The 72,089-nt window shown below is 34.6% G+C and overlaps 1 protein-coding gene across 2 annotated transcripts; it reads right to left on the bottom strand.

Moving 5' to 3' along the window:
- Positions 1-16,240: 16,240 nt before the first annotated feature.
- On the bottom strand, positions 16,241-58,648 carry PPP1R3A (protein phosphatase 1 regulatory subunit 3A). Of its 2 annotated transcripts, XM_040260149.1 has the most exons (5): positions 58,198-58,407; positions 57,837-57,919; positions 24,328-24,386; positions 24,107-24,231; positions 16,241-22,192 (listed from the first exon to the last, which is right to left on the bottom strand). In XM_040260149.1, the coding sequence occupies exons 1-5, from the start codon at positions 58,306-58,308 to the stop codon at positions 19,811-19,813; spliced, it is 2,760 nt and encodes a 919-aa protein (XP_040116083.1). In that variant the 5' UTR covers positions 58,309-58,407; the 3' UTR covers positions 16,241-19,810. The 2 variants fall into 2 exon arrangements, with proteins under 2 accessions (XP_040116083.1, XP_040116082.1); XM_040260148.1 differs by having other exon boundaries at positions 57,837-58,648.
- Between the last annotated feature and the right edge of the window lie 13,441 nt (positions 58,649-72,089).

The following is a 72,089-nucleotide window of genomic DNA, read 5'->3' as shown; positions in this document are numbered from 1 at the left end:
ATACGTAAACATTTCCTACATGTTAAATAAGTGAGTGGTCATTGAATGTATGCTATTAAGTTGAGACTTAAAGTATACATAGTGGTTGTGTGACCTTTCCTGAACCTGACTTCACCCTGTCTGACAGTATAATGCCAAGGAACAGATACTTTGGGAATGTTTTCCAGCTTTGCAATGTAAATGCCACTTAACCATCTTTTCTATAATGTGTAAATATTATTTATCTCATTGGGAATTCTTCAGAATACATATGCTGGTTATTGAAATTAATTATCATGCTTTCGGATAAACCAGATGACTGTTTGTTATCTCTTTCAAATCCTTAATCAAGTAACAGTAAATAGCTTTTCTGTATTTGGACAAGGTTCTCTAGAAACTGTCATGATAGGCAAAATGTAAATGAGTTAAATAATAGCTAATAAAATACAAAAACGTATGCTTGGTTTATTCCACAGATTTAAAAATCTCCAATGGCAACTAGAAAATAATAATAACAAGTCTTATGGGGAGTTACTGGTAGATGTTATGCTTTGGCATTATCTTGCTACATTGAGATAGGCAGTAGTATCTTTTGTCCAATTACAGTGTACGTTTTTTCCTTAATTTTACCTGCAGGGGTCACTGGTGTCACAGGGCAATCTCTCTCTCTGTTTAGGTTTTGATGGATAATTACCTGCTGACAGGTAATGTGTTAGAGGAATAAGTTAATATATTCTTACCATTTACTATTCAGTAAGGAATTCATTAACATAAAGATTATGACCTAGAATATACCCTTGGGAAACTTTCATGTTGATGTGCTTTTATTTGGAAGGTGAGTCACTATGTTTGCTAGTGGAAAATAGTTGACAGAAATTAAATTTTTAACTTACTTCTTATTGGATATAACTGTGGGGTTCAGTCAAATGACAATGAAGCAAGAAAAAAATAAGTGAATCATTCATTTACATTGTATAAAGCAGATATATCCTTGAATATCATAAGAGGTATGGTTGTCAAAAGAAAAATGCATTATGTAAACCTAGTTAATAGAACTTACTTTACATATTTTATTGGCTATGTTAGTGAATTCTAAATAGTAGCCTTCATTCATTCAGGTGGTTAATATATTAGAGGCCACAAGAGATGTCTTCTATGAATTATTTAGTTGAGATGGTGACAATAAACCTTTGCATTTCACAATCTAACACAAATTCAATTTTTTAATTCATATAATTCTTATAATATATGACACTTGCCTAAGTACCAAATGTTGATTTTTAAATAATAAGTTTCTATTGATAATTGGTGAAAATGGCTCAATTAGACTTTTATTGATTTTGCTTCTTCTCTTTGAACAAATATTAAGACATGAGCATTAGAGACAAACCGGACTGAATTCAATTTTCTTCCTTTTCTAGAACAATAACAAATGGTGTCAGCAGAGACACCTCAAATGTTGAAAGTCCATGCAACTCTTGACTAGGGAGATGTGTCATTTACAGCCACTTCTGCCTCAGCTGGGATGGTCAGAAAATAATACAGGGAACATATTGCTGCTCTTTCTGTGGGGAAAAGTAATAAAAGTAACCAGAATAAAGAATGGTTAGTGATGATCCACTAAAGTTTAGATTGGCAATACTATCAGTTCAGAGAGTTTTTATGAAACATTTTAATGAACCTGATTTTGTTTTCTTCAAAGCCCAAATTGGCAATGAGATCATTCTAAATCTTTCAGATAATTGTGTAACTGTATGATGGTTAAGAGTGGGTCCATTAGGTTTTTGCAAAATTAAAATAGGGTATTAAGAGTTAATATTTTAATTCCTTGGAAGTTTCTTCACAACCTTTCTCTGTTTCACAGTGAAAGGCAAACATTATCCTGAGGTTGATATGCATTGATTCTGAAAAAGTATAAATGTATTTGTACTAGAAGTGCAAATGTTTGACAGAAATTGGAAAGTGACTCTTGAAGAAACTCTCAACAGAAGAACCATAATTAGTTTTAAGATTTGCTTCTTGTGGCTTCGGACCAACAGGACTTTGTTTGCGGTAGCATCTTAAAGTATCTAGGGGACATTCACACTTCAACTATGAAGGAAATACTATGTTTTACTCTAGTCCAAAGAGCAATGCGACTATATGGTCAATGTAAAAATCACAACAAAAGTTCCCAAATAGAAGCCATTTAACTTGAGGTCAGTTCTCCTTACTTGGAATAGATAAAATATTTAGACTTTTCAGAATCTTAAAAGTAACCTTTGTGTGGTTGTTTCTTACTCTGTGGATTTGTATATTTATTTTGAGGGAAAAAATCCTCTTCCACTCTTTTTTGTGGTACCTCTCCCAGTTTTGAAGATGAGATATAAAAATACACACAACAGAAATAATGGCAAATTTTTAGTTTACATAAGCAGTTATCACTGCTTATAAAATAAATTAACCTTTTAATTTCACATACAGAATTTGTTCTAAAAGCTTAATTTGGTAAATTTTTTGACTACTGGTAAAGGAATATAATCAAAACACAGAATATCATGTTGCCGTTAATCAACTGATCAAATCAATCAAATCAATCAAATAAAATTTATTTGAGCTTATATCATATGCTAATGTGTTCATATATAGGAGTATAAAATATGGTCTTTAATGAACTTTAGTTGAGAAGAAATGAAAATAAGGTAATAATACTATAGGGTTATGTGCTAAATGGATAGAAATATTAAATAAATCAGTATTTACTTAGAGAGGGAAGATATTCATATTTGTGACCACTATCATGAACCCTGAAAGCTCTGCAGATAAAAGAATCCACCTGCAATGCAGGAGACCCTGGTTCATGAGTCAGGAAGATCTCCTGGAGAAGGGATAGGCTACCCACTCCAGTATTCTTGGGCTTCCCTGGTGGCTCAGATGGTAAAGAATCCACCTGCAATGTGGGATACATGGGTTCGATCCCTGGATTGGGGAGACCCTCTGGAGGAGGACATGGTAATCCACTCCAGTATTTTTGCCTGGAGAATCCCTATGGACAGAGGAGCCTGGTGGGCCCCAGTCCATGGGGTTGCAAAGAGTTGGATATAACCTAACGACTAAGCACAGCACACATCATGAACAAAAATTACATGTGAAAGTATTTAGGCACAAAGTCAAGCATAGGGATCCATGACTTCTAGAAGCTAATGATCGTATATTTATCAATTTTTACTCCCTAATTCTGTAGGTGAGAAACTGAGGACCAAAATAGTAAGCAACTTGTCCAGCACACACACAAAATTAATCAAATTTTAGTTAGAATTATGAAGGTGGAATAAAATGGTGGCAGCAAGCCTGAATTAGTTTTCATGTCTATATTAGTAACCCTGCCCTCTCTTTATCTACTCTGTGTCTTGTTGCTAAAATGTGTTCCAGAAATGCCTTTGAACTGCTACTGCTTTGTTTAAAGACCTCTTCAGGGCTCCAGGAGACATGAATTTAAGGTTTGCTTTCCTGCCTTTGCACTCACTGCTCTCCTCTCCCTTAAAGTAAATATGAGTTAAGCTATTCTCCAAACACATTCTGAACATTTCTAAAACACTGTGCCTTTGTGCACAGGGTCCTCTCATCCTGTAAGCCTTCCCTCTTGTGTCGTCAACTGTAAGTATAACCATCCTATGTTCTGATCAGAAACCACCTCTGGGGTCTTCCTTAATCTCATCCAGTTGAAATTAATCTCCCCTATACTTAGCCTGTTATACTGCTGGGTTTATATCTGTTGCTCCCAGAAAACTGAAAGTTCATTGAAGACTAAGACTTTCAATCTGGCATGTTTGTATCATCTACAGTACATTGAATAACTTTCATATAGCCACAGAGAAGTAGCAATGACAGAGAAGTTCATTATTAATAACAATAAACATAATTAAAATAGTTAACATTTATCCAGGCTTCCCAGGTGGCTCAGTGGCAAAGAATCTGCCTGCCAAGCAGGAGACGCAGGTTCAATCCCTGAGTCAGGGAGATCCCTGCAGTAGGAAATGGCAACCCACTTCAATATTCTTACCTTTAATATCCCATGAACAGTGGAGCCTGGTGGGCTACAGTAGTACATCGGGTCGCAAAGAGTCTAACATGACTGAGCGACTAAACAACAGCAATCCAGGCACTTACCCAGGGGGGCCAGGAACTAACCGCATTGTTGTAGATGAAGCCAGAATGTGAAGCCAGGCTGTTGACTCCAGGATCCTCGTTTTTAACATTGTGGGCTCTGGAGCTGGCTGCTCTGAATTGAATCCTGATAGTACCACTTAATAGCTGAGTGATCTCTCTGTGCCTCAGGGCTCTATCTATAAAATGAAAATATTAATAGTGCCTAACACATGTATTTTTTAATAGATTAAACTAGATAATTCATGTTAAATATTTAGAGTAGTGCTAAGCACATAGCAGTGCTGATTAGAAGTTAACCCTATATATTATAGTTTGTTCTAATTACTTGTTGAGTTAAATTAATTCCACCCTCTTGGGTAAAACACTTCTTACTTTCTCACTTCCTATCAAAATCCTATTCTAGCTTTAAGAACTTGCTAATGAGCCATCTTCTCTGTGAAATCATTCCCAGTGCCCCCCGGATTATCATTTTCACAAAGTTGTGTACTTGTAAACTTACATAGCAATTAACTAAAATCTATTACTTTTAGGAAATAGTTATGGTCAGTTATAGTTGCAATAGTGTGAGAAATAGCTATAGAATTACTAACTTTTTCTCATAATAAAACATATGGTTGTCTAAACTTTTGTGTTTTGAACTCAATCTTTCTACTGACTTTACCTAAATTATTCTAAAAACTATCCTTGTGGTAAGAAGGATACTTTGAAAGACCTGAGTGGGAATATACTCAGGAATATTCTCAGGAAATCTACTTGGTCACATCTACAGTAGAATTTTAACTTATAAGTTGGAAGGAAAAAATTCTCTGAAGGTCTTCAGGTAGCATTGACATATCAAAGATGAAGTATTTACTCAATATTCTAGTAAAATCCCAACTTAATTCAATCTTTTCCCATACATGAATTGTTTTGTTATCTGAGGAACCATACTCAATTTTCTAGGTAATATTACAGCATGTTTTTGATGAGGTAATCCATAAAAATGTGTTTTCCTGTAATGAAAAATAAATATACACCAGGCCTTCTCTGAATAAGATGAAAGCAATTTTATAATTGTCAGGACTGGATAACTTGTTAACTCTGCTGTACTCCACGGTGTGGTTCAGTAGAGTGGCATAAATACCCAACAGTGAGATTGCAATGAAGTATTTTGATGTGGTTCAATTTGGTCATGACTTTTGAAACTAAAATGTGAGAGTAGTCTAAATCAGTCTTTGGCTAATATGGGTTTAGCCACAGAAACAATTTTTTAATCTCTTTTCTCTAGTCATTTAATGAGAATAATCTATATAATATTAGGTGATATTTCATATTTCAGTGAGATTATACTTTAGTGGAACCATAGCAAACACTAATCTGCTTTGACCTAGTCCTTAAATTTACATGTATATATATTTTCATGTCTGAGGTCATCTTGATATGTAATATACTCAAAGGGGCGAAGATAGAAACAAAAAAGAGGAGAGTGGGATGTAATATGAAAGTGGTAAAGATAAAGCCTAAAAATCCAAAAGTTGAATTTTCTCTCTCAGGTTTCTCAATGACATTGTATTCTCTTGCACAACCCATGTTCAATTTCCCTGCTACAAGAAGGAGGAATATGAGAAAAACTAGTATCAACTAATTCAAACACATGAACTTGAATTTCAGGACAAACGGTGTGTGATTGCACCAGTAATTTGGCCATGTACCTTTCAAACCCTAGAGGATACTTAGGTCATAGTGAAACCAGTATTTTATCAAATGTCTAAGACCCTCTAGTAATAGATCATTTCCTTCCCTTTCAAACATGATCATTTTTAAATATAAGCTCTACACATTTTGAAATCTACAAAAGGATATATGTGTGATTTATGGATCCATCATAAATATTCAAGAAATTAACTTGGCATAACAGTTCAGTTCAGTTCAGTCACTCAGTCATATCAGACTCTAGGCAACCCCATGGACTGCAGCACACCAGGCCTCCCTGTCTATCACCAACTCCTGGAGCTAGCTCAAACTCATGGCCATCAAATTGGTGATGCCATCCAACCATCTCATCCTCTGTCGTCCCCTTCTCTTGCCTTCAATCTTCCCCAACATCAGGGTCTTTTCCAATGAGTCAGTTCTTCGCATCAGGTGGCCAAAGTATTGGAATTTCAGCTTCAGCATCAGTCCTTCCAATGAATATTCAGGACTTGCATCCTTGCAGTCCAAAGGACTCTTGAGAATCTTCTCCTACACCACAGTTCAAAAGCATCAATTCTTCGTTGCTCAGTTTTCCTTATAGTCCAACTCTCACATCCATACATGACTACTGGCAAAACCATAGCTTTAACTAGATGGACCTTTGTCAACAAAGTAATATCTCTGTTTTTAAATATGCTGTCTAGGGTGGTCATAGTTTTTCTTCCAAGGAGCAAGTGTCTTTTAATTTCATGGCTGCAGTCACCATCTGCAGTGATTTTAGAGTCTCCCGAAATAAAGTCTGTCACAGTTTCCATTGTTTCCCATCTATTGGCCATGAAGTGATGGGACCGGATGCCATGATCTAGTATTCCCATCTCTTGAATTTTCCACAGTTTGTTGTGATCTACACAGTCAAAGACTTTGGTTTAATCAATAAAACAGATATTTTTCTGGAACTCTGTTCCTTTTTCAATGATCCAGTAGACACTGGCAATTTGATCTCTGGTTTCTCTGCCTTGTCTAAATCCAGCTTGGACATCTGGAAGTTCACGGTTCATGTACTGTTGAAGCCTGGCTTGGAGAATTTTGAGCATTACCTTACTAGCATGTGAGATGAGTGCAATTGTGAGGTAGTTTGAACATTCTTTTACAATATTTTCTAATTTGCAATACTGATTTAGTTTCAGGTGTACAGAATTATTTTTTGAAGAAGAATAAATGAAAATGGCTAAGTATGAAAAAGAACAAATTCTATATGTTTAAATAAAAATCATTGTTATTAAAATGAAAAATAACTCCTATTAGACAAAGCAGAAGACACAACTACTGAATTAAAAGGGTAATTCAAGAAATTCATTAAGAATACAGGGCAGAAGGAAAAGAAAAATTTTAAATAGAAACTCGAAATAACATGGTAAAGATAAGTCCAAATGTATTACCTAATCAAAATACCATGAATGGCTCAAACTCCTGTGTTAATAGACAGATTATAGGTTGTATTTTTAAAGTATAACTGCAAGAGATATAAAGTGATGAGGAAAACTGCACTAATCATAAGAAACCCAGTATATCAATATTAATATCTGATGGCATATAATTTAAGGCAATTATTAATAAGAATGCCATGTACAATAATACAGGAAAAAGTCACTAAAAATGGTAAAATTTGCATTTTATTTGCAACTGAAAGCTAAGAGTGTTAAATATTTAAAGCAAAACTAGCACAATTACAAGAAGAATTGGATAATTTCATAGTATTAGGAAAAATTGAAATAATGATTGTCAAAGTAGGCTAAATATTAGTTAGAATCAAACTATACTTTTATTGAAGTACAGTTGATTTACAGTGTTGTGTTAGATTCTGCTACAATGAATCAGCTACAGCACAATGAAATAGACAAACACGTGACCTTTCTTTTTAGATTCTATTACCATGTAGGTCATTATAGAGTCTTGAGTAGAGTTACCTGTCATATAACAGGTTCTTATTACTTACCTATTTCATATATAGTTGTGTGTGCCTCAATCCCAATTTCCCAATGTATTCCTCCCGCCTTACCCCTTGGTAACTGTAGGTTTGTATTATACATGTGTGACTCTATTTTTGTTTTGTAAATAGGCTTAGTTGGACCATTTGTCTAGATTCCACACGTAAGCTATATTGTATGATGTTTGTCTTTCTCTGTCTGACTTACTTCACTCGGTATGACAATCTCTAGGTGCATCCATATCATTGCAAATGACATCATTTTGTTCTCTAATGGCTATGTTCCATTGCGTATATGTACCACACATTCTTTTTTTTTAAATAATTTTTATGTATTTATTTGTGGCTGTGCTGGGTCTTTGTTGTTGCATAGGCTTTTCTCTAGCTGCAGCAAGCAGGGGCTACTCTCTACGTGTGGTGCTTGGGCTTCTAACTGTGATGGCTCTTGTTGCAGAACATGAGCTCTAGGGCACGTGGGCTTCAGTAATTGCAGCAAGTGGACTCAGTAGTTGTGGCTCCTGGACTCCAGAGCACAGGCTCAATAGATGTGGCACATGAGCTTAGTTGCTCTGCGGCACGTGGGATCTTCCCAGAGGGCTCAGTCCCGCGTCTCCTGCATTTGGCGGGTGCATTCTTTACTGCTGGGCCACTAGGGAAGCCCCCACATCTTTTTCATTCCTCTATTGATAGACATTTAGATAGCTTCATTGTCCTAGCTATGGTAAATAGAGTTGCAATGAGCATGTATCTTTTCGAATTATGGCTTTCTTCAGATATATGCCCAGGAGTGGAATTACTGGATCAAATGGTAGCTCTGCTTTTATTTTTTTAAGGAACCTCCATACTGTTCTCCATACTGACTGTACCGATTTATATTTCCACCAACAGTGTAGGAGGGTTCCCTTTTCCGCACTCCCTCTCCAGTATTTATTGTTTGTAGATATTTTGATGATGTTTCCTGACTGGTATGAGGTAATATCTCATTGTTTTTCTGACTTGCATTTCTCTAGTAATTAGTGATATTGAGCATCTTTCAATTATTTCAGCCATTTGTATGTCTTTTTTGGAAGATGTCTATACATACATACTGTAGTGTTAGTCACTCAGTCACATCCAACTCTTTGTGACCGCATGGATTGTTGCCTGCAAGGCTCCTCTGTCCCTGGAATTCTCCAGGCAAGAATACTGGACTGGGTTGCCATTTCCTTCTCCAGGGGATCTTCTTGACCCAGGGATCAACCCAGGCCTCCTGCACTGCAGACAGATTCTTTACTGTCCAAGCCACTAGGAAAGCTCAAATATAATTTAGTGCTATGTAAATAGTTGAAGATAGGTAGCAAATTCTAGTTTTGTTTTCTGGCATTTCATGGAATTTTTTTTCAATTATTTTCCATCCTTTGGTTGAATCCATGGATATGCAGATACAAAGGGCTGACTGTATTTTCTTCTTTCCAAATATCAAATTTGTAGCAAATAGAGAATACCATATACGGTTTTAAATTAAAGTAAGTCACAGGTTTTTCTTGGTTGTTGCTTGATTTGCTTTAACCTGTCACATACATATAGATATCTGTTTAGATCTTCCACCCTTTTTTTTTTATTGGATTGTTTGCATTTCTGATGTTGAGCTGCATGAGCTGTTTGTATATATTGGAGATTAATCCCTTGTCAGTCACTTTCTTTGCAAATATTTTCTCTTTCTGTGGGTTGTCTTTTCATTTTGTTTATGGCTTTCTTTGCTGTGCAAAAGCATTTAATTTTAATTAAATCCTATTTGTTTATTTTTGTTTTTATTTTCATTACTCTAGGAGATGGGTCAAAAAAGATCTTGCTGCCGTGTATGTCACAGTGTTCTGTTTTCCTGTAAGAGTTTTATAGTGTCCCATCTTGCATTTAGGTCTTTAATCTATTTTGAGTTTATTTTTCTGTATAGTGTCAGAGAATGTTCTGATTTCATTCTTTTGCTGGTAGCTGTCCAATTTACCCAGCACCACTTTTGAAGAGACTGTCTTTTCTTTAGGGTATATTCTTGCCTCCTCTGTCATAAATTAGTTGACAATAGGTGCATGAGATATTTTCTGGACTTTGAATATATTTTGAACAACAGATTTATGAAACATGACCTAATAAATACATAGAGAACTCTACCCAAAAAAGAATGTGTACATAGGCTAATTACACTGACAATGCAGTAGATCACAAAGAAAATATCACTTCAAACAGTGGCTGTCAACCACGTTCTATGACAGTAGTGTAATGTAATTTGTACCAATTATAAAAGATCATAAAAAATTAAATGTCTTGTTAGATAACTAAGGTGTTAAATTTTACACTGGAAATTATGGGAAACAGGAAATAAAAGGGAATTAAAATGTTTAAATATTGTATATATGTATATACACACACATATATGTTTTTAAGATATAGGTAATTATCTCAAAATCAACTGAACATGGTTAAAAATATTTGGTTTATATGAACTTTTTTAAGGGAAAGGATTAAAAATAAATAGGATATGCATTTATCTCAAGACAAGAAAAAGAAAATAGAAGTAAATGAATTAAACAACACAAACTAGTTGTACTAATGATAGAATTTGGCAAGAGGCATAACATAAAAGGACATATAAAACTCAATAGTGTTTTATGCATTATTGCCATAATAACCAAAATATTAAACTAATAACTAGTAGAACTAGTGAGAAACTTTGGTAAAGTAGTTGAATAAGTGACAAATAAAAATCCAGCGTTACGAAATATCAATAATTTCCCCAAGGAAGATATTATAGGGAAAATGGTTCATTCAAAATAATAATTTAAAAAATCCATAAGGTATTTATGGAGTGTGGTGGTCAGTCACTCAGTCGTGGTCTGACTCTTTGTGACCCTATGGACTGTAGCCCTCCAGACTTCTCTCTCCATGGGATTTTCTGGACAAGAATACTGGAATGGGTCACCATTTCTTCCTCCAAGATTTAGGAGTATATCTAATAGTAAACATGCAATGTATTTATGGAGAATATTTTGAAATCATAATTGAAAGAACAGAAATGAATAAGAAATATATTATTCTTTTGGATGGAAAAACAATATTTTCATTTAAAAAATATTTTTAATGTCAATTCTCCTCAAATTAATGTATGTGCTGTGCTTAGTCGCTCAGTCATGTCCAACTCTTTGTGATCCCATGGAGTATAGTCCACCAGGCTCCTCTGTCTCTGGGGATTCTCCAGGCAAGAATACTGGAGTGGGTTGCCTTGCCCTCCTCCAGAGGATCTTCCCAACCCAGGGTTCGAACACAGGTATCCCACATGGTAGGCGGATTCTTTACCATCTGAGTCACCAGGGAAGCCCAAATTAATATGTACATTCAGTAAAATTCCATTAAAAATTAAGTTTTTCATGAAACTTTGATAAGCTGATCCTACAATTTATGTGGAAGCACGGCAAAGGGCAAGAGTTACAGAGTTTTAAAGAACAATGTATAGGAGTTTGCCTTACCTGTTATCAATATCTACTATAAATCTATAGAAATTTGGGCCATGTAAATCCACAAAATGAAAAAAGAGGCAAAAATATATCTATAAAACATAAAAATTGGCACTTTAGAAACACACATTACAAATTCCATATTCCTACCTACCCTTCAAGAACCTACAAACATTTCCTTTACAGAGTCCATCACCCTCTGCCTCTAGTTACTGGAAACAATGGATTGCATCTAGAACGAACATCTGAATAAATTTCTCTCTTCTAGGAGTTAAGAACTGAGATCCAGGGAACTCTAACAGTTAACTTGTGGATATATATATTCAGGATGCAAGACTACCTTTGGAGAATTCTATTTTAGGGACTATGCATCTTGCTAGCTGTCTTGGTGATAAAGAATCCACCTGCCAATGCAGGGGACACAGGAGATGTGGGTTCAATCCCTGGGTCAGGAAGATCCCCTGGAGGATAAAATGATAACCCACTTCAGTACTCTTGCCTGGGAAATCTCATGAACAGAGAATGTGGTGGGCTCCAGGCCATGGGATTGCAAAGAGTTGGACACAACTTAGTGACTAAATAACAACATCAAGGACAACTTTGCTAGCTTTTGCCATTCATTCATTATGAATATATTTTGCAGTCTTAAATTATGATAATTGTTCTTTGGATAAGGTTCCAATGCACACCCTTTAAGCAGAAGTGAAAGAAATGCTGATCCAATATCATTCACAATGTTAGCACAGCGCCCCTGTGTGAAGTGAGGCCAAAAGTGAAGGTTATTGTAAAGACCAAAACTAGATGGAGTGACAATCATTCTGCCTTAAAATGTCTTTGTCTCTTATTGGATATTTGTGATTATTTGTTTATATTTTAATTATTTTGCTGTTAAAATACTACTGTCTTGCCTCATGATTATTAAATATCAGTAGTATGTAGTTTATATACAAAAATTTTGTTCCTCTTACAAATTATGAACAACACATATATTCATAATACAGTTTCCAGCAACATATGCCATTATAATTTTGAGTAACATGCAATGGCTTCCACAACTTTGGCGTAAGTGTCTTCCATCTTGTTCTACTTTAACTATACTGAATGATGGAATTATCATATCCTGAGCCGTCTCACTAGGCTTTAGGCTATAGTATCAGATTCCAAAGTGTTATGATTATCCAGTGTCAGTAATGTAAATGACTTCTCTCTAATGGATTTTGACCAGCACGTTCTTTACAAAACGTCCCTACTTTTTTTTTTTAATTGCCCTCTGCAATACTGAATCTGCAGAAATGTTGTTCTTCTTTACCTAGGCTGACCAGGGAAGAGTATATCTGAATTATACTATATAAACCTAAGGACAGGCATTCTGCCAGTAGGTTATAGATGACATTCATATGGGAAGTTCCCCCTTCATTCCTGGACACAGAGTGAAATACACCTATTAGCAGAATATTTTCTTGGACTTTTAGGTTGACCTTCTCATTTTTCATCCAAATCACATTGCTTTTGAAAGTGAAAGGGATGCTGGTAATAATTACACTGAGACAGCAATCATAAATAAGCACTATACCAGTCACATCAATATGTATCTTCATTGTAGTTGTTATGTAGTACACCAGTTACAATGGGACATTTGGAAGGTTTTATTGTGATTTCCTTGATACCAAAAATTATAGTGGTGTAAAGATAATACATTTATGAAATATTGAATATAAGAAGCAGAGTCCTCACAGGACCAAATAGTCCTTCCTTTGTTCCACTTCTGTTCTTAGATCTTAACTCTACTGTTGAACTGGCAACAAGATATTGCAATTAATTATTGAACTCTATCTTCACTATACTCAAACTAGGCAAGATTTGGGACCGGCACAAAGCTTGCAGCTTAGAAGGACGTCAATGTGTATTTTGTAAGGTTATTTGAATAAATTGATGAGAACAGAATATTTTTAGGAACTTTCTTTATAAGAGCATTACAAAGATATGATCATCTGTGGGAGAGATATCTCGCAGTATGTAATATATTTATATACTAGTATGGCACCATGCAGCATGGTAACATATAACTACAGTTTCTAAGATAACTTGGTATATCTAAATTGAAGGAACAACATGGTATCATGTTCAAGAGGATCAATTCTGGGGAAAGACTGTTGGAGTCTTAATCTGTGCCAGCATATGACCTTGGGAAAACTAGCATTTGTGCATTTATTTCTGTCTATAAAATGGAAAAGTAACAGTAACTTCTCTCATGACATTGTAAAACATGAATGAGTTTTTCACATAAAGAACTTAAATCAGTGCCCAATTATATTTAACACTCAAGAGGTGGCTATTATAGTGTAATAATAATAGTCATTATAACTATTACCACCTATTATCATTAAAAGTTGAACCTCACATGCATAGATCAATAAAGATACAGATATAGATGTTATACTCAAAGATTCAGGCTACAACTGACTTGTTTACTTATTCATGTAATAAAACATTAACATGCTGCATTTAAATACTAATTTAAACATGGGAGTAAGATCATGTAGGCCAAAGAATTCAAATGGGAGGAAAAAAAGCTTAAAATATGCCTGATCTCAAACACTAAAGACTATGAAATAAATATAAATGACATTTATAATCTCTTATCTTATTTTTCTTTCCAATTTTCAAAGAGTAAAGATGTATTTAAAATATATCTGCCCATATCTGTGAAGATAGGAAATAAATTATCTTTTCTTTAGCTTTTATTCTCTTTCGTAGGTAGCGCTTAGAATTGTTTCATTAAACACAGAAAGTTCAGGTGCATAATGAAAAATGACAACTGAATTCCCAAAGATTTATGGATAAACTGTGAAGAATTACTTAATATGTAGTAGCAAATATCATTTGTAGACTATATGTGTAAAAATGGTTTAGATGTATCATATATTCATAAATACTCTATGCTAAAAATTTTTATTAACTGTACATAAAAGCTACCTACATAGAATTATTAAAAGTGGGTTATGGGTTAAGTGTTTACAAAGAGAATTTCTAACCCTGTATAGTGATTTTTTTAAACCCGCTGTCTCTGTTGTTTGAAATTATGTTTTATAGAGTGTATCTTTAGGGAATTTTAAATCTGCTTCCATTCAAAACCAAGCCAACTGATACATAATAGTGATGAATTCTACAATAGACTAGACATGTATCTGGCTTTTTTTTTTTAATCTTGAGTTTAAAGAATGGTCTAATGGTCTTAAGCTGCTAAATGCCTTGCTACTACATTTCTAGGCCATATACTGCTTTCCTTTAGACTCTACCTGCTAATTTCATATTTAGGAACTTCCCTGATGGTCTAGTGTTAAGACTCCACATTTCAATACAAGGGGTAGAGATTCAATCCCTGGTTGGGAAACTAAGATTTTATATACTGTGTACTGTGGCCAAAAATCAATCAATCAATAAATAAAATTAACTTCATATCTAAATATAATAGAATGAGTCTGTTCAAAGGAAAGATAAACCTTTTATATATTATATTATATTCACTACTATATCACTCCATATGATATTAGTAGACTGTTTACTAGTTTACTATCATTACTGTCATTTGTTAGATCTTAGAATATGTGTATTTATGTGTGTATATGTGTGCATGCATATGGTGCATGTTTGAGTTATATGTAGATAATCTCATGTGCTAATCAGGCAAATATTTCCATTTAAAAAAATCCACTTACTATCTTTGCTGGTTGTTCTGTTTGTGTATCCTAAAAGTTGACATGCAGAACAGGTGTGAAATTGAGAGATCAGCCATTTTTGAAGGGCATGGCAGCAGTTGGGAAGATTGGGTTTCTTACACTTTATACCTTGTGATGTCTGTTGATTTTTAATCTACTAAGCTTCTTTATTTGAAGACATGCCTTGTTCTATTAGTTTTCATATTAGCCAGTGAATTAAGGTATTCATTATTATTCTTTTAACAAATAATCGATATAATATTTCCCATGAAATAGAATGAAGGGAATGTTTCCTGTGGCAGGAAGAATTAATATAAAATACAATTTAATTGCTAAGACGTATGAGAGAAAAGATTTTTTTTTTTCTCTTTCCCACATCCCAAATCCACTGCACTACTCTGTCTTGTAGATACATTTTCTTTGCCTTTTTCTGTATTGTGTTTGGTAGCTTATTAATACAAAAACATTTTAGGTTTGCTAATCAGATCTCAGAATATCCTGCCTGCATTTCAGGGATAGGATAAGAAAAAGATATTGCTACAATTCTATTCTATCCACAAGTATTGACTATGGATTCCTACAAACTAGACCTTGTGAAATGATAGGATGGAAGAAGTCATGTTCCTCTCCTAAATAAACAGGCAGTCCAGTTAGGATAATTAGTCAAATTACTGGTGTCTGCACAACAGTTAGTGTCATAAGAGACCTGAACATGAAGAGACACCACCAACTGAAATAGTAGAAGACTTCACAAGGATTAAAGTGGTCCATAGAAAAATGTACAGAGTTGGGAAGGAGGAGAGGAGGAACGGTAACTGAAATCTTCCAGACAAAGACGTGTACATGAGCAGACACAGAGGAACAGATGAACATGGCATGTTCTTGGGACCGTGTGAGCTGCTTAACTGACAGAAGAGCGATGGAAATTAGGGGTGCATGGTTCAGATGAGGTGATAAGGACAACGCACTGACTCCAGCTAAGAGCAGAAACTTGATTAGACATTGAATTATGCTGCAAAAGCGGGTCTTGGCATCGTCTCAGCCAAACAGAAATGATTTCTCTGTAACCCACTTTTGACTTACCCACACTACTCTTTGCTATCTTGAATAAAAGAATTGAATATATTAGGAAAAGACTTAGCTCATTTTTTCTTAAATTTTCATATAATACATTGATTCATATCTGACAAATGAAGGTGGTATGTAGGTATCTAACAAATATAGAATTGACACAAAATAAAAATACTGAACTTTTTAAAGAGTTTGTTTGCTTAATAAGGTTTTAGCACGGTATAGTAAGGACATTCCTTATAAAAATGTTCAAAGCTAGTAAAAATTTGATTAGCTCTTTAAAGAGGTTTGGGTGAAATTATGGAAATATATTTTATTAGTGACTGAATCCATTTTTAAAAGATGAATAGTAACTTACATTTCTGTGAGTTTTATTATGAATTATTTCTGAAATAGAAAAATATTAAGCAAATTAATTAAATAAATAAAAGTAACTTTTTAAGCTGTTCTCTTCATGCAGGAGTACAGCTGCGTAGATGTTGGAAGAGCATGTCCTTCCCTATTCTTTTCTTACCTTGTTGCAGAACCACAGTAGATCCTATTCCTCAGTTCCACAGAATCAGCTAAGACAGAACTTAATTAGCAAACCACAATCTTTATTGCCTAGTTCAATGTCTGTATTCACTCTGAAAAGTTTAAAGGTTTCAGAGTTCAGTAGATGAACTGACTCCAGTGGCTGCTCTCTTGCCTGCATCTTCACTAGTTCCCCTGCTCGTTTTTTGTTTTGTTTTGTTTGCTTTTTTCACCAAAATTTATATGGAAAAATTGAGCCTAATAAAGATAGCAGGCCTGGCAATATAAAATAATATTCCACGACTAAAAAATTATTAAGAAAGTATCATGAGTGCTATCTGGGAAAAATTTACTTATTTCCCTGTATCTACTCTGGATATTTTTAGGTTTTCCATTTAACCAGAAGATTGGCTTATGATGACATATAAAATATGATCCTATCTCTTTTACAAAATGATGATAGTATATATATATAGCATTAAGCCAATATTCTTAAAGGTTGAGAGATGAATGTCATCTCATTGGCTCATTTATTCTTACATTGAAAAATTTGTTGAGATGTTGGTGGCTTATGTAGATATGATTTTTAAAAGATATTTGATTGTACTACCTACACCTGCTTGACTCATCAATTAATTTTTAGAACTTTGTTTCTAATAGTCAGAAGCCCAGCAAGATAAAAGGTGATGGTTATTATATCACATTTCTTACCCACTATAGAAACAGATGTGCAATAATACACTTCTTTTTGTTTATTCTCATGCCACATCCTCTTTTGGCTCTTAACCAATACTTGAGGGGACATGATGAAGGCAGCTAAGCTTATAAAGGTGACCCTAGTTATGATGGTTTAGAGTAAAATCTTTATTAACCAGGGGCTGCCAGTTCTTCCTGAGATCTACTTTTCTTGTTCAACATAGTGATGTGACCAAAATTGGTTGCAAAAATGTACCTCCCCTCCACCTAGCAATAGTTTCATAAGTCTTATGATTTTATTTCCAATTCTTCACAAGTGGTCATTGGAAAATCAGTTAAACCACTGATTATTTCTTTTTTGCCTGCATTGAAGTACACATGACGTATTTTAAGCCCTTTGAAACTTCTTTGTAGTATTGCAAGTATGCATGAGAAGGTTTGGTAAGTTAATGTTAAAGTCAAATAAAAGAGATTAAAGACATTACATTCTTTTATGTACAAGAAAATAGTTATAGTTCAGACACCTGTGTTCATAAGTAATATAGTGTTCTTTGCGTTAATAAGACATTGCATATTGACTGAAACTCTTGAAGGTAGAATGCAAAAACCAAGTCATTCAGAACTGAAGAAATGCTAACCTTAACTTTGTTGTAATATAGACCTGTCAACAAAATTATCAAGATAGCAATTTTAGAGATAATATTCTAAGTACAGCCTACAGTATCCCACTTGTATTTAATGAAAATATGCTTTCTCAAACAATCAAATATTTGCTCTCAGTTCTACTTCAGGATGTTTGTATTTGTTCAACTAAAAAGTTAAAAAGCATTCAGTTTCAGTGGGACTTGAGTCAAGCATGCAATTAAGGGATTTGGAAATAGTTGTGTACCTAATTAAGAAATTAAGAAAATTATCTTAAACCTAAGAAAATTAAGGAAATTATCCACTACCACATGAAAGTCAGTTTGAATGCTTCATTCTCATGTTGTCTTCCCATACATGCATGTTTCTTAGGAGTGTAGGATGGTATATACAAGTGTTAGTCATTGAATTTACCTTTATATATTAATAAACAGATTAACTTTTCTCTCTGAAGATCAGTGTTACCTTCTCTATGAAAGAAGTTCCTGTTAAAAAGAAATCACCCAAATGGGCTCCCTCAGTGTGACTCTGTCCCATATTTCTGACCAAGTCAAAAGCATCAGATTATTTATTGATGCCTCCTCCCTGAGGATTAGCAGTTTGGGGTATCAAAGGAAGTGCTCTGCTGGAGAACAAAGCACAAGATTTTGCATACTTTAGTCATTTAATAAATAGTTGTTGAAATTGATTGTATAGTAATTTTTCATTATACCTATGTGACTAAAATGATTAGTTCCATTATTTCACATACTTAGCCATAGCTAATAGCAGCAAGCAGTCACTGGTATATTGGATATTCATTTCTCTATCAGAAGATCTCCTTGTCTGCCTATTTGACTTTTTAAAATTTGAGTTATCATTTAACAACTTGGTAACTATATAATGACTATCACCAACGATTAGTTGTTTATTCTCTTAAAGCACCTTGGGGAATAATTTATTGTTTTATAGTGAGGAAAGTTAAAAATTTGCTTGAAGACAAAAAAAAAAAATACCGAGTAGTTCGTTTGTAAATCTTTTTTTAATTATTATCATTTAATGCTTTATAGGTGCAAATTCATTCTGAAGCAACGCTTGTGGAACTTTTCATTTAAATTTCCAGCTCTGAATAATAGTTGACGTCAAAGTTGTTCAACTGTGTTATACAATCTTCCTTTAAAAGAGAAAAAATATTGCTTAAAGAAAGGCCATCCCCCAGATTTTGTAAAACTGAAAGATCATCTCATAATTGTTTCGGTCTTTGTCAAATTTGGCTTACAAATGCCCTGACTTTGTAGGTATGCAGGAGGTAAAACGTATATATGTGTATTGTTATTCAGGTACACAATGTGTTTCTTCAACTTAAATCTACGCTTGGATGTTGTTCTTAAAAATATGAACTTAAAGTTGAAAGATTTGATTTATCAAAATGTGCTGATAAGTGATACAGTGGTAAATGCAAATTTCATAGTCAATATTCAAAGACCAAAAAAAGTCCTCTGTCATTGTCCATGTTTTATCTATTTTTAAAAACCACAGAGGGAAAAATACTCTCAGGGAAAAAAATGAAGCTTTACTGCAAAAGAAATGAATGCAAGAAATGGCACTTTAAGTAGTGAAGAGACATGAAGCATTGAAACTTCATAGCCTGCTAAGGAGCAACAGCTGTACCTAATTTCAACTTGACGTGCTTCAGATCTCATATTCATATAGGTATTTAATGATCCAAATATAATGGTCCTATATAGAATAATTACTTATATGAAGGAGCAAACTTCATACGCATTCCTTTTTAAATGATCCTTCAAGAGAAAAACTGCACTGGCTCTTTGAACAATGAATAGTCTCTTTCACCAATCCAAATGTTTGGGGCTAAATAGCTTATCTTTTAAGGGAGAGTAATAATAGTGCTGAGGTTACTTCTTTTTGACAGACTCTTTTTGTCTTCCCCCTTCCCAGGATAGCCAGTACAATGAAAAAAGGTAGAATGCCAAGCCAATCATTAAGTCATACTGATAGATGGTTACAAGAAATATCAGAAACAAAAGGAAGTAAGGTACTTTAGAGTTGATGTATTTTGAAAGCAGAGATTCACTTTGAGATTGACTTTCCTGGGCAGGGAGACTATCAGAAACAGGGCTGTCAGATTCCTTGTCTCCTGAAGAGTACAGTGATTGTCCAGAGTTTATTAATCCTTCATTTTCATGCCTTACCCCTTCTATGTTCTCAGAAGCTCCACTGATTAAAATTGTTGGCCCTAGAGGTTTCTCCACACTGTGTTCCCCTTGTTTGACAATCTGGCCTATATATCTTTCCTTTGTACTATCTGACGTCACTATTCCTGAACTTTTGGAAACTTCTTCCAGTGGAGATGCAGGATGAGAGTGCTTTTCAGTACCCTGGATTTCACTTGTTGGATTACAATTATATTCTGATTTAGAAGAAATAGATTGGAGAGGCATGGTAGTAACTGCATGCTCTGTAGTAGTGGCCTGTTCGTGAGAGGACACTGAACTTTTGGCATGGTGATTGGAAACCTGAGAGCCATTCTGAGAAGTTCTATTAGTGTCTGAGTTTAAAGAAGAATGAATAATGACATCTATAATTGTTTTCTTTGATAATTCTTGGGCCTGCTCATGATCTCTATTTTCTGGAAATATTTTTTTGTCTGTTGGTAACATTCCCAAATGTAAATCTAGTTTTGAGGCTGCTTTTTGATCATCTGTAATGACCTGTGAGGATTCTTCTACAGCTGTTGTATTCCCAGTGACACATTTCTTCCTGTCCTGTGTCTTCCCAGGATTGTATATAGCTATGGTTTCTTCCTTCTCCTTTTCATCTACGTGTACATTACAAATACCTGAACATGACTCCTTTTCAAAATCATTGTCATAGATTACACCTACTGTATCTCGTTGACAAAGGGTATCATGTGAATCATCATTTCTCCCTTCATGTGGATCAAACGCTGTTTCCTTTACTTCGATGGGCCTGTCACTTTGTGCTGTCTCCTGAGGTAGCTCAGCAATTATTGCTTTTTCTCTAGCAGACATGCATTCTAGAGTACTTTCCAATGTTGTCTTAATTATATAAGCTGTACCTGCTTCTGCTTTCTTAGTAATACCATGATCAGCTAGAGAAGACAGTTCACAGCTTGCTGTTTCTTGGCAGGTAAACAATTCTTCTGTAAGATTAGCTTTCAAGCTCCTTGTATCATCTCTTTTCCCCCACATGTCTTCACAATCTGCTTTTTCTATGGACTGCTCTGTTATAGTTGTCTTACTCCCTCTTGCTCTTTCCTGACTTTCCAGAACATTCCAACTTTGTTTATGCTGTGTGTTCTTATTCTGATCTTCAGGATTAATCCAAACTGATTTTTCTTCTTCAGCTTGGAAAAGGTACTTATTCCTCAAAACATTTCCATTTCTTGGTGAACCAGCTTGACCAGGCATCCCTCCTAGAGTAGTGACTTTGCTAGCCAAGAGATCACAGTCTGAGGTTGCTGACACAGTTTCCTCCAGGCTTAGATTTGTCCTTGGTGAATGAAACGTATCTGCTCTGATTGACTGGTCATGAGTTGCCGTGTCTTTACTCGGCAGAGCAGTTAGGTCTCTGTTACTGGCTCCCATCCCTTCCAGACTTATTTCAGAGTGGCTCGTCTTTCTTTCTCGGTCATGTAAGATGGATTGAAAACGTTTGCTTTGTTTTTCATTAACACCTAAGAATATTCTTCGCTCCTCCTCCTCATTCTTACCATTGCCATAATCTTTCTTGGAAGATCCTTTTTCTGTCAATTTTTCTGAATGGAAATCCAAGTGAAAGTCACCTCTTAAACATTCCCAATCTTTTACTGCAATTTCTTTAGCTTCTCCTTCAGGTTTTTTGTTAAGGTTGTCTGCCATTAGTTGGTCTGCAGAGGGACAAGACATTTGCACTCTGCCTCTCACTTTGGCTGGGTTAGCATTATCATCCAGTTCTTCTTTGCTGCCAATATGTAACTGTACTGCTTCATCACTACTAGTATTTCCCAGTGACAGCTTGACTTCTCCTGTATCTGAAGTAAATTCTTCTGAAGGTGGGTAAGTGTGCTCATTTCCTGAGAAATACTTTTCCTTGTGGTAAAAATCTCCCTTTAAAGATCTTTCTGCTGATGAACTTGAAGACAAAGGCCTTTTAAACAAGTCAGTGTATACATCATCATGGATTTGCTTCTTCTCTAACCTCTCAGCATTATTTGGAAAATTGACTGTATTCTTTTCATCTCCAGAAGCAGTACTTCTTAGCAAGTGTTGGTTTATCTTAAGGGGTAAAAACAACAAAAATAATGATTTTTATTGTTTTTAAATTTACAAAGCAAGTTAGATAGGATTCATTAACTTGGCTAGTGATTATCTGGTAGATTTCCTCGATTCATTACATTTGTAGATTTTGTACAAATTCTGAAAGATGAACGTTTGGGGGAGATTCTTGTAGGCTATGACTTAGGAATGAGATTAATAAGAAAAGGGGCCAAAATTAATAACTCTCCTTCCTAGCTTCCAAATATCACATTGTATTATTCAACTATTCTTGCTTGTCATTGCACTTTCTCCTCACTTAGGATATACACATTGATAGCTCCATGCTAATCAATTAGAGAGCAGCTTCCTGGATGCCCCTTGCTGCATTTACACTTGCTGTAGGTGCCCCTATTATAGTTTCTCTTATTAATATGTTTTCTGCAAAGCCTCTGCAAACTATTAATAGCAAAACGTCACTCAAAGAAAAGTGAGGGAGTTAATGTCTCTGCAAATTCTGTTTTAATGACCCTCTGCCAACTGGTACTCAAATGTATTTGAGCTCTTCAGTGATGCCAACTGTCAGGATTTAACAGTGAGATGCCTGTGTTTTTTTTTTCTCCTCATAACTGACATTTGCATGATCTCAATAATTATATGCAAATCTTACGTTTTCCCCTTCTTCTCACATAAGGCTCATGTTACTTGTCAACTGCACAGCTGTCTTGTAAGCCAATGCCTGTGGGTTCCACAGATTTGGTTGTATTTCCATCTATTATAGAGCTTCATTGTTTTATGCATTAACGTCAGCATGGAGCAAATTAGCATCTAAATTACAGCTCCCTGTTCATTTATTGGACGTACAATCTCAGTAACTTCTAAACAAACTTTATATTTGAGCCTGCTCATTGTAATGAGGTGTATTGGTGAAGTATGTGATTTTTCAGAGTCCTTTCATTATATTCTGTGGTTTGAAAAAAATGGCTGTGTTAACTTTCAGCTGGTGAGAATTCACACAGTGGGTGACAACTTTGTAGTTTCTTAAAGTTGGAGCAAAGTAAATTGCATACTTTAGTGATGCAGCTTCCATATCGCTATAGAAAGGGTGGAATGTGTGGGGAAAGAGATGAGCTCTATTTCTTTTCTGTTTCAGCACTGACACTTGAAGAGGCAAATGTCATTTTAATCTTCGATGATTATGAATCCATGTATCCTGATGATATGAGCTCCAACCAAATACAGTAAAGGATAAATTGCATTATGTGACTCATTTACTCCTATTTCTTCCTTTGTGATAAAAATGCTATCTAAACCATCCCCCTAAAAATCCCAAATAGATTGAATTTTCACAAAGTGTGAAATTTATGATAACAAATTTAATACTAAATTGTACAGTTCTAAATTTGTTTCCTGTTTTAAAATTATGGCACAAGCTATTTTATCCTCATTTGGTAATTTAATACTTTCAATGATATATAACTTAGAGATTCTCACAAAGATGGAAGTAAGTTAAAAAAAAAAGCTGCTAAATGCGAGAATCAGACTTGTAGAGCTGGACGGAACCCTAACAATCATCCAGTCTAGCCCTCTCATTTTACAGACGAGTTTATAAGTGTACACTTGTCACAAAGATTAGAAATGCACATCAGGATAGCGCTACTTCTTCTGTAATTCCTACAAACTGTTAACTCAGAGCCGCTGGTAAAGAGATAGGAAATGAATGTCATTAATTTGCCACTGCAGAGACCTGAAGTAACATAACTGAAATCAGATCACTAGCCTTGTTGATGAAGCCAGAGACGCAAAGACAGAATAGGCTATGCTCTCACATTTGCAAATTATATTAGTTGAAGCTGTTGAAAAGCAGACATTGCAGCGTCTTTGAAGCATAAATGGATTCATCTTCTCTAATACCTTGGCAGCCAGAATACTTACCATCGGCTCTAATTCTTTTTCATTATGTTCATCCTGTTCCCTGTTTACATGTTTTACATTTTGATTACTGGTTTCCAAATCTTCCTTGTCCTCATGAGAACAAACAATTGTTGGGATATAGGTATCTGAAAAGTTAAGATAATTGTACCTATGTAAGATTGTTCCAGTTGTAGGCTTTAACAAAAGAAATATATTCTGTTTAAAAATTAAAGAAATATTACCTGTAACCTTTGAATTCTCAAAGTTATTCTCATCTGATGTTACCGATGATTCTTCTTTACTGTTAAATTTACAACAAAATGTTATGCTTTTTCAGGGACTATAAATGTATAGCATTTTTATTATAGGAAATTCAAATGAGTTACAAGTTAAACAAATATTATTTAACTTTTCACATTTTCTTGCATTACTTTGTATGTTTTTTCATTAACATGATTTCTTAGAATGATGCAATAATGTATATTAGTTGTAGAAAAATGTAAAAATTATTTACACAATACTGTAATTCTAAATAAAATTATTTTACTCATATTAAAACATACACCCAAAGGAAAAATATATATAAATCTAGATTATCCCATAATTCTCACTTTGAAAGTCCAAATATTTCTCTCTTGTTTTAAATGATGAAGTTTTATGAACTAACAGTCCATTGTGGTCATTGAAATTACTTCTAATGTTCCAATTATTAATTTTTTGTGTTCCTTTTTACTCAAAATTCTTCCAGTTGAACTGACATAATATTAACTCTCTCTCTCCAGAAAAGGAGAAAACAAACAAATTTAATAGAAACTAAAATGCAGCTAAATTTATACCCAGTTTAAAGACTTCACATGTGTATTGCCAAAGGCCAGTTTTACAGCCAAGACTTTGGCCATTCATATGGAAGCATATTTTTTTTTTCTTTAAAATAATTCAGATTATACTTGCTTTTCTCTCATTTTCTGCATACTTTTTGAGAAAGCTAAATACTTTTTCCTTTCAAATGTATTCTGTTTATAGGTGTATTTGTGGAATTATAAGAATTTAGATTTGCCCATGACAATAGCAAGAAAATAGTTAGTGAAAAGCTCACTATGTATATAGTTATGTCACAAGTCAGTCTGTCAGAAATTATTGGACCAATATTCACATTTTCTTGTACTGTCTCAGCTGAATTTTCTCCTACTGACTTTTCTCAATGATTTTTCTGCAATAAAAGAAATCCAGAGAGTTCACAATGACTGATGAATTTGTATAATAGAACCTAGTTTTCATTGCATGGACAGTGTTGATTCAAATCCCCAGAGGGCTAATCTTGTTTTGACAAATCACAAGAAAATTACAAATTCTTCCATCTTGACATGTAAGAAGTAATTCAGCTTTGTATACATTTATGATGCTCAATTTTAGCTTTGCCAAAACTATTTGCTACCTTGCAGTGGGCCCAGAAATGACAATAGTTTTTACATAGACAATTTCATTAGAAAATATTATATTACCATAAGTAATACTGTTTTAATCTATAATCTATATTGTTTGTCAGGCCTATAATTATACAAAGATTCATTTTTGTGAACTCCAACTGCAAGTTAACACATTTTTCTTTCTCTATGTCCAGAAAATCTATGTACTCTTAAAAATATATAAACCATTAAACAGCATTTAGGTATTCTTTCTTTATGTTTCATCTGATAACAATATTGAAAATCTCCTTTGTAGAGGAAAATATCATTAAAGCTTTATGTTTTTGCCTAAACAAAGTGTTATTAATCATTTTTCTTATTAAATTCTTTAGAATGCTTTAATTTTTAAAATAATTTCATCAAAAGGAAAGGAACTTGCTTTTAATTCACAGTGAGGACAAATAGGTATCAAACTGGATATTACTATTTTGATATCTTACAAAACCATTTGATATCTTACAAAAACATTACATACAGACAGAAATATAGGAGGGAAATCTTAGATTTATAGGTAAAAACAAGAAAAAGAATCCAAAATAGATGACATTTAAGTATTATATCAAATATTTGTTTAAAAAACTAATAGAAAATGTGTTAAACTCCTACAGGGAAAAGAATATGATTGCATCAATAAGTATTAAAAACCTAGAAAATATTGAGAGATATACCATGTTCATAGATAGGAAAATTATGAAGATAGTATCTCCAAATTTGATTTACAAATTCACTTCTAATCAACATTTCAAAACATGTTTTCACAAAATTTGAAGATATGATTCTAAAGAGAAGAATAAAGGACTAAAAATAGCTGGTCTACTTCTGAGAAATAGTAGAGGAAGCACCTCTGTGTAGTTTCAATACTTCTTATGAGGATATAGTCATTAAAACAATTATATTGGCACTGAGACAGGAAAGTATTGAGAGCTTAGAAACAGATCCACACATATCTAGAACTTTGGTATTTGATAAAAGTAGCATGTCAGACATCAGTGAAATAAGGGACTTCTCAGTAAATGGAGATAGGGAAAATGACTACCCTCAGGGGGAAAAAGTGAAATTAGCACAACAAATATTCAGTAATCAATTCCAGATGGATTAAGATTTTATATGTCAAAAACCTTGAAATTCTTAGTAGAATATATGAATATTTTTCAGACCTCAGAGTAGAAAATGTTTTCTTAAAGAGGGGGAAAAAAAACTATAAAAAAAAAGATTATCAGTTTAGCTCTATTAAAATTTAAAACTTCTGTTCATTGAAAGACCTCTTTATAACAGAAAAATATAACTAAACTGGGAGAAGATGCTTACATTATACAGCATCAACACAAAATAAATGTCAAGAAATATAAAGAACTTCTACAATTCAATAAGAAAACACAAACATTTCAATAGAATCAGGGGAGAGGGGCAGACGTTTCACAGGAGAGACAATGCACAGAGTCAATTAGCATATAAAGGATGGTCAGCGTTATTAAAAAACAGAGAAATGCAAATCAAGACCACAAGCAGATGCTATTTTACACTTATTCAACTGATAAAACTGACCATCAATTTTATCAGTTGATAGTTGATCGCCATCAACTACATAAAACTGAACCAATCTAAATGTTTGTCAATGGAAGATTGGATGCAAAACTTGGTATATCACAAGAGAAATATATATAGCACTCAAAACTGATTTAAAATACACAGAGACACACAATAATATGGATAAATCTTAGCAACATATAATATTAAATGAACAGTGCTAAAACATTGCATCAGAGTAGGTTCTTTTTTATTGCTATAAAAGCTATTGAAAGAATCTAAATATATTTATTAAAGAATACATAGGATATAATTCATGTAAACAAGAAAGCTTGATTTTCAAGATTATGATTACATATAAGTGGGGTGAATCAGAGGAAAGGAATGAGGAAATGATAAGTTGTTTTGTTTTACAGGTGTTTATTGTATCATTTAAAATATTTAAATTGTTAAATTCTAGTTTCAGGTAATATAGTCAGACAAATGGATTGCTCTCTGGTCTAAATTACAGGGTGTGTATAGATAAAATCCCACTCCAAAACCCAAAGTATCTGTTATATGACCAATTACATTTAAAGGGTTTCATTAAAACAACTTTAGAAAATTTGAAAATAAAGGCAAAGAACGTTATGGTTGATGATGATAGGCCCCAGAACTATATACAGTCATGGTAGAAATGAAATATGTTAGAGAAAATTTCTAGTCTCCCCTTTATATTCTGAGTCTGTTTTTTAAAAAGGTAATTTATTTATTTTAATTGGAGGATAGTTACTTTACAATATTGTGGTGATTTTTGCCATACATCGCCTTGAATCAGCCACAGGCATACATGTGTCCCCCTATCCTGGACACCCCTTCCACCTCCCTCCCCACCCCATCCCTCTGGGTTGTTCCAGAGCACCGGCTTTGAGTGCCCTACTTCATGCATTGAACTTACACTGGTTTTCTGTTTTACATATGGTAACATATATGTTTTAATGCTATTCTCTCAAATCATCTCACCCTCACCTTCTCCTACATAATCCAAAAGTCTGTTCTTTACATCTGTGTCTCTTTTGCTGCCTTGCATATAGGATCATCATTACCATCTTTCTAAATTCCATATATATGCATTAATATACTGTATTGCTGTTTCTGTTTAATAGACTCCAGTTTCATCCCCCTCATTAGAACAGACTCAAAAGTGTTCCTTTTTATAGCTGACTAATATTCCATTGTGTATATGTGCCACAACTTCTTTATCCATTTGTCTGCTAATGGACATCTGGATTGCTTTCATGTCCTAGCTATTGTAAACAGTGGTGTGGTGAACACTGGGGTACATGTGTCTCTTTCAACTCTAGTTTCTTTGCTGTGTGTGCCCAGCAGTGGGATTGCTGAGTCATATTACAGTTCTATTTCATTTTTTAAGGAATCTCTGCACTGTTCTCCAAGTGGCTGTACCAGTTTGCATTCCAACAAACAGTGTAAGAGGGTTCCCTTTTCTTCACACCCTCTCCAGCATTTATTGTTTGTAGACTTTTTGACAGCAGCCATTCTGACCAGCATGAGATGATACTTCATTGTGGTTTTGATTTGCACTTCTCTAATAATGAGAGGTGTTGAACATCTTTTCATGTGTTTGTTAGCCATCTGTATGTCTTCTTTGGAGAAATGTCTTTTAGTTCTTTGACCTACTTTTGATTGGGTTGTTCATTTTTCTGGTATTGAACTTCATGAGCTGCTTTTATATTTTGGAGAATTAATTCTTCGTCAGTAGTTTCATTTGCTATTTTTTTTTTTTCTGTTCTAAAGGCTGCCTTTTCACCTTGCTTATAGTTTCCTTCATTGTGCAAGAGATTTTACATTTAATTAGGCCCCGTTGGTTTATTGTTTTTATTTTCATTACTCTGGGAAATGGGTCATAGAGGTTCTTGCTGTGATTTATGTCAGAGAGTGTTCTGCCTATGTTTTCCTATAAGAGTTTTATAGTTTCTGGTCTTACATTTAGATCTTTAATCCATTTTGAGTTTATTCTTGTGTATGGTGCTAGAAAGAGTTCTAGTTTCAATCTTTTACACATGGTTGACCAGTTTTCCCAGCGCCACTTGTTAAAGAGATTTTCTTTTCCCTGAGTCCTTTTTGAGCAGGGGGGTTTCTTACTGGTCTTCCTAGTGGTTAACAGTGTCTGACATCGTGCTGAATAAATGCACAGTGTCTTTTCTACTCTTCCTTTCTGTCTACCTCTTATCAGCATTATCATAACATTGTTCTTCTTTTCTTTCCTCATTAAATGTTAGTGTCATAAATAAAGCATGCGTATTTTTGTGTCTTACAATGTTTGAAGTACCTCCCCCTCCAAAGTTAAAAGGCAAAGTTTTTAACTATGGGCTTAAATAATTAAATTTTTTTAAATCTAGTATAAATTTAGAAATTAAAAAGTCAAAAAGATATGTCATTTGTGGAGGGATACTTCATTGCTAGTGTACCTTAAATACATACTGTGTCAGTCATTAATATTATTTAATCATAAGACAGGTCATTATTGAGCACCCACTCTATGCCCTAAGTTCTAATAACCATTGGGAAATCTATATGCCATACATTTTAATAAACACTGAGAAATCCAAGATGAATTATATATGTATATATATAATTACCTCAAGGAAGCTCTAATGTAATGATAGAAATAGATATATCAGCACGCAATTATTATAATGTGATAAATTTTATAATAAATAATGGGATATGATATTTTCCAGAGAACAAAGAACAGAAATGAGGAGAGCACTCAGTTGGAGGAATCAGGGAATTTTTCACAAAGGAAAATTTATGTTTATGGGAAGTAGGACTTTCTCAACTAGAGAAAAAAGATAAAGTCATTCCAGGCAGAAAAAATAAGAAGTGGTCAAATAATTAAAGGTAAGAAAGCACAAAAAGATGAGAACCATCCAGAAACAAAGAGATGTTCAGAGGGTTTGGGCTGTTTTGTGTTTTTTTCTTTAATGCCAAGGAATAGTACTGGGGTTAGTTTAAGTCAGCTTTAAAGGACTTAGTATGCCAGGAAAAATGGGACTGAACGTCTGAATTCTTTATTTACTTTTAAATCAATGCTTGAGAAGGGGTGGCAGTGACAAGGGGGCAGTGGAGGAGTTAAATGGGGAGAGACAGGGTAGGTTTTACCTTTAGGGACCAATCTCTGGAAGTACACTTAAGGATCGCTCTTTAGGAGAGCCTGAATAGGATAAGCCATAGTGAAGCAGGAAGGTAAGTCATGAGACTCCTGCAGTATTTCAGGCACAAATGATGATAAAGGTGATGGCAATTAGGAGGGTGAAGAGGAATCAAATTTGCAGCATCAGTGTGATTTGTTGACTGATTCCTTGGATATGGGGTTTCCCTGGTATCACAGAGGGTGAAAAATCTGCCTTCAGTGTGGGAGACCCATATTCGATCTCTGAGCCAGCAGGTCCCCTGGAGAAGGGAATGGGTACCCACTCCAGTATTCTTGCCTGGAGAATTCCTTGGACAGAGGAGCCTGACAGGTTACAGTTCATAGGATTGCAGAGTCAGCCACACTAAGCAACTAATACACACATACTTGCCTGGATGTAGATTTTAAAGATGCCTTCTTTCTGCCTAACTTTGGTTGTATTCATGAGATTTAGAAATCAAGTGTTGCCCTTTCCAAGACCTAAGCAAGGGAGAATTAAGTCAGTGGTCATCTGCGGCTCCTGTCCTATAAATCAGCAGTCTTGAATTAGTCTGCTGGCTGATTTCTGATGTCTTCCAGGCTGGGTAATCTGCTTCTCGGGTGCTCATGTCGACACTTTTCAGCCTTCCTTTCTACTCTCGGGTATGTGTGCCTGAACAGTGCATCAGTAGGTTATGCCTAGTCTCCTGGCTTTTATTTTAGTCAGTTCATAGTGAAAAAGAGCAGAAAGACCTGGATTCAAATCTGTCTTTCCTGTTACTTAACCAATTACTAAGTCACTTACTAGCCATGCAACCTCCAACAAGCCTTAACCTCAACACAACACTTAACCTCTCTGTGTATCATTTTTCTCCAATTATTGCCTAGTCCTTATACACAGGGCAATTATTTAACATAATTCTCAATATGTGGAAATGTTTAATACATGCATTATTATTATTATCACTATTGTGATTATCATTATTAGTGACATGTAGTAAATAGCATGCTGATCACTAGTTCTCCACTGCTGCAGTAACCAATTCCCGTGCTTCTCCTTTTACTTGCAATTATCTATATATTTTTTAAGGTTTACTCCATTCTCTCATGTCTTTAATCCACAAGTTACCTTTTTTTCCCACAAGTTACTTTCAAGTGTAAAACTGGCAGCCCATGATAACACACTTGCTTAGTTTTTTTAAAAAATAGACCTTTACTATCAGAAGGCCACCCCCCAAAGAAAGATCACTAGATCATCAGTGAAAGTACCTTTCTATTTAAAAATGTCTTCACCAAATACAGTTTGCATGGGAATGCTAATTCACACTTTCTATTATTACCCAACTGATTTATTCAGTGTCAGAATCTATGCACCCTGTTAATATTCCTGCATTTCTAGGTATGTGGCACTTAGGCTTTTAGAGTTATGGTTAATTTTAACACTGCCAAAATGTAGTAGTTTTAGTATAAGTAAGTAATATCATTTTTCCTGAGTTTCTGTAATGCTATTGTGCTAAAAGCTCATATATCTCTTAAAATATGAGTGAAACCTGTTCCACACAATCTGTCTAATGTGATGGAATTACCCAGCCAGTCAGGGTAAATGTCAGGATTAGGTTGTAGTTAGTAGAAGTGTAACTCTGTTCCAAGAGGAATCAAAAAGTTGGCATAAAAAAAGGATCATTTCCAAAATGAGTCATGAATGTTGCATTTGTGTCTCTTTAACAACTCTGCTTGAAAGCACTCAGCATTGACTAAAGATAACCAACTTGGAATTCTTAGGCATCACCTCTTGTTCTGATAAGCAGCTAAAAAGTCAATATTGAACTCCTCAAAAAGTATGTTAAGTCTGCCCTCTTTGTTCAAAGCTGGTGCTCTCATTTGATTTCCTTTACCTTCCTTCCCTAAAGGAAGAAAGGAAAATAAATGAATGAAGAGCTTTTAAGTTAGAAATAATATGTGCCTCGTTTAAGAGTTTTTAAAAGACACTTAAGAATTATTTAGTATTAGAATTGGTGTTGCTAAGTAGATACTTATACTGAAAAGGCTTTCCTGAAATAAATAATTATGTATTATATGTTGTTTATTTTCATAATCTTATTGTGATATTTCTCTAAAAATGGACTTTCTTATGTTCTGACATTTTACAGCCATTTATGATTTGGAGGAGGGAGGAGAGCAGAAACTTGTACTTAATGAGAAGTGAAGTTCATAATACATTAACCAACTACAAGGGCTCAGTATCTAATCCTTTGGTGTTAAAACACCAGTAGTCTTCTTTTGATCAGGAATAAAACTGAAAACAGAAAAGAAATATTTGATCAAAAGAAAGACAATTAGAGCAATAAATGTCTAATTGTGAACAAAAGTGTCTAAGGAAAAAAAGTTTAAAGGCACAATGCCAGAAGGAGTTCAGGATGAAAACATGCATTAAAATTCAGTTCCTTGACAATAATGCTGGAAAGGAAAACAAAATGAAGACAGTTCTGCATCAATAAAGGATTGAATGAAGCAAAAATAATCTCAAAGAGAAAACATAAACATTTTTAAATGACTTTGTATTTCCTTAAGATGCTGAATCTGTGGACTAATAATTAATATGCTGAAGAATATGTTTTTTGTGGGTATCACATTCCTTATCTTCAAAGTGAAAGCTCCAGATTAGATTAGGGATATCAAATAGAATACTCTCATGCTGGCCTCCCTCTCTAGCATCCATGGCAAGCACTGATAACAGATCAAGGGGTTTCCTTGCTGAGTCCAGATTGAGCCTGGTGACCGTTCTCTATGCAGCCTGGCAGCCACTACCTATCAACTCCTTTATTGTTCAAAATAGAAAAAATTTGCCTTTCTCAGTTTTGATATTAAATAGCATGCCTTCTGCTTTAAGATTACATATTTATATAACTAATAGCATCCCATAAATATAATTTTGAAATATGATTTGGAATTTTTAAAAATTTATTGTCAAAAGACATATAAATGCTAGAAGGATCAATAGAAATAACTATTAACATTGCAATACAAAGATAAATTCTCAATTAAATCTTATAGTTAGCATTTCAAATTTAATACCTACAGAAATCCTACCACTGCAATTTGTCAACTAGTACTTATAATGCAGATTATACAATAATTTGTTCCCCCATTATTTTACTATGTCCAGATAAAACTTCTCAAATAATGAAAAAACATTACCAATATCTACAAGTGATTGAGATGAGCAAGTATATTGTGTAACACATATGATATAAGTTAATTTATTACTTTTAAAATGTAAGCATAAGCCATTGCAAACCATAAGACCCTTGAGTAAACTCTAGTGAATTGCTTAAGTATTGGTAACTAAGTATATACTACCACATTAGTGACCAGATGGTTTTATTGAGTCACTTTCCTGTTTTCCATAAAGCTGAATTGCTATGTTCCCAAAAATCTTCTGTATTTCTTCTACTAAATTTAGCACATTGCCTATTGCTTCAGTCCTTGATCTTGAAAACATACTGACAATAATGGTGCCATGCTGCCTTTTTGATGCAAGAAATTTCAATAGCAGAGAAAGAAGCAGCTGAAAAACATAACCTGTTGAAGAATTCTTTGGTAAGTTTCTTTTCCAAAGTTGCTTTATCTCCTAATTCTGTTTTCTGCCAAGGATTGCTATTTTCAAATCTGCTTTGTCATGTCAAAGTGGTGGGTACTGTTTCTTTCTTGCTCACCCCATCCCATAGGAATTAAAGTGAAAAAAATTTTGGATTTAATTCTGTGATGAAATCTGGGCATCATGTGCAATTTTGTAGAGATGAGATCTCCTTAGAGTGTCTTCTAAAGGAATACAAAAATGTGAGAATCTAGTCTGTAATTAAGTCAAATCTTGGAAGTTCACATGTGAACAATAAAAATATTGTAGGTTGCTTTGGGAGCAATGCAATTACAACCAGAATCCATGAATTTTAACTGGGAAAAAAAAAAAAAAGAACCTTATAGATAAACCTGGCCCAAGGGACTATTCTGCCACAATCTGCCAATTATATTCTAGCAAGAGAGAAATTTAAATGTTTTTAAGTGATGGAGGAAAAAACTAAAGAATGTATATCAGAGAGATACCAGAAAAAATTCTTAATTTTATTGGGTCTAAAGTCCTTATTTCACCTCAGCTTTTAATGGAAGTAATTGTCATCCATGGATGACAAAAAATTAATGATTGTCCAGCTGAGACTCTTGCTACTTTAGAATTCTGACATTCTGATTCTCCATGTTCCCCTACAAAGTGATTTCTAAGAACTTTATACTTCATCTATCTTTCAAATATTATCAGAGAATTATTAATATCTGTTTTTTCCTAAGGATACTAATTCTCAGGCTTTATTTATTACTGATTTGTTTGTGGTTGTGTAAAATGTCATCACAGGGCCATGACTGTGAGCCAACTAATTGCAATTAAAGAACTCCTGATTAAACCTGTTTTCTCTGTGAAATCTACATATAAGTATCACTAAGATACTTGGTTTGTTCAATACTGAGCTTTGACATCCAAGCTCTACAGAACTTGTGTTACATATTGCTTTGAAAACTGTTTTAAGAAAAAGGCAATTTAAAATGTAAATTGATATTCCCAGTGTGTATGTGGAAAGGTTGTATTTGGAAGGGCTGAGAGCAGGAAAGAAAACAAAGGAGCAGGAGACTTCCAGGCTGTGAAATCAAATCTTTCGGAAGTGACACCTCACCTCCCAAAAGGATCTGCTGCCCAACTTCGGGTGGCAGCCACCCCCCTGAGCATCTGTGCCCTGTATTGTTTCCCAAGATAGTATACTTTGCATGTGATTGTTCTTTTCTTTTTAATGGGGGGCAAAGTGGCAAGCTTCTACAACTCTTCCCCCAGCCTTTGTCCCATTCCTGTCTCTTGAGAGTTTCAATCATATATCAATACTTTTCCCTTTATCAGTAGAGTAAATCAGGGGAAATGATGTGTAATTCAATATAAGTACTAATAGAGCAGTTCTAGAGTATTTCATACAGGAGATTATACCTTTTATGTTTGTAAAAAAATCACCAGATATCTTAAATATAATAATTCAGTTCAGTTCAGTCACTCAGTCATGTCTGACTCTTTGCCACCTCATAGACTACAGCATGCCAGGCTTCCCTGTCCACCACCAACTACCAGAGCATGCTGAAACTCGTGTCCACTGAGTTGGTGATGCCATCCAACCACGTCATCTTCTGTCGTCCCCTTCTCCTCCTGCCTTCAATCTTTCCCAGCATCAGGGTCTTTTCCAGCGAGTCAGTTCTTCACATCAGGCCAAAGTATTGGAGCTTCAGCTTCAGTATCAATCCTTCCAATGAATATTCAGGACTGATTTCCTTTAGGATTGACTGGTTTGATCTCCTTGCAGTCCAAGGGACTTTCGAGAGTCTTCTCCAACACCACAGTTCAAAAGCATCAATTCTTCAGCACTCAGCTTTATTTACGGTCCAACTCTCACATCCATACATGACCACTGGAAAAACCATAGCTTTCACTAGACAGACTTTTGTCAGCAAAGTAATGTCTCTGTTTTTTTAATATACTGTCTAGGTTGGTCATAGCTTTTCTTCCAAGGAGCAAGTTTAGTGTCTTTTAATTTCATGGCTGCAATCACCATCTGCAGTGACTTTGGAGCCCAAGAAAGTAAATTCTGTCACTGTTTCCATTGTTTCTCCATCTGTTTGCCATCAAGTGATGGGACCGGATGCCATGATCTTAGTTTTTTGAATGTTGAGTTTTACTTTTTCACTCTCCTCTTTCACTTTCATCAAGAGGCCCTTAGTTCCTCTTCACTTTCTGCCATAAGAGTGGCATCATCTGCGTGTATGAGGTTATTGATATTTCTCCTGGCAATCTTGATTCCAGCTTGTGCTTCATCCAGCCCGGCATTTCATATATAATAATATAATAGTTAGGACCAACAAAAGTCAGAGCAAGCCAAATCAAGTTAGAAATATTAAAGTACTGCCTTTCTGTGATTGCTTTTAACTAAAGGTTAAACTTATAAGTTATGAAATATTTTTTTTAGATCCTAGGACCATTTATTTATTGTCTTATTTTTTCTCTTAATTTAAAATTCATTTATATTTTAAAATTCTATATCTTAGCAGTTTCTACTTTTTAGTTTTATAGTTTTAGTAAGTGTTTAGTAATCTTTATGATATGAAATCCATTGAAATTCATTTCCATTTTCAAGAAATTCAGTTTCACAAACATTTTTAAACTAGCTATTCTACTTATGCTAATCACAGCATAAATTGATATATCAGTGAAAAGAGAAATATGATAAATTAGATTGGATGGTTTGTGTTAAAATCCAAATAATAATGCTATTATCAAACTGGATTTGTATGTAATTGCTTTTGAAAAGTTTTGTAGGCAGACTCAGAAAGTCTTAACGTATTATTTCTAAATTTAATGCTTTTGTGAACTTACATCACATTAAAATCATCTTAATGCACCTTTTTGTCAATTCTTCACAATAGATTACAAAAGGAAGGGAGGAGAAGGTACATTTAAAAAGCAAATGGATAAGAACTCAATGGAAGTCTATGAGGCTACCTGTTGATGCGCCTGTAAGGGAGTCATTAATATGCGGCTCAGTGACATGATGGGCCATAATGGCTCCTCCAGGGACGCTCAGTCTATTGTGTCGGAGACTAGTTAGGGATTCATTAACATGAAGACTTGAGACTTCTTAATATGCAAATTATTAATGCAACGCACTGAGGCATACTCACAAATGTCCACATCTTCTGTTACAGGTTTGCTTTGCCAGTCCTTCACCCACACCTTTTGTGAACTAGCATTTTCTTTCTTTTGTCCTTTGTTGCAGATTTTTTCACAAAAGATTCTACTCTCCCGTGGAATCTACCACTTCACTTTCAAAGACCTCCTCCCCTTCAAGCCCACCTTTCTTTGATTTAAGGCAGGTTTATATAAACAAACCAGTTGAACATTTTGACTAAATCAATCAAACTTAAGCACAAAATCTGATTTGCTATTTTTCTGTAATATCAAATTGGTCTTTGGGCAAAGGCAGAGCAATGTGAACAAAACACTTGCTTTTAAAAAGTGAAACTCTGAAACAAATAGTGTAGCCAACAGTTGAATAATTTGCTCTAAAGGTGGGTGGGGAAAGAGTAGCATAGTAGAAGAAAGAAAAAGAGAGCAGAGAAAGGCCATGAAAGAGGACATAAGAAAAAGAGTGCAGTTAAGTAAGCCAAGTAAGTGTTTGTGCCAATATAACACATGAGTGAAGAAATGGATTTGAATTGCTCAGTGTCTGGCATACAGCAAGCAATCAATAAGTATTAGCTATTATTATTACATCAACACTTTACACTTTGCAAAAAAGATGAAATTAATATCTGCATTCCCTGTTGAAACAATAAGAAAAATGTTATAGAGTGAAAGCTGTTCAGTTCTTGAATTAACATACTGTGAAAAGGGGAATCAAACTTATATTCCTATTCCCACAGCAGAATTAGCTATAGAAGTCATGGAAAGGTATTCAAATATCTTTTAAAGCTTATACACATACCATGTATGGGAAATACAGTTTTTCTTCTGGGACTTTATATGCTAACCTATATTCATTTTCTTCTCATTTTATTCTAGCTTTATCTAAAAAACAAAACAAGCTTTTATTACTGTTTCTCTACTAAATTTTAGAAGAAACAGACCCTTATTTCTAAACTTATAAACCCTAAATTCTGCAGTGCAGCTCAGAAATCAAGATTTGTTTATCATAAAATATTTGTGTCTCTACACAAAATTAGTAATATATTTTTTAAGGTAACAGCTTTATTGAACTAAAATTTACATATCACAAAATCTACCCATTTTAAATGTTTAATTCAGATTTGTTCAATTTACAGAATTGTGCTGTTAGCACCCAAATCTAATTTTAGAACACTTCCAGAACCCCCCAAAAGGATGTGACTGTTAGAATCACTCTTTACTCCTCTCCCCAGTTCTAGGCAACCACTAATCTTATTTCTGTCTTAATATATTTGCCTGTTCTGCACTTCTCATACTAAAGAGAATCATGCAATATGTGTTTTTTGCTTCTTCCCTGTTTTATGGAGGAAAATGTTTTTGAGTTCATCAGTGTTGTAGGATGTATCAATACTTCATTTTTTATTAGTGAATAGTATTCCATTGTATAGATACACTGACTTTATGCATTCACCAGTTGATAGGTATTTGAGTTGTTTCCACCTTTTGGCTCTTGTAGGCATTGCTTCTGTGAACAATTTACATAGTGTTTACATGGACATGTGTCTTCATTTCCCCTGGTTAGATACCTAGAGGTGAAATGGCTGGGTTTATGATAATCCTATAATTTCAGTTTCTCCACATTCTCACCAACACTTATTATTATCTCTCTTATTTATTGTTGTCATTATAGTGGGCATAAAGTGGCATCTCATTGTGGTTTTGATTTGCATTTTCATAGTAACTGGGTTTCCCCTGTGGCTCAGCTGGTAAAGAATCCACCTGCAATGTGGGAGACCTGGGTTTGATCCCTGGGTTGGGAAGATTCCCTGGAGAAGGGAAAAGTTACCCACTCCAGTATTCTGGCCTGGAAAATTCCATGGAGTACAGTCCATAGGGTTGCAAAGAGTTGGATGTGACTGAGTGACTTTCACTTCACTTACTTCATAGTAGCTAATGATGGTGAGTTCTTCTTCATGCTCTTTGTTGTTGTTATTCCATTGCTAAGTTGTTTTCAACTCTTTTGCTACCCCATAGACTGCAGCTTATTGATCATTACTGTATCTTCTCCAGAGAAATGTCTATTTAAATCCTTTGCTCATTTCAGATTAGGCTGTCTTTTATTATTGATCTGTAAGAGTTCTTTTGGGTAAGACACTTATTAGATACATGATTTGTAAGTTTTTTCTCTGTCCTGACTGTGTCTTTTGGAGTGCAGAGTGCTTAACTTTGATAATGTCTAAGCAGTAGAATTTTTAAATTAGCTTTAAGATCTTTGCTAACTTGCTGATACACTACATAGAATCTATTTGATTAAAATTCTTTAAATAGTAAGCAATATTATTTTTAAAATAGTCTCTATAAGTGTAGTTATCACATGCAATTATCTACATCTCATATTCTTGTTCATGTTAATTTCAATACTGTGATGCTAGAAAACATACACTAGTTATTGGTCCTAGCTAATTTCTAGACTGGGGTAGATGTAAGCAGATTCAGAAATGATGCAAACAAACCTACAGGTTCAAGAAAAGAAATCCAGCTTATTTAAGAAGCTTAGAGTACAAACACCGTATTATTCCTCTGATGCCTTTCACTGGAGGAGATGGAGTAGGCAGGTGGAGCTCATGATGTTTGGGAAGGACAAGATGAGAACCAATATGAACTAAAAGACAAAGAACAGATGACTGAAGAAGTTGGGACACAGGCTGGAATTGCTGAAGGTGTCAGACACAAGAGCTAAATCCTGCAGGGATGCAGTTATGCTGCCAAAGATGGTGATCTCTGCCACACTTTTAACATGATGGCACAGGGCTTTACACTTAACATTCTGAAGAATACAGCTATCGAGTGGCTTTAAAAGGATTCTGTCCTTCTATATTATTATAACTTAGATTGGAAATCAGGCTAAGTCAGAATAATGTTGGACAAAATTTAATGTTTATTCATTCAACAAATAGTTAACTTGTGCTAGGCATCATGCTAGATCATGCTAGAAATTAAACCACTAGCACAAGCTGTGACTGAATCAACTCTGCCTTCATAAACCTTACTGTCTGAGGAATGATAAATGAAAACTGGCCACTTAAAATCACAGCCATACCTTTTAGGATTGGGGAAGTATGGAATCCTATAGAAGAAAATACAGTTAACCATTGAACAACACAGGCTTGAACTGCATGAGTCCATTTATATGCCAATTTTTTTTTCAATAGTAAATTCTATAGTACTGCCTGAACTGCAGTTGGTTAACTCTGATGATGCAGAACTATGGATACGGAGGAACTGAGTGTATGTAAGGCCAACTATAAGTTATACTCAGATTTTCAGCTACAAAGAGGGTCAGCACCCCTGGTATCCTCATTGTATTAAGATCCATAACAAGGTTCATACAGGATCCATACAGGGTCAACTATAATAAGATCCATAACTCAAACTCAAGGAAGATAATAGCAACTGTGCATGTGCATGGGCTTACAAAGAGATCAGACTGAAAGAAGATCATATCCTTTAATAAGATTACACACCATATTTAAAAGCTTGATTTTTCTGAATTGTAAAATATATACTTTTCAAAAAGTAAATACTTTCTGAAAGCTTATTTCATTCTAAATGGAAAACTTTACCATGCTATTTAATGATCTTTTTTCTCTTTCCCAAGTCATCTTGAATGATAGGACAAAATTTCTTTAATAAATGCCCTGTTTGTAAAGCTTAAGTTTGGTATCTTAATTCCCACAGTCCTTAATGTTGCTGTTAATGCTTAAAAATCCCCCATGCCACGTTTGCAACAGAATTATTTTATTTGCTAATTTTTTCTTTGTTTAATAGTGTTATTTTTTTGGTGGATATTGAGACTAAGTGATTTTCAAAAATTTTTTTTAAGTTACAACTTAAAATATCTGTGTTTCATCTTTTGTTTATACTGTTCACAATTTGTTGCATATCAGAATCAGCTGAGATTTTTTAAAATCTGTGCTTGCAACCCAACCCTGACCAATGAAAGTGTGGTCCTATAGGAGGATCTGGGCAAGAGTGCCTTAGTTTTCCCCTTCCGATGTGCACCCAAGCTTAAAAAACACCGCTTTACACTACTGTTCTACACTGGCTTTTACTATATCAAAGTATGGATAGTGAGAAAATGTATCCTTCAGTAACAATACTCTGCTATTAAGATGGACAGAGAGGCCTGGAATGCTGCAGTGCATGGGATCACAGAGTCGGACACGACTGAGCAACTGAACTGAACCGAAGATTTTCTCTGGGGTGGGAGGAGGAGAGGGTATGCATAATCAAGTAGGTTAGCATTAATGTAAATTTTATAAAGATTTTACTTCTGCTCCTGTTAGGTCTATAAAACAATTAATTTGTATTCATCACGGATATTACCAATTCATACATCAATGAATTTAAATTTACTGATTTTTTTTTAACTGAAAGGAAATCTAGATGCTATTTAGGGTAAGAGACATTAATCTTCTCTACCTTAACAACTGTATTGTTGATTATAAAACTGATGGTGTTTATTAAGACTTAAACTTGGAATGGTAAAATGTTTTCCAATTGCACTATGTGGCAAATTGCCCCAACAATTATTGTAAATGCAAGAACAATAAACTGCATTGCCAAGGACACTAGTTGGTTAGATCCCATAAAAGAGACAATAGGTCTTGAGATGAAAATGGTAGTGTGAGGTGACAGTTATGGAAAAAAACAGAATATGCAATGTAATGACTTAAATATATCTGTGGATAATACTGATAGTTTAATGTGTTTGGAGTTTATAATATGTAAAATAAGGTTTTATAAAGAAAGACCAAAACTGCATACATTCAGGTCTTTTTTCCTTATTTGCTACAAAAGTAAAGTAACCTGCAAGATTACATTTACTGTCTTTCCAAATCATCAGTGTAAAATGGTTTTGTATAAATATGGCATTGATTTTATGAATAATATTTTCTTCTCACAGATATCAATTTACATAAACTTATTCAGTATTACAATACTCATAATCTATTGTTGGGGCTTCCCTGGTAGCTCAGCTGGTAAAGAATCCACCTGCAATGCCGGAGACCCTGGTTCAATTCTTGGGTCAGGAAGTTTCCCTGGAGAAGGGGTAGCCTACCCACTCCAGTATTCTTAGGCTTCCCTGGTGGCTCAGGAGGTAAAAAAATCTGCCTAAAATGTGGGAGACCTGGGTTCGATCCCTAGGTCGGGAAGATCCCCTGGAGGAGGGCATGGCAACCCACTCCAGTATTCTTGCCTAGAGAAGCCTGGCAGGCTACAATCCCGGGGGTTGCAAAGTGTTGGACATGACTGAGTGATTAAGCACAGCACAGCACAGTCAATTGTTAGGATAATTGGAACATTTTGAAAATAAAATCATGATAGATACAATAACACAACTGCACCTTCACCAAGACAAAATTGCAACTCAGTCCTTCAGTAGCAAAGATGGATCTAAAAGATAGGATACAGAGATTTGGACAGCCAGAGGAAGCAGAAAAGGGACCCTAAAAGAGCTGATGCCAAAGATAAACTGCCAGTGATGTGTTTTCATCTGTACCTATGCTGTACTCCCTCCTTCTCTCAGAGACCTTGTGAGTAGCGATGGATCCTGAGGGAAATAAGCCCAAGAATGTATTGGAGACCTGAAAAGCACGAAACCCTAATGCAAACAGAAGGGGAGATCTTGAATTTCCTTAGAATATTTGCAGTGGTTGCTTTGTTCAGCATGGAGCTCTCTCCCCCCAGATTTCTTCATGACTGACTCTCTTCAAGTCTTTGATCACTTGTCATCTTCTCAAGGAAGTAGTCTTTATTTCTTATCCTTCTTGTTCTGCTCTGCTCTTTATATTCTCAATTGCATATATCATCTTTCAAGATAATTTACTTAATATTTATGTTTATTACCTATTAGTTTTCCTTCCATTAGAATGTAAGCTACATGAGGACAGGGATTGTCTTTTTTTTTTCCATTGATGTGTCTCTAGTACTCAGAACAGTACCTGGCACATAGTAGGTGTTCAATAAATATTTGTCGAATGTATGAAGATCATTTATTCCAGTTACTAATCTTTTTTTACTCCCTTTTAATATGCAAGCTGAAAAGCAAAGTTAGAACTTTGCTAGTAATACTTTGATCATTTTTTTTCATCTGAACCAAGATCAATACCCTCTCAATCTTGGTATTATAGAAAAACCATACTGGTGTGATTTCCATGTATCCATCCAAGAGGATAAAGACTGAAATACCTGGACTAACATTTTTCATGAAATCAAAACATACACATTAGATTTTGAAGGGAGAATTTGGGTGAAAAAACAATTATAGCAGTAAATTTTCCCTAAGTATCACCAGAAAAGTAAAATAAATCAGCCAGGAAATAGTGTAGAAATGCCTAAATAAAAAATACTTAGTAGCATAATATATATATATATATATATATGTTTATTTACACTAAAGATGACCCATAGCAGAATTCAATTATTGATATTAAAATGAGAAAGGATAAAATCTATGTTTTAAACATTCTATACATATAAAACAGTAATAAACAATTATGAATGTAGAAAATCTATGTCCCTTCTTATGGACAGTGACCTAGTTCATGCTTTTCTCTCCACTTTTCTCTGATTTATTCTGCATGCACTTTCTGAATTGATATAGCTAAAATAATACTTTGTCCCTGAGCATAGGAACTAAATTCAAAATCCTTGGTCTAACAAGACTGTGCAGTTCTTTCTCTACATTGTTCTTCAAGTTTGACTCTCACACTTCTTTCCATTTCAGGCAGTCAAATTGACTAACAAAACCACCTACTTATCTATTTGCTGCTGTGTCCACAAGTATATTTTATTCTGTATAAACAGTCTCTTAACTCTTCTACCTCCCCATTTCAAGATCAAGTTCAATTCCTCTGTGATACTGTTTCTAATCAGGGCAGCCTGCAGTGTATCATTTCTCTAATGCCTGTGTTCATATCTCCTATGATCTGTTTCATTCCATTTGGCACATACAGTGTTGATAGCTAACTTCTTGTGTTCATAAATATTATCTGTTAACCAAACTAATACTTGAAAATAGAAGCTAACTAGAAGAAAACAAGGGCTCCATAATTTCTTTATGATTAATTGGCTTAATGGAGCACAAGGAATTAGAAACCTTAGTCACAAAATAACTTAAATCACAAAACAACTTTCCATCTTATGTATTTCCTGAACTTGATCAAACAAATCCCTTGTTGCCTAAATTTCTTCTTATGTAAATGGAGCAGGCCTTATTGATTACAATGTATAAAAGTGTTCTAGTGGGAGATAATTTTATATCACTTAAGAAATACTCGGAGAGACATTTAAAACATGCATTCCTTAAGTTTATATAATTAGATATTTCTGAATAAAAGAACAAGCTAACATGTTAAAGTAGTAAAATATCATAAATTTAAAGCTGTTGATGGGCTACAGTCCATGAATAAGATGAGAGTCCCACTTGGGTTTGTACACAAGTTCTAATAAATGTTATAGACGCTCAGATATAAACTGAAAGAATGAGAACAAACTGGTCCAAAGTTACCATAAGTGGTCAAGAGGTTCTCCCGAAATTGAAGAATAACAGAAAAAAAAAAAAGACTCTTATAATCACACCAACATAACTTTGAGGGTTTTTGAAAAATTAATTTCCTCAGAGGATACAACTAGTCACAGACAAGTATATTCTGTTGTACTAAGAAAGAATACCCCTCCAGACTGCTCAATCAATCGCTAAGCTATCCCCCAGAATTCTTCAATTCAGTCTCACAAATGTCATTTTCAGTAGGAACCCATCCACACTTGCATACTGAAAGTTAATTGGACAACAAATGTAAATAATAAAACTTTAATTTTCAGCATTTCATTAAAACACTTCTTATGAGAAAATGAAATATAACTACTTACAAATACCATGCATTACCTACTTCAATAATACATTTATACTTGGGATGGAAACTTCATGTTTAATACAGTAAAGCTCTTTAGAATATTAGGAAAATTATAGTAAGACTTAGGAAAACTATGAGATGACAGTTGAGGATAGTGATGTCAGAGATGATTAATATATCATTATACATGGGGTTTATTATTATTTTGCCATATAAAATATGTAATTATTTATGCTAATTTCCTAAAAATATATGTTTCCTAATTCTTATATCATAAAGAGAAAAATACTATAATTAAAAATTGAAAGCATTATAATATAGTGATAACTACTATTTCCATCTGAGCTTGTTGTTTTCACAAAAAATTTTAAATGTACTTTATATTGTGCAAAAATCAGTAATTAGCTACACATCAGAAAGTTACCATTGCTTATGATTTTCAATGATAAATGCTTTTACATACAAGAATCAATGCAACTGGACTATTATATAGCTTACAAGAATATGGGACATCTTCCTATTATTCCTATAACTTTTCTTTCAGTGTAAAATATATAAAGTAATTGTTTAAAGTACTCAACAGAATGTAGCAGATTCCTTATTCTATCTTTAGGTAGGTTTTAAGGTTAACCATTTCATACACTGCATTATTTCTCTTTAATTACTTTTGTTTTTATGGTTTCATATAAACAAAGACGAAGAATCTGCAGTCTCAAGACAGGGAGGACATGGTTTAAGTGTTTAGGTTTAGGTACACAGGAGGAATCTGGTAGAGGCAAAAGGCCCATTCAAAAGAAGTCATTCAGGTAAAGAAAAGGAGACAGAACAACAGCCAGATCGGAATCCACAGGTGTCAGAATCAGTGAGTGCAGCAAGCAGCAGCAGTAGAACTAACATGAATAATCAGTATTGGCCATGGTCCTGGCAAAAAGAAAGAATGAATGACTCAGTTCTGATCAGTGGACATACAGTATCTGTTTTTGGTCTTTTGTTACTCAACCTGTTGGGTTTTTCTATTTTCCCACTGGTCTGGATTGTGGCATGTGTGTGTGTGTTTTAAGTTGCTTCCGTCATGTCTGAGTTTTTGCAACCCTTTTGGTATGAAGGAAGCCAAAAGCTGACCAATGGATATTTGTTTGGGATATTAAGATTACATGACATTACAGAATAGTAACGTTGTAGTGACTCAGTGGGCTTCCTCGATGACTCAGAGGGTAAAGAATCTGCCTGCATTGCAGGAGGCACGGGACACAGGTTTGATCCCTGGGTGGGGAAGATCCCTTAGCGGAAGGAGGGCATAGCAACCCTCTCCAGCGATCATGCCTGGAGAATCCCATAGACTGAGGGTCCAGGCAGACTACAGTCTAAAGGGTCCCAAAGAAAATGAGTCAGCTCTTTAGAAGACAAGAAAGGGAAGACTGAATGACCCTTTAGTATCCGATGCTGCCTAAGAAATAATAAGTCACTTCAGTCGTGTCCGACTCTGTGAGACTCCATAGACGGCAGCCCACCAGGCTCCCCCATCCCTGGGATTCTCCGGGCAAGAACACTGGAGTGGGTTGCCATTTCCTTCTCCAATGCAAGAAAGTGAAAAGTGAAAGTGAAGTCGCTCAGTCGTGTCCAACTCTTAGCGACCCCATGGACCTCAGCCTACCAGGCTCCTCCGTCAGATTTTCCAGGCAAGCATACTGGAGTGGGGTGCCATTGACTATATTAACTTATTTTTCAATTTGATCTTTCTTTGATATCCTGGTACCTGAAAGTAAATTTAGACTGACTACAAGATGTTAATATGGGTGATATGCTCAATTCTAAATTCAATTTTGAGTTAATTTAGGCAACAAATATGCAAATATTCAGGGATAAATTACCCTCTTATCTGTTGTTTTTATATGTAACTATGGTTTTTGTATACTTTATTCTTTATTTTAAAAATAATGTTTATTTTTAATCAAATGCACAATCATTACTTCTGTGGCAATGGTATAGAATATGAGTGCAGAATTAATATGAGTTGGCAAAAGAGAAATCACGTTATCATTTCTTACGCTGACAATTCTTATTTGCATGACTGGAATGATGTTTATGATTTTAAACAAAATATAGAATAAAGAAAGAGGGACTAGGATTGAAAGGGAAATGTAACTTTGGTTTTGGACATAAGGAAGTTAATTTCCCACCTGGGTACCCAGATGGAGATGACCAGAAGGCCCCTGAGTTTTAAAGATTGTGAAACCAATAAAACCACTCATCATTAATGTTATAATAAGCATAATTCATTTCTTAATTATTCAGAATGAATACTTTAGGATTTTATCAGACTTTATGGCTATCAGCTTTAATCAATATTTTTCTTAGAGCTTTTCTACATGACAGTCACAGTGGGGAATAATGCTTAAACTAATATAACATCACTGACGTCAAGGACCTTGCAGTCCGATCAGGAAGATGGTACACACATAAAAGCTTCTGAAACTTTTGAAAGTGCAGGGAAAGGCCACTGTTGTAAAGGTAGTATTGACAACACTGTGACTAAACATATGTAAAGGGGTATATGACAACAGTCTTCTTCCTTAAAATAAAGATATTTGATAAACAGTAAAGTTTCACTGCATGTTAATTTCTTTGCCTATAAGTTGCATCAGATGCAAACATGGCAAACATCAACCCTTTTATTTAAGGAGTTTTTTTATTTTGCATCATGGGAGTAGCTACTCTATGGGAAAATATTGCCAGAAATGCAGGTAGTTTTAAGGAAGCTTGTCAAAACCATGAAAGGGCAAAAGCAAGTTGCCTAACATGAATAAACTGGCCATAGGAGTAGTCCTGAACTGCATGAGTTTTATGATATTTGTAAATAAATGCCTTGAATATTTGTATAACTGCCATGGTCTCAAACTTAACTTGATTTACCAAAGTTAGCTTTGAATGAGGTATTACTACTAATACAAACAGTATAAAATACTGGAAAATTACTATCTTTGTGAAAAGTAAAAAGCTCATGTGTACATATATGTGTACTTTCCACCAAAAAAACACTGCATCAAGGATGACTTGAACGCAGGTGGGCACAATTACTTCTTCTTTCTCCCATGTTACAAGTTCAGCACAGATATTGAATGTATAGATGAATATGAAGGAAGCTCAAGAATTTCATGCTGAAGTGATTATTTTTATTCATTCATTTTACGTATATATTGACATGTTTAGAATTTTTGAAACCCAGGTGGTGTTAGTGGTAAAGAATCCTCCTGCCAATGTAGGAGACATGAGAGATGCAGGTTCGATCCTTGGCTTGGGAAGACCCCCTGGAGGAAGGCAAGACAACCCACTCCAATATTCTTGCCTGGAGAATCCCATGGACAGTGGAGCCTGAGAGGTTACAGTCCATAGAGTCACAAAGAGTCTGACATGACTGACACAACTTAGCACACACATGTTTAATTTAATAAATACATTATCCACTAGATTGACTATACCAATACTCTGTACATATTAATTCCTTCAAACAATACCTTTTAGTTAACATTGTAACACTCTTGGAGAGAGTAGCATGGAAATGTATACACTGCCATATGTAAAACAGATAACCAGTGGGAATTTGCTGTATGACTCAGGGAACTCAAACTGGAGCTCTGTGACAACCTAGAGAGGTGGAATGTGGTGGGAACTAAGAGGGAAGTTCAAGACGGAGGGGACATACGTATACCTATAGCTGATTCATGCTGATGTATGGCAGAAACCAACACAACATTGTAAAGCAATTATCCTTCAATTAAAAATCATATATGGGAAAAAATTGTAAACGTACATAGACACAGAATCAATAATTTTAACATATATTCAAATGACTTCTGTTTGTAGACTCAGTATTAACCTTTCTACAAAATGATGCTTAAATTTAATCATTGAAATTTAAGATAGCTTAAATTTCAGTTGGTCAGTATTATATTTGATTTTTATAAATCTATTCAAAATTTATTTTCAATGAACTCATGAAATTATATTATTGAATGAAATTGTATTAAAGATTAGATTTCTAGAAAATAGTAACGATTATTCAAAATTATTCATTATTTGTCTAAGAGAGCTTCAACAAATCTAATACAGCTAACTTTCTATGTAGGATTGAGGAATAAATGTAATGATCTTCTGAAGTACTTTTAATTTTGTAATTTAGTAAGATAAAGTCTATTCCCTTCTCTGACTTCAACAGGAGTTCAATAATCAGGACTCAAAGGTAAAGAAGGTAGGATTGGGAGCTCTTCTTAGCTAGCCTACTAATCCATTCAGCTTCCCCTGATAACCGTGCTTCTGGCAGTGCACAGTCCTTATAACAGTGCTGTCATTCACTGCTTGGTGATGATCTTTTTCTTCTCTGACTTTTGCATTGAAATACTACAAACTAGCTTATTAGTTTAATAGTTAGGAACTCGAGGGGAGATCTAAGTTTATTGAGCTTATTTGACATAGCAAATAGAAATCAGTCACATAAACAGTGTAATTCTAACTTTAAGTATAAGTATAGAAACTCCAACATTTATTTCAATTGAGAATCAGCATTAAAAAGGACAAGATTAAAGACATAGAACAACAGGAATGACTACATGAAAGATATAGAATTTCCTGATAGACTACTTTACTAAAGAATACAATCTCTCCAGGAGATGTTTAAGAAGAAAATATTATAAGCATTTGGTTTCAGTAGTTTTCAGAGTAATTTTGCCTGAAAGCAAAGGATAGAATTAGATGGCCTCTCCTACAATACAATTCAAGGAAGACTGTTCAGATCAAGTGCTGTATTAGCATTGGGAAAAACGATTATAATTTCATTTACACTAAAACATCATAGTCTTATATACATACTCAAGATTACATCTGAGGATCTTTTTTTTTTTTCTGCTTGTGCCTGAATGTAACTTTAAAATTTGGTGAGACTTTTCTATTGATAAAATACTCAAGATATTTAAGTAGTAACAATACATTAAGATTAATCACCGGAAGATCTTATTAAAATGAAAAAATACTGTTTTATTTCCTATACGGCTTATGAAGCTGAAAGTTACCCAAGCAGTTCCGTGTAATTTGTAATTGTGTGACGACATCTATAATAATTTTTAAAAGTGAAAACCAGTTTGGGGTTTTTCTTATAATTTCATCATCAATAGGTTAGCTTTGTATCATGGTTTAATTCTGTAAAATAAGCAGAGTACCATCAGTGTTAAGTGGGCTATAAAATCTGCTTCACATAATTAGTAAAAGCATCTAGTTTGGCATGCTTTATAGATTTAAACCTTGGGGATATTTTGATCATTTTTACTTCCCAAATTTCAAAAGAGGTGAATGGTGAAATTCAGATCCACAGCTGCACACAGGACAAATCATTGTCTTATGATGTTTGAATCCCATTTCTAGTTGTAATTTGAATAGCACTGGTATGCAACACAGACAGACTGTTTTCAGAGTAACTATAAGGGGAGGGAACAATGAAATTTCCTAAGACAGGTTTTTTTTTAATGAACCGTTGGTCTCTCTTACTAAACAGTGCTGTGTAACAGTCCAGTGTGGCAATTTATTTCTATTTGTCATAAAATCTTTAAACAGCAGGATGGTCTGATTAAGGTTTCAAAACCAGTTATTATTTATATGAGTGTGAAAGTGTTAGTTGCTCAGTCGTGTCTGACTCTTTGTGACCCCATAAACCATAGCCCTCCAGACCCCTCCATTCATGGAATTCTCCAGGGAAGAATACTGGAGTGGGTTGCCATGTCCTTTTCCACAGGATCTTCCCAACCCAGGGATTGAACCTGAGTCTCCCAATTGCAGGCAGGCTCTTAACCGTCTGAGCCACCAGAGAAGCCCAAAATGTTTCCAATGCTTTCCCGTTGGGGAATCGAACCCTGGTCTCCAGAGTGACAGGTGGGGATATTCACCACTATACTAACAGGAAATTGCAGTATTATTTATATAATAGACAATAATACTACCGTGCCAGTTACCCAAGAAAAGTTATTAGAGAAGCAGAATAAAAACCTCAAAAAATTTGAGAGTTATGTCCTCAGGACCCTTTTCTTTTTATACAGTTGTGGGGTTCAGAAAAGGCTTTAAAAGCAGAGGAATGATTAAAATTCAAAGGTGCACAATATATCCTCTTAGAGGAAAAAATTATATCAAATTAAATTTCACTCTCTATTCATGTATTTATACAGAGATGATAAGATGAAACTGTGTATAGCCAACTCAGTTTTTAATCCAAAAGAACCATCTTAAGAACTACCTTAAGGAAAACACATGTTGTAGTTCATTAAAAAAAATACCTAGTTTCTGATTGATGTTCCAAAAATTTTTTGTAGCCCAGAAGTTTCTGGAATTTGAGAATCATTTTCCCCCCATAGTAGCAATGCTATGAAATATTAGTTTCCCTAGTTAGTGCCCCCAAACTTATTGAAAAATCCATAATTCTAAAACGTGTGCGTGTGTTAGTCAATCTGTTGTGCCTGACTCTTTGTGACCCCATGAACTGTAGCCCACCAGGCTCCTCTGTCGGTGAGGTTCTCCTGGCAAGATTACTGGAATGCGTAACCATTTCCTTCTCCAGGGGAACTTTCCCACCCAGGGATTGAACCTGAGTCTCCTGCATCACAGGCAGATTCTTTACCAACTGAGCTACAAAACTATGGATTTGTACTAACCTGGGTCTAGGTAGCAGGAATGATATTGAGGGAAAAAAACATTTCTTCATTAATTTTGGTCATAGGACTAGCCATATACAAGATTTTAAAATATGGAATATATCACCAATGCCATTTTGAATATCTACAAAGTGTCAGCAACTGGGATAAATGTTTATATATGTTAGCTAATGAATTTCTCATAGCAACTCTGCCAACTAGAAATTATATCCCTATTTTACATCTAAATAAAATGGATACAAAGTGTAATTTATCCAAGTTCATACAGCTACTAATTAGTAAGAATGAAAGCCCAAATATGCCCTACTTTACTGCTTACACTGTTTCCAATATGCCTTATTGTTTTTGGAATCCTCCTTCCCTCCGAAATATAAACACATACTCCAGACCCCCTGGGCCCTCCTGCTTCTGTGGAGCTCTTACCACAGCTCTGTACTCAAATCTGCCTTGTAGCCCATAGTGCTCTCTGCTCTAAAATTATCCATTTCCATTGTCTCAATCCAAACTCAAAGCCCATTTGTGCAGTTGGGTACGTATAGTCCCTTCCATCCTGGAGGTGTCTGCATTTAAGAAGAGGAGTTTTGTGTGTGTGTATTGTGTAAATGTGTGCATACACATATAAACACATATATACCTATATCTGTATGATCTTTTAAGTCTGACAACATAGTGGGCAATCAGGCCCACTTCAGGTGTCTGCCCTTGAGGTAACTTCCCTTACACTATTCCTGTTGGCCTGTTGGGGTGAAACCTTGGAACAAGGACAGGAGTCACAGTCGGCAGAATTGGAAGAAGGTGAAAAACTTGTGTCCCACTTCACAATCATCTTTTGCCTGGAGCTTTATCGGCCCCATGTTCTTGGCCCCCGCTCCATTTTTACAGGCTGCAGATGGGCTTCAGGTGGGAAATTAGGCTCATAGAGATCCCAGAGGACCCATTTGAGGCCTGGTATCTATAGTGAGTCCCTTCAGCTAGGGTTTGAGAGAAACTCTTGAGTGATGAGACCCTCTTCTTCTCTCAGAAAAGGTTCAAAACTACTCTAGGGAAAGTCAAGACTTATAGGAGTATGGATTTCCCACAAGACCAGGAAGCCACAAAGCCCTGGTAGATCTCCAAGGAAACTCTAAGCTAGTTGGCTCCTTGTTGTCAACCAGCCAGCAGTTTCCAAACAGTCCTCTTGACGGGTCCTGTGCAGCTGTGTTTTATGTTTCCATGTGGCCTTGCCAGAGGTCCCTCCCTTAAACAGACCGGGCTTCCACAATTAGTTAGGACTCAAAACAGGTTAGTTATGGAATATATTAAGTCCTAAAGGCTTCATGGGGCTATTTACACTTCTTTGGACTATTTCCAGGACTCCAGATTATACTGTAAGTGTAAATTAAGGAAGTCTCACAATGCTATAGCTCTGACTGGAACATGCAATGTGAGCATATATTAGGCACCATTTTCCAATGTTTTTCTTGGCCTCATTTTAACAATTTACCACCCTGAAAGATAAACTCTCTGTAATCTTCAAGTCATACTTTAGAAAGCCTCTCTCATTCCCATTCTTGAATGTGCCTGTTTCTATTATTCCTCAGGTACAGAAACTGAAGAGTAATCTTTTTTTTTTTTCCTTTGGCATTGAAATCGTTCAGGAATTTATTTGCATTCACCTGGCCAAGTTATAAATACCATCCAACACCTATATCATGCCATTTCATTACTTAAAATAATAAATTGGTTTCACTTAATAAAATACAAGACCATATGAAGTCAGTCTGTGTACCCAACAGTTGGGAACATTTAGCAGCTGTTGGTAGGGAAAAGGATATGCTGAAAAGGTCAGTCCCCTGGCCAGTACTCAAGATCAGTTATTGATCACAGATTTGAGAAAACTAAAAATGTAATGCAAGTGGTTCTTATTTTTCATCTGTGGCTTCCCTTGTTTACCTGAAGAATCTGAGCTTGGCTTTAATGTTCTCGCCCCTCACCCACTCCGCTCTCAGCCCTCACTTTCCCTGGGGCCTCTGGTCTTCACTGAGTCATGTTTCCAACCTTGTACCTAACAACACAGTACCTGACACACAGGCCCTTAATAAACACTTATGGAATGAATTTTGAAACCCTAACAAGAAGACTATGATGTCAGAAGAAATAACACAAGTCCAAGAACCAAGAAATTAGCTGAACACAGTTTGATAATAATGATGGCAATTATATTTGAGTTTTGATGGCTATATATGTGCCCAACACTTTACTAGAAGCCTTAAAAATATAATCTCATTTTATGTTAACTTAATCATCACAAGACTGGACAAGCACCATTGCCCCTATTTTACATATAAATAAATAGCGGCTTAGAGAAGTAAAATAATATGTCCGTAGCCACATAGTTATTAAGTGAATATCAACTGGTATAAATATGTATTATATTATAAATATTTATTATGTATTATGAATATTATAAATATGAATATGAACTGGGATAAATAATATCTGTTCAATGCCACAATCAAGCCTTTTTTAACCCTTTTGATCTAGTCCTTAATTTTTTAATTTATTAAGCATGAAAATTTTAATAGTCATTAAGATCTTTTCCAACTTTAAGATGTTCCAGATATCAGGTAACACACATCTTAAGAAAACTGACAATTCAGTGGGTTTCCCTGGTTGATTAAAATCCTGAAAAAAACAAAGAAAATTTCTCTCCAAAATGGAAATTTCAGAAACTCTGAAAAGAAAGAAAAGAGAAACTTTTGGATAGTTTGGGCCTCTCTAGGGTTTTTCAGATCCACCTAAAGCTAGAGTTAGCCTTGGCTTTTTACAGGAGTTATTATTTTCTGATAACTTACTATGTGCCATATACTAGGCCAAAACTTTGTATGTATTATCTTATGGAAATCTCTAGCAATCTCTATGAGATTGTACCATTGTTGTTCACAATTAACAGAAGGGATATTGAGTTTAACTTGCAGAAGGTCACACAGCTAGCATGTGGTGCAGCTTAGACTCAAACCCAGATATGTTTATCTCTGAAACCCAAATTTTAACTTTGAAGGTATATTGCTTCTGCCTGTTATTTTTAGTTTATTTATCTAATATACCTAATATTACTTATGTCAATGTTATTTAATTCTTTTGGTCACTTATTTTGAAATGATGTCCATGGGACGTAGATCAGCAGTCTGCTTAGTTTGTTTGCTAACACATACTCCAGTACTACATACGTGGTGACACTTATCAAGTATCTCATGATGCATGCCTTTCAGTGCAATTAAATACCTCTGGGTCACTCTCGGTCACATGCTTATGAGTTACAATTCTCTTTTCCTCCCCCACTAGATATTTCTTTCTATCCAAAGGGGATAGATTAATAAGAATGAAGAAAAACCATAAACAAAAAAATCAGACAACCACATCAATGTGGAAGTTTGCAAACTCTGGCCTGAAAAAATCTTTCATAGAGAAAACATCATGCCTAGGGTGACTATCATAACAGAAATCCTACCTCACTAAATGTGTTCCCACAGTTCATTCTGTACCTGTTTAGAAGGGATTCTTGACACTTTTAGAAGATACACTCTCTGAGACCCTGATAGCAAATTAACTTTGGAATCAAGAGGAATTCACATTAGTTGCTATTCTCTACGTTAAGACAGACTTATTTTCAGTCTAACTCTGACTTATATTACATACTATTATTAATCTACCTTGCATATATGAAGTAAAAATGACATATATTTCTCTTCTGCATTTATCTTCTCAAATAACTGACCACTAAATTAAATTACAAAATTCTGTAACTTTTGAAGGGAGGAAGATATTTTAGAAGCTGTAACTTTTTTGATCAAATAAGTGTTAGTGAATTTTTGCTTTAGCCGAGTACACATTTCATAAAGGAACACTAATAAGATGTGCTATTTTTCCTTAACCAAATTCTTCACAATGAAATCCAACTGCAATATTCATTTAGAAATTCGATAATGCTCTCTTGTGTGAGTTTTAGGAATATTTGAAACCCCATTGCATATAAATTATATCATGGAAAAGCTGTATAAATATTCTATTATGGCACATGCTGTTCTAAGGATCTGTCAGGATTTCCTTTATACACTCCATTTTGAGTGGTATATAAATCAGATGTAAAAATTCATGTTGGACTGAAACTTAGCACAAAAGGCCTTCTCCAGAGGCAAATGCATTTTTTTTTTCAAAATGTGGTTTGAATTATGTTGGTCATTTTTAAGTTATAGAAGTGCAGAAAATGTATTTGTGGTTTTGAAGGAGAGAGATTTTTTCCATTTTTATAACTCATTAGGAAACTTTACAGGCCTTTAGACCATTTTGTGGTTTAGTTCTTCTCAAGTTTTTCCCCAAAGCAATATTAAAACTTGAATGGTGTCCGCTATGAACCTAACAATTACTGTTCTGAATATAAATGTGGGTATGGATACATATCCAGTTATACATATCTTAGACTAGGAGAAGTTTCAATAATATCAAGACTGGGGTAGATTAGGCCTAGCAGTTATCCATTTTTGTTCTTATTTTCAAGTCAAGTTTGGACTATCAAAGGAATCCTCTATCTTTACCATAGTTCAGCTTGTAATGCTTATAATTTTAAACTGCATTTCTAACTTGCAGAAAAATCCAGAGCTAAACACTCCTTCTTTTATGAGATCTTTGACAATATGGCTGTGCCTTTTTTAAATTTTGCTTTTCTCTAGTATATAGACCAAGTTGCAGCCTGTACATTACTCACTGATGATGATCTTATTTGTAAAGTATTTAATATGTGTATGTTTATTAGTACACAAATTAGTTTATTAAATAGTGTTGAACATATTTTGTCTACATAGCTAACATGTTGCTGCTGAGTAATCTCATAAACATAAATTATTTTAGCACACAGATTATGATTTTATTATTTCTCAATAGCATCAGTTAAAACCTAAAAAAGTTTATTTGGACTAAGAAAGACAGCATAACTCACAAAGTCAGGTAAGCCAATCTTTAAATTACTTTAAAGAATAATGAAAACAGAAATATTTTATATGATTGAATTGTTTCACTTACATTATATTTAGTTCATTAATGCATTAGAATAGCACATTTAGTGGTTATTATTTACTATCATCATAAGAAATTAAAAATTTTCTAATGTAATTCTTTATGTTTTTATTTAATTCCACTTAGAATCTGGATGTCTTGATTCCTAATACAGTTCCCTTTTTGTCATATTACACTATTTCTGGTGCAATTACTAGAATCTTTGGGTCTAATGACAGTTAGGATGGACCATCCAGAAAATAATCAAGCTTTTGCCCGTGGCTGGTACAGCAATGTGATTTTCCTCTGGGACACTCTGAGGAGGAGAAGACATCCATCTCCTCCTGGATGTTTTATCTACTCACCTGCTGTCATGGAAATGAGCCAACTCTACAATAGAGAGAACTGAATACCCATTTATTTTTATTTTTATTATTTTTTTTTACGTTAACAGGAGAGCAAGGTTACTAATGAAGGGTCATATCCCAAATCTCTAATCTGTAAAGCTAATATCCTTATTTATACTTGGGTCATTTTTTTTATTCTGCTCCATTTACTCTTACTAAATTATACTACTTTGTGTTCTATAATGTTACATTTGGTTATAATTATAAATTTTTATAGATAATTCATATACCACTCATATACTACTTTCTCTTAGCTTATCACTAAAGTCATCATAGCTCTTAAAATGTAACTAAATATGTGTCACTCCAGACATCCCTTTACAACTAAATGTCATTGAAAAGTTTGAGGGGAAGTCTGTGAATTTCTGAGCACTAGGTACATATTGAAACACAGTTTTATGCTCATCAGAAATGTTTTTAAGTATGGCAAAAGTATTTAAAATATTAAACATAAATATACTTTAAATGTAAAATAAAGTTTTACATGTTAAGAATCTAGATTCCATGGTTTGAATTTAAGCAATTTATAGCTCATTAGGTAGGAAATATACATATTGCACTCCCCGTGATATCTGTTACATTATACCCATATTTTCCTTACATCTGGAGGAGAGATGACACAGTGCTATTATTCAAATATCACTGACCTTGTTAAAGCCTAGCACCATTGCTTTATACATAACAAGACTATATTTTTAAACAGCATGGCTATTTCTTAGTAGTGAAATAAAGAATGACTTTTAAAAACTTTAAAATTATGAAAAGTAATGATGTAAGATATATCCTCACCTTGATTTTACCTTTAAGCAGCCTTTTATTTGTTTATTAGGAACGTCTTCCTGTAGTTTTTCAGGCTCCGGCTCTTGTTCTTTCTTTTGACAAACCAATACATAATTTGTGCCATTATTATTTGACCAAAATGTACCAACAGAAGTTTCATAACGTATACAAAACTCAACTTTACTGCCATCTTTTTGATAAGGAGGAACCAATGAGATCTTAAAGGAGAACTGGTCAGTTTCACCATCACATGAATTTGGGATGTATTCTGCTAATATATCATAATATGACTGCCAGTCATCCAAGGACATTCTCACATATACTAACTTCTCAAAAGAAATATTCAAAACTCGAATAATGCCCTTCATACTTGTAGATCCGGGAGGATACTCGGTTGATTCCAGTATCGCTTTCTGTACTTGAAGTTGTTGCATAAGATCTTCTTTTGAAGAAGGCAAGCCAAATTGTGGGGATAAAACATATTCTTCTGTGTGGAAAACGTCCTTCCTTAAGTCAAAATCAGTTGAACCACTCGGTAATTCCCAGGAATCAAATTCTTTAACAGACACAAGATTGAATCCAAAGGTGTCAGCAAATGAAACTCTTCTTGCACCTGATGGTGAAGAGTCCAGGTAAATGTCTTCAGATGAATCAGATCCTCGTCTGCTAGGTTGTGGGGAGAATCCAGGTCTGAAGGTAGTTTTAACTTCTTCATCTTCTGAAAGAGAATCAGATAAACTAGGAACTTCTAAAAAGTTATCTTTGCTAATCTGACTAGGTTCTTCAGAAGGCTCCATTGGGCTCTCTGATATCAAATAAGGGAGAACTGTACAACTAGTAGAGGCTGATATTTGAGACACTGAGGCTTAAAATAAGTATAAGGTTACAGTTGACATTGCAAAAAGGAGTCAGCTCTATAAATAGGTCCGATGGCGTGTAAACTATGCTTGCTTGCCTCCAAAGGCCTTTAATATGATAGCATCCACATTAACTCTCAGCAGCATGTTTCAGATTTAACTCTTAATTTTTAAAATTGAGTGTGTTTATGAGTTCTAAAGAAACATCTTAAATAATGTTCTGCTGTGTTTGAAAATCTGAAACTTTAGAATAAAAATGTTACTTTAACCTGTTGATATTAAAAATTAAAAATTGAACCATTTATTTTAAAAGAGAATAAAAATAGTATCATAATACTAAATATGTAGTTTGAGTTTGATCCATCCATTGAAGAAGGCAAAGGAAGGCAGGAGAGAATAAGAACATTTATAGAACTGGAAAGATCCAGTATTTAATAATAATGATAGCCACCATTGATCATGGACTTATATATAATGTAACTCTAAATGGTTAAATAAGATGCTGGGAGTTCTGAGGAAAGAAACAAGATTTAGATGGAGAAGGTATCATTTGAAAGAAATGATGAAGGGTAGATAAGACATAGACATGTAGGGTTAGAATGAGGTAGATTTTCCAGGTGGAAGAAATAGTGTAAGTTAAGGTGTAAGACAAATAATTAGTCAAATCTGTTATTTCAAACATTAGCAAGTTTCTTTTAATTAAGTCACAGAAAAATATAAACAAGTAATATGATAATGACTTGAAATACAAATAGGCAATGATAAACCTGGTCCAGGAATAAAATATTTATGTAGAATAAAATGTTTGGCAAAATGCCATTTTATGCTCACAAAGCAGAAGTTAATACCATGACATGTTGGGTTCTATGTGAATTTTAGAGTGTTAGCAGCCTGTTTAGACTCTCATATTTTTGTATTAATGTAAAATCTATTTTGTAGATAACAATTGGGAAAAACCTATAAAAATGTAAACATACATATGCTTTGACCTAGAAAATGCTCCAGCTACAAATTTGCCCTGTCAGTAAGGGAAAAGTCTGCAAAGATGAATGTAAATATATGTTCATAATAGGACTGATTATTTTAGAAGCTATCTAAACATCCATCAACAGGGAAATTGACAATGTTACACCCATTCAATAGAATATTTTACAGTCGTTAAAAAGGATAAAGTACCAATTTATGTGTTGATGTGGAAAGACAACCAAAATAACTTCTAAGTGAAGAAAAGAAAGTATGCACAGATATGTACATAGAAAATTCCTGGAAATACACAAAAGAAACTACTAGCAGCAGTAATCTCTAACCACAGAGGTTGAAGGTTTTAAGTGAAAAGGACTCATTCATTTCACTTTATGGTCTCTGTACTATTTGAAATATTAGCCATGACCAAGGTTTTCTTTCAATGTATTTTCAACTCAAATAAATTGTGAGAGGTGATTATTTTTTTAAGAGAACTCAATAGCATATTTTCTTAAATTTAAACTTTATAAATAATTATGACTTACCAAATAACTTTAATTGTGTATGTACAATAGTGAATTAGGAATTATTTTGCAAGATTAAAAATGTTTTATCTATCTAGGAAGGAAATGAAAACTACTTTAGGCTTTATCACATAGCTAGAATGGATGATGACCACATGGATTGTTCAAGAATGGAGAATTGTTGTGGAAATGATATAATAATGTAATAAAGTAGTTTAACTATTCAGGGATGATAAGCAGAGACATGGAGATAAAGACTCCTGGGTTTGTACTCTGGCTGTGATACTTACTAGCTGGGTAACCTTCAGAACATTGCTTAAATTTTCTTACCCTAAGTTTCGCTGATTGCTAAAATGTAATGTTAACAATTAAATGAGATGCTTACTAAATAAATATTTATTTAATATATTGCTAAATAAATAGCTATATGTATATTTGTGAAAGGTTGATTTCTGAGATACACCAATAGTTAGATCAGCTAGTTAGGTGGATAGGATAGATAGAAATAGATTGTAAATAATCTACATATATAATAATAAGTAATGGTTTGTAATTTGCTTCATTTTTGTCTTTTTCAAAGGCTATATTATAGAACACTTAGCTTTAGAAGACATAAAATAGCTCTACATTAGGAAATGGTCCTGTTTTTTGAGTTAAAATCTCATTTTCTTAATTTATCTTTCTGCAGAGCACTACACCCTAGATTTGTAGTAATCGCTGCCTATCTGTTGGAGTTTATAACCTTCACATAATTATAGATGGTTGACATGTTCCCCCTTAGTCACTGCTTAGCTAAAGCAGAGTGATTTCCTCTTTTTAATCTCTTCTTATAGGTCAATCCTTCAGCACTTTTTATCATTTTGTTACTCTTCTATGAATCTTTCCAGCTCGCCTATATTATTCCAGTAATGAGCTGCCCCTAGATGAATGTAGTAGCACAGATCAGGTGTCTCTGGGGCATGGAGAAAGCTCTGTCAGTTTCAGCCTTGTGACTTGGTGTTTGTATCAATTAAATTCACATCTCCTTACTTTTTTTCAATATCAGGCCAACGTCTCATTTTCTTATATTCACTGCTACCTCAATTTTAATAATATGAATTTTATATTTTTCCTCAATTACTTAAGTATACTGTTTTTATCAGTTATGACTATTTATTTATTTAATCAAATTGCAGTTCAAGTTTCCATACATTTACTTCTTTTGTCTTAACCAAAGATTTTCAAAGGTACCTTTAACATAAAATACTGTTTCAATCAGGATCCCTGTAAATAGGAAATATAGACGTCATGCACAAAATTTGATAATTCCAGGAGGGCTTATTTACAAGCATCTATTTAAAAGTGTAAATGCAGAAAATCCACAGGAGTTTGTGCAGTAAACTGGGGCCAATTGCATCAGAACTGCTACAGTTTTTCAAGGAGTGAGGAAAGGGGCCAAGTATCAAAACTTCAAAGCACAGACTGTCATAAACTATTCACCAGGCTGAAGGGAATCAGTGATCTTTAGTCAATGGACACAGTCAGCTGCAGATGAGCAGGAGTGATCCATGGGCAAAAACACACTGAATTCACTCTTATCCTCTCATACAGTATCCTACCAGTTACCCGTTGGCCAAAGGCTATGGGTACTATCACAGTTCATTCAGGTCAGTCTCCCAGAGCACAAAGAAGGATGGAAAAGGGTGAAAAAAGTGGTGCATGAATTTGGAAGAGCAAACAAAAGATAATGGAAATTAAAAGTTTTGTATTTATGTATCTTTATGAGCTTATGTGGGCTTCCCTGGTGGCTCAGAGGTTAAAGCGTCTGCCTGCAATGCAGGAGACCTGGGTTCGATCCTTGGGTCGGGAAGATTCCCCTGGAGAAGGAAATGGCAACCCACTCCAGCTTATGTACTATGTTTAAGCATATGTGTGTGTATATATTTTCTGAATATTCCATCTCAATGCCAACTGAGTTTCTATTACTTGATCTTCTATTATCACAGCAAAAAAATAAGTTCAAGCATCTAAGATCTGTAAGCTCTGACACAGCACAAGTCACATAAGAAATATTGATCTTATCCACAGATGACTAAAAAATAGTCTTTTTTGAGATTAATTATAATGTTGCATTTGTTTCCCTTGTTAATATAAGTCTTTGTCTGCAACTTAAATTCAAGTAACATTTTGTCAAAAGAGAATCTGGATCAATGAATATTCACAAGTGAAAGTAAAGTTCGCTCAGTCATTTCCAACTCTTTGCGACCCCATGGATTATACAGTCCATGGAATTCTCCAGACCAGAATACTGGAGTGGGTAGCATTTCCCTTCTCCAGGCGATCTTCCCGACCCAGGAATCAAACCCAGGTCTCATGCATTGCAGGCAGATTCTTTACCAGCTGAACCACAAGGGAAGCCAATTGATACATAACAAAAATCACTGAGCGAGATGCTCAGACTACATAGGCTCAGGTGCACTGACAGACCTACTGAATGATAGCTTCCAGGTTGCTGGTGCCCCACAAGTGGTTCTGGTTTGCAGAATGGTTATAATGCATAATCTACTAGTCTGCTGGCCTTAGGGTCAAGGACTTAGGTCTTAGGTTCTAGTAAGAGTTGTAGCTATTATCCCTCAATTATCACATCTTTTTTTTTTTTTTTCTTATGCAGAGGCTACAAAATACTTTTACAAAAGACGACAAAAGTTTAGGTGAGTTATAGAGAAGCAGAACGCTAAGGCACTTAACAATCTTCTGGGCTATCCCTTCATTTTCACATAAGAAAACTGAAATCAAGAACAATGAAAGACCCCAACATTTGGTAACAGTGCTGGGACTTAAACTCAGATGTCTCTGCTTTCAGTGCAGTATTCTCCATAGTATACCACCCATACACCAACTTTTAGTTTTATAATGCATAATTAACAAAGTAATCATTCTTTGAAAGATAGTCATTAAAATTCATTTGTTCTAGATTTAGTTTACTTTTATAATCAATTAACTTTTGTGAACTTTCTTTTTTCCATTTGATGAACGATCTCCGAAGATGTCCAAATAATTTTTCTTTGTGACAGAGTCTCTCAACCTTTTTTAACCCATGCACCTTTGGTAACTATAATATCTTACACTGTTTTATTTCTCTCCCTCAGACTTTGTTATACTCCTATTTGGGAATTATTGGTCTCAGTTATAAAAATGAATTATATAATCTCTTTAGAGCTAATATGGATATTTATTATTTTAAAGAACTGTTAAAGGGTCCTACTTCAATCATGCTTTAAGGATTAAGCCATGCCCTCCTCTAGGGGATCTTCCTGACCCAGGAATCAAATCTGCACCTCTTATGTCTCCTGCATTGGCAGGTGGGTTCTTCACCACTAGCACCACCTGGGAAGCCTAGTGACAAGTCTATAAAAAGAATAAAAATTGTATATATTATTATTGTTATTCTTGGTGATGATAATATTGCCATATTGTTGATCATATTAACATACCTCTATTTGACAGGTAATAGAACTGTGGGATTTGAGAACAGTGTCTAGAGACACACTGTATATGCTTATATCCTGCTTCTATATTAGCTGAGGGGCTTTAGGTAATTACTTAAACTTTCTGTGCTTTTATTTCTGCAGCTGTACAGTAGCAATACTAGTAGTTCCTACCTCTAAGGTTGTTACAAGGATCAAATGAGTTAATAAATGGAAAGCTTATGAAGAAATAGAAACATACAATTATGGTGGTTTTAAAATTCACAAGGAAAAAGATCACTTGAAATTTCATCATCTAAATTATATGACGGGGGATTCCCTGGTAGCTCAGTCGGTAGCTCCTGCAGTGCAGGAGAGCTGGGTTCCATCCCTGGGTCAGAAAGATCCCTTGGAGAAGGAAATGGCAACCCACTCCAGTATTCTTGCCTGGAAAATCCTATGGACAGAGGAGCCTGGCAGGCTACAGTCCATGGGATCGCAAGAGTTGGACATGACTTAGCAACTAAACCACCACCACCAAATTATATTTCAAAATATAAATTTATGAACTCAACATGTTGTACACTTTAAACCGGAACAATTATCTAATAATCTTAAGGGTGCATGCAGTCACTCCACTGGGTTCGACTATTTGTGATCCCATGGACTGCAGCCCGCCAGGCTCCTCTGTACATGGAATATCTCAGGCAAGAATATTGGAGGGGCTTACCATTTCCTTCTCCAAGGGATCTTCTGAATCCAGGGATCAAGCCACATCTCCTGAGTCCCCTGCATTCATAGGTGAATTCTTTACCACTGAGGCACCTGGGAAGCCCCAAACTGGTATTATATGTCAATTATATTGCACTAATTTTTTTAATCCAATCATCTAGTATAGTCACTGTGCAATTTTCTTCATGAAAGAATAATTCTTCATGAGAAGAATTATTCATCTTGTTACCACTGTATTTCTGTTTATCCCATATTATACAAAATGGGTGTGTGCATGGATAGAAAGATAGATGGATAGACGAGTGGATGGGTGGATGAGTGGTAAGCATAATGAAGGACTTCAACATAAGCCATCATCTTCCTGGAATTCAAATATCCTTTTTATTGTTAATTCTGTACTTCTGCAATATAGTAAAGTCAATATTTATAATGTAAAATCCTGAAGTAACTTTTAAATTATTTTAAAAAATTATTATTCATATGTGGAATATGTGGCAATTCTCCCTCTGCCAAAATAATTTGTTAAGCAGAATACTCTATTCTTTGTTCAGGCTAAATATTTTCCATATTAAAGAAAATGTAAAGACCAATGCATGCAGTTGGGAAAACATAAGAAAGAACTCTATAAGTTTCAGATTCACTTCCTACTTCATTATTTTAGAGGCATAAATATATTTTCTTTGCACTGAGTCACCATAGGTTCAGACCACTAGAAGACTTTTGCCTTCTCCTCCACTTCATACTAGTCCTTCCTTATTGTTACAGAATTAAATAAATTGTTTAAGATAGAATGAAACAATATAAGACATGGAAGGATACAAAATTCAGTTTTGGAAAATTAAGAGTTTCTGAGATTTTACCATGAGATCCTACATAATTATGTAAGCATGCAGGTACTACAGTTTTTTCATCTACTTACAGGGTACAATTGTAATATATGTGACTTACTTTTTTATGTCATGTCATTTGAGTTACTATAGGCAAAAATTCAGCATTAACTATGGGTTTCTCTCAAAGTTTCAAAGACAGGTATATACTTTATGCAATGTTTGGCACAATTTTGGGTGATGATAAATACTTAATGCTTCTTCAACAACTTAAAGAATCTCAAACTGAATGTATCATGCAGAGTAGGATGCCTACTATTGTTTAATACTGTAACAAAGCCAACACCACTGCCAGTATTTGTCTCAAATATACATTATTTTACTTAACCAGGCCAGGACCTATGATATATGTTACACTGCTGGATATGTAGGTGGAAGGCAAAGGATCTGAAAATTCTCTAAAATTATATGTTAAATTTATTCATGTCTAAATTTTACTGTGTTGACTATACACAATTTTTATTGCAAGTCCTGAACGAAAAATTTAAGAATTTTTGATATCTGAAAATAATTATTTGACAACCAAGAGGAGTTGGTCCTATGAATTAAAAGTAGAATAATTGAAAGTCTCTTTCTCATGCACCTGAAGTTCATCCAAAACTGAATCAAAATCCTTTATAAGAAATCTCTTTGTTATGGGATATGAAAAATACATGATGATGTTTATATCAAAACATACACACATTATGTGTATCTCATCTGACTATTTAGGCAAGCAATAAACAGAACTTGCTTAATTTTTCATAAGGCATTCTTGATACAGTGAATATAGTTGACATCATTCTAAATTTTCCAATGGTAAATCATCTTTTACCAATAGAGTAGTCAACTGTCACTGGATTATTTTAGGTTTTTCTTAAAATATATTTTTAAAAATCTAGGCATAATCTATGGTTTAACTCAGTATCTTAATAACATATATATATACATATATATTAAATTATATAACAAAATATTGTTAAACTTAAAGGAAGTGAGAAATATATTTTTTAAGTGGAGTCAGCTTGATAGTTTAAACGATTTTCTCACTGATAAACAGTTGTTTGGCAAACTGTCTGGTATTACACTCTTGGGAGGTTGTGTTTCTTCACTGTAAGATTGACATTATTTTGTCTTAGAATTGGAAAGCTCCTTGGAGATCATTTTATCCAAAGCCAGCCCTTAAACAGGAATGCTTCTGTCTTTACATTGTATAAATCCAGTGACAGCAAACTCACTGCTTTGTGAGGCATCACATTCCACTTGAAAAAATTAATAAAAGCTCTATTATTTTGTGCTGTAGTTTAATTTACATTAGTTTTTGTGTTTTATTTTTATTGTTGTCTCAGAAGCAACATTTGATGTGCTCATAAGAACTTACTGCCTTAACCAAAGTCTTTTGTATCAACTGAAGCAAAACTTTTAAACTATTACATTTATACTAAAATTTCACAAATCATTAATGTACAGCTCACTGAATTTTTCCCAAAGTGATCTTAGCCATTTAACCACCTACTTTGAAAAATGGATTACCAACTCCAGCAAGAAATCCTCACACCCATTCTCAAACGGCTGTATTTAAAGGTAACCACTATCTTGACTTCCATCACCAGTGATTAGTTTTTATTCTTTTTAAGCTTAATTTTTCTGAAACCAACCTCTGGTCTAGTTTCTTTGCTTAATATAATATTTGTGAGATTCATCCATTCTCTTTGATGTGTCCTCTTCTATTTTACAAAAAGGTCATAACTTACTATTCATTCTCCTGTTGCAAGACCTTTGGTTTGTTAATATATGAACCCTAAAGACAGTTTAGGAACATATGTTCTAAACTGTATATGTATATTCTAAACATTTATTGGGCTTCCCTGGTGGCTCAGAGGTTAAAGCGTCTGCCTGGAATGAAGGAGACCCGGGTTTGATCCCTGGGTCAGGAAGATCCCCTGGAGAAGGAAAATGGCAACCCACTCCAGAGAATGCCTGGAAAATCCCATGGAGGGAAGCTACTCAGTTCAGTTCAGTTCAGTCACTCAGTCATGTCCGACTCTTTGCGAACCCATGAATCGCAGCGCAGCAGGCCAGGCCTCCCTGTCCATCACCAACTCCCGGAGTTCACTCAGACTCATGTCCATCGAGTCCGTGATGCCATCCAGCCATCTCATCCTCTGTCGTCCCCTTCTCCTCCTGCCCCCAATCCCTCCCAGCATCAGAGTCTTTTCCAATGAGTCAACTCTTCACATGAGGTGGCCAAAGTACTGGAGTTTCAGCTTTAGCATCATTCCTTCCAAAGAAATCCCAGGGCTGATCTCCTTCAGAATGCAGTTTATCAAAGTGGTGGGACAAATATACACTCCAAACAGCAATGTATGGGGATCTGAGTTACTATGAGTTCTTGCAGGCCCAGGGTGTTGTCAATAGTTTTATTTGTCACATTGGTCATTATGAAATGGTATCTTACCTTTGTTTCTTGATGTCTAATAAAGTTAAGCATCTTCTCACTTTTTGAACATATGCATGTCTTGTTCTGTGAAGTGACTGTTGAAGTCAGATAAATTGATCGATCAATAAATTGATATATAGATATTAATGTTTTTCCCAGAAATACATGTATGCATGTCGATATGTATATTATTTCTCCCGTTATGTGACCTGTCCTGCTACTCTTAATGGTATCTTTCAATGAATGGAATTTAAGAAGTAGAATTCGTTTGTTAGTCCTTCAGGTAAATTCTTTATGATTTATCTTTCACATTTAAATCTACAGTCTATCTGGCATTGATTTATGGATATAATATGAGGTAGGATAATCAAGATTTATTTTTGTTGCATAAAAATATCCAATGTGTGTAGCATAAATTATGGAAAATTGCTCTTTCTCTCTATATGTGCTTAGTTGCTCCATGGTGTCCAACTCTTTGCAACCCCATTTAAACTTTAGAATAAGTTTGTCAATTTCTACAAAAAACAAATTCTGCTAGGATTTTATTTGGCATGCATTGAGCCTATAGATTATTTGAATAGATTTTAAAGAGAAATGCCATTTTAAAAATACTGAGATTTCCAGTCTGCAAACATGGTATGGCCTATGGTTTTAGCTCTTTTAAAGTTTCTCTCAATAATACTTTGTAGTTTTCAGTGAGGAGCTTTTTCATATGTGTTAATAGATCCATTTGTTTATATTTAATTTTGTTTATATTTGTTTATATTTGATTTTGTTTATATTTGTTTATATTTAATTTGTTTATTTATATTTAATTGTTTATATTATATTTGTTTATATTTAATTTTCTGTGCTAGTGTTTATATTATCATTCTAAATGTTTCATTTTCCATTTTTTCATTTTCATTTTCTAGTTCCTTTTGTTGGTATATAGAAATGCAATTGACTTTGATAAGCTGACCTTGTAACTAGTGACCTTACTAAATTCATTTATTAATTGTAGTAATTAATTTAGGTCATTTTGTGCTTTTTGTGTACAGTATCATGTTACCTGTGAATAGTGGGAGTTTATTTCTTGGTTTCTCATCTTTTTATCTTTTGCTTTCTTGATTTATTGCACTAGCAAAAAAAAAAAAATCTCATACAATGTTCAGTAGTAGTGGCTGTAACAAGCATTCTTAATCCTTATCTATGTGGTCAAGATTGCAATATTTCACCATCGAGTGAGATTTAATCTTGGTCAAACTGGATATCCACATGCAGAAGAATTAAGCTGGACCCTGGCTCCCAATAAACAAAAATTAATTCAGAAACTAAGCCAAGACTTACATTTTTAAGAGTTTAGACTGGAAAACTTTTGCACAAAAGCATAGGCATAAATGTTAGTGAGCTTGGATTAGACAATAGTTTCTTAGCATGACACTAAAAGCACAAATGACAAAAGAAAAAAATAAATTGGACATCATAAAATTAAAAACTTTTTTGCTCCAAAAGACACTTTCAAGAAAATACAAAGACTGACTACAGAATAAGAGAAAATATTTGCATAAACATATAAAGAACTCATATGCAAAATACACAAAGAGACTTTACAACTCAGTAAAAAGACAGATAACCCCATTCAAAAATCAGCAAAGGATTTGAATAGGCATTTCTCCAAAGAAAATCTATTAATAGCTAATAAGTACATGAAAATATGCTCAGCCTCATTAGTAATTAAGGAAATATGAATCAAAACCACAATGTGGTACCACTTCATACCTACAAGGATGGCAATAATCAAAAAGCAGACAATAACAAGTGTTGTTGAGGATTTGGAGAAATACATAGTCTCATGCATTTCTGGTGGGAATGTAAAATGTTATGGCCACTTCGGAAAGCAGCTTGGCAGTTTCTCAAATGGCTAAATATGAGTTGCCATATTAACCAGCAATTTTACTCCTAGGTATATACCCAAGAGAAATGAAAACATCTATCTACACAAAAGCTTATACATAATAACCCAAAATTGAAAAGGAAAATGTTTATCAGCAGATGAATGGCTAAACAAACTGTGATATTTTAGTGAAATGTGGTATATACAATGAAATGTCATTCAACAATAGAAAAAGTGAAGTACATATTACAGTACAGATGAACCTTGAAAACATCATGCTAAGTGGAAGAAGGCAGACAGAAAAGACCACATATAGCATGATTCCATTTTTATGAAATGCTCAGAGTAGGCAAGTCCGTTGAGAGAGAAAATAGATTAGTGGTTGTCAGAGGCTGAGGGTAAGAGAATTGTGAAGTGATTGCCCATAGGTAATGGATTTCTTTTAGCAATGATGAAAATATTATGTAATGATGATGTTGTGCATATCTGTGAAAATACTAACAACTGTATCATATCTTTGAAGAGTGAATATTAAGATGTGTGAATTTTATCTGAATTTTTAAGATCAAATTCTCTGGGAAAATTTTCCATCTTGCACTATTTTCACAGCAATTTTTAAATCCATGCCTGATATCCATTTTTCTTTCTCTTAGGCCTTGGCAGAATAATTAGTGTGCCATAAATATGGCATCATAACAAAAAAGGAAGTTAATTTTACTGTCTTTCAAATATATCAATTCTCCCTCAATGTGTAATTTTGTGTAAATAAAAATAAGGTAATTTGTTGCTTTAAATTTGTGTAAAATATTACATTTTTAAAGTACAATATTCATTAGATATTATCATTTTATTCTATTCTATTTCTGTTTGTGTGACTTTCCTTTAAAGACAGTAACTTATAAGGCTCAGCTTGTACATAAGAACCATAGAAGATGAAGAGTTGTAATTACCATATCTGTTTCATTAAAGATGTTAACTCTCAGTCTTCCTGTTTCCCAGCCCCAAATCCCATCAGTTCATCTAAAAAACACACACCTACATATACTCTCAAACCACACTGAAATAGCCCAACAGAACACAAGAAGTTCCTACGGCCCTAAAGTATATAGGGGTAGGGATGGGAAGGATCTGATACTACCCTTTTTACACTTCTGGAATTTAAACTTATTTTAATTTATTAATTCCCTCAGAAAGGTTAAATATAAATTATTTCTCATCCTCAGCTTCCATGGAATGAGAATGTGATTCCTAGTTATATTCTCTTATTAAAACAAAATTTCACTATCGTAAAACAATTAGTTGATTTCCTAGGTCCTTTTTAATTTTCTGTTTCCGACTCTATGCCCCATGAAATTTATTGCAGTGTGCTTAAATTTGTATATTGAATTTTGACTATTTATTCATTGTATGTTTACATGCATGTGCTGGGACAGGCACTATTGACTGACCCTCCTAAAACTTCTCTTTCATAAGATTCACTTCAGTAAATATGTATCGATACTCTGTGCTTAGTCCCTCAGTCACGTCTGACCCTGTGACCCCATGGACTGTCGCCTGCCAGGCTTCTCTGTCCATGGGATTCTCCAGGCAAGAATACTGGAATGGGTTACCATGCCCTCCTCCAGGAGATCTTCCCAACCCAGGGATCAAACACAGGCCTCCCGCATTGCAGGCAGATTTTTTACCATCTGAGCCACCAGGGAAGCCCATCGATAGTCTAACGTTATGAAAGCATGAATAAGAATGTTCCCTTGCCTTCAGGGGGACCAAAATTTATCACAGAAAATGTAGCTTAACTTCTCTATTGTGAATTTAGACAAGCATTTTGTATGCAGTGATTAGAGTTCATCCTTTTAATTCTTTAAAAGTTTATCAGCCTGTGACTTCCTTCTAATTGTTAAAATCTTAGTCCATAGCTTTCAGCACATTATTTAGGTAAATCGCCTACATCAAATATGCATCAGGTTGAAGTACACTGGGTTGCTGTGCTGAATGGTGTTTTACTCTTAGGACATCTGCATGCCCAAGAAACAGACCATGAAGATAATATCATAGTTGTTACTAGATTCAGGTCAGACAGTATTATGAGCTCGTTTCCTTTTCTTGCATAGTAGACTCAGACAGTAAAGCATCCGCCTGCAATGCGGGAGACCCAGGTTCGATTCCTGGGTCGGGAAGATCCCCTGGAGAAGGAAACGGCAATCCACTCCAGCACTCTTGCCTGGAAAATCCCATGGACGGAGGAGCCTGATAGGCTACAGTCCATGGGGTCACAAAGAGTCGGACACGACTGAGCGACTTCACTTTCACTTTCCTTTCCTATTATAGGATTGGCTCAAATTTTCAGTTTAATTGTCTCAGTCATTTTCACGTATGATGGAGTGAGAGCTCGATATTGAAGGGCTAGAAAAGCATTTATATGCTCTCATGTCTCCCACAGCTCTAAGTACACAGGCTTCCCAGAAGATGTTTGTATACTAGAACATAATTAAATTGGAAGGGATTCTAGAGACATTTTGATCCTCTGCTTCAATTTATTGTGAAAAGAAGCAGGTCTA

This window comes from Oryx dammah, unplaced genomic scaffold, assembly GCF_014754425.2.
Source record: "Oryx dammah isolate SB20612 unplaced genomic scaffold, SCBI_Odam_1.1 HiC_scaffold_18, whole genome shotgun sequence".
NCBI classification, from domain to species: domain Eukaryota; kingdom Metazoa; phylum Chordata; class Mammalia; order Artiodactyla; family Bovidae; genus Oryx; species Oryx dammah.
Note: the sequence above shows the minus strand (reverse complement) of the source record. Positions and strands in the feature narration are given on the sequence as shown.

Coding starts and splice junctions, on each gene's coding strand:
- PPP1R3A (XM_040260148.1), bottom strand. CDS start 58,624: ATGGAGCCTTCTGAAGAACCTAGTCAGATTAGCAAAGATAACTTTTTA. Junction 24,387..57,836: donor TGCTTAAAGGTAAAATCAAG/GTGAGGATATAT, acceptor TAAATTTAACAG/TAAAGAAGAATCATCGGTAA. Junction 22,193..24,106: donor AAAAAGAATTAGAGCCGATG/GTAAGTATTCTG, acceptor TTACCCCTTAAG/ATAAACCAACACTTGCTAAG.